We start from the raw sequence: 72,089 nt of genomic DNA, 5'->3' as shown, positions 1-72,089 counted from the left end.
TCGAGTTAGAAACAATGTGGGCAATTTGAAATTTTTGCTTTTTTGTTATTGGTCTCGGCTCCCTAGTGGTAGATCAACCAGTTCATCCATGTTGTAATCAAGTTTTTTTTGCTAACAGTAACATAAGTTAAATCCTTTGAACTTACAAAAAAAAAATACTGCAAGGTTAATATGTTTTCTTGTCTCTCTTTCCATTTTTTAATTTTTTTAAATCTTGAAGTATGAGAGTGCACTAATGAGATCACATATGCGTGGCATTTTAGAATAGTTGTTGGGATTAAAAAAAAAACGCTTTTATTTTCGATTAAATTTGTATTATAACATAAATCAAAGCGATATTAGATATGGAAAACAATATATTAAAATGATAAACAATACTTATCTTTGTAATTGACTACATCTCAAACATGATATTCAAATTACGGTTGATTTAACTATCTATCATTGTAATAAGTCAATTGGTGTAGCTCACGTGGTTGGGAGATATGTTTTTATCCTCCCATCTGGGTTCAATTCTTGCATGTGACATGTTGAGTTCATAATTGGTACATCTTTTTAACAGCTTCAAGTGTTGTTGTTTCAGAGTCGCTTGAGTACCGAAGTATGTGTATTCTGCATATGCAATATAAATATATTGCTTCATCAGAAAATCTATCAATGTAATTGGAAATGTGTTAACAGTTTAGTGACCTTTACAAAACATGTTGAAAAATATGATTATATAGTGCAAAACATCATGTCTAACATGATATTTATAAGTTTTACTAATCTTTATTATCTATAAATGTAGCCACGCCCTCCCATATTTACCCAATTTCACTGGCCTATCAAGCTAAACATGAGACGAACATTTACTATGACATGACCCAACCTCCAAGCTTCAGTTATGAAAGTGGGGTCAACAACTAACAACACACAAACATCTCACAACATCCCGTAGGGCTACAGGACCCTCAAGGGCCAAAGGACCTCCCCCTATGACCAAACCTTGAGTTGGGTTGTTTTTCTCTTACTTAATAGCCCAACTGCATGCACAAGCCTACAAGGGTGCGGTTATGACCTTCCAACCGCATGCATGACATTGCTTCCATGCGGTTATAGCCCAAAACTTACAGTTCACAGGGTGTGGTCTTGAGATCTGAGCCACAATTCTAGGCCAAGATCCAGACTACTACCCATAACTGTTTGAGACTTTCCAGAATCATTATTGACATGAGGACAAAGCTCAAAGTTCAAACTTGAGTCGAGGACTTGACCTAGACTGCCTATAACACATTAGACATTTCTTCAAGCAAATGGCAAACTGTAGAATTTTCTATTGTAGATTCAACAACTCATGTGATATACTAAAACATAAGACAAGAATCTACTTTACTCTTCAGTGGAAGCCAAAACTTGATCGATGAAAACAATAATCAGAAAGAGGAAGAATATCATTGGCATGTAACATAATATTTCTCTAGGGAAAGAAACTGCTCAAAACCTCGATTATCTATATTGCATTAACCAGAAGATCTGAGAAGAAAATACAATGCTTGTTCACACTAGAACAATCCTAGCACAAGTATAATCTAACTCTCTGCTCACAAGCTAGCTAAAGCCAACACTTAGCCTATTTTGTTGCCTTCCAAGCCCCTACTTCCTTGCATAAGTCCAATGAGGATAAGTCCATATTTAATTGGGAAACCCTTCCGCCATAACTACACAATCGAAAACTAGGTCCTTCTCTGATTGCATGCATGATCTGTACAACTCGAAAAATCATACAATTGATAGTACATTGTCCCTGCACTCTAGTCTCAACTAGGTATTCCTCTAAACTAGCATGCATGAGTTTCCCATGAGTGAATATTCAGTTAGCTGGAGCAGCACTAAGGATGCACCAGTGCACCAACTCACTACTAGACCTCTACTAGTTCCACCAACAGTTAGAACTAGTTTAACTCTCTATAACTCAGTCAAACTGAGTTATCTAATTACAACTCAAAGAAGCTCAATCTCGACCCCTAAAACTTAGGGATCACACTTGCATGACTCCAAATAGACCTCCAACTCGAAATTCCTAAGTTAACTAAGTCAACTTAACTTAGTTAAATATTACAAGTTGCTATGAGAAAAGAATTACAATTTAATTCAAGGACAAATTAAATTGGAATTTCTAGATGTTATTTTTAAGATTTCTTGTTGCTATTTTCAACACTCCCTCTCAACAAGAAAGGAATTAAACTCTTCTCTGCACTCTTCACTATCTGATTGCTCTAGCCTTTGTCACTATGATCTCTAACTGCATCAATTGCCACTGATTCCTCCTGCTAGTATGTACTTTGGGATCCCGTAGCAAGTTACGATCCACGAGACAAAACCTCTCAATGGACCCTGCCCAATTTCAGCCATCCTGGAACTGTTATCACTCTGATAATTCCTTTGAAGTAATAAGAAGGAAAAACCAAAGGTAACCACTATCCACTTTTGGAGATTAGGACCTAGCCTTCCTGATGCTCAGAGAGGGCTCTCTCTTTAAGATTTAACTTTGTTTTAGTTAAGATGTTTTAGGCTAGCTATGATTGTTCAAGGGGTTTTGATTTTGTTTGAAATTGGGTGGTGGGATCTCTTAAACAGATGGATAAATTGATGTCTTTTGGACCATTGGGCTATGGAGTCAACTGATAAGGAAGCAAGGCTGGATAAACTCACTAAAGGGGATGTTCCAAGGGCAAGATAGCAGAGTGTATTTCAGAATGTTTGAGACAGAGGGGTGAAAGGGTTTCACTTAGGGTGAGAGAGTAGTTAAGGGTTCTTAGACCCGGATAATGAATGAGGAAGGAAGGGGTAATCGAAATCAAAGGGCAGTTAAGAATCCTTTAATCTGGATTATTTATGAAACGAATCTAAACCAAAGAGCAATTAATAATTCTTTAATTTAAATATCAGAAGAAAACATTCAAATGCTTAACTGTTAAAACAGAGTGTGATTTAAACAAGTTCTGAAAGATTATTCTAGTTATAGCATTTAGATTGAAACACATATAAGATTACGAATAACTTTGAGAAAATGACAAAAACACATGAAAATACTTGTCTAAAATTTGCTCAACACATGAATCCTTGGAACAGTCTAATCTTTGTTAATCAATCCATCTTGTTGGCTTGTCAACCGATACAATAACCTTCTGGGTCGTCTTGATCAAAAAGTCTATAGAAATGTCTAATAGAATCCACCCTACATACTTCGAATTGTGAAGTATTTATACAAAAGTTTATTACAAAATATCTCAAACTAATTTGAGATTTAATCTAGGAAATAAAAATATCTTCTTGCAAGAAGATAGAGACAACTATTGAACTGCTTCATGCTGTCCCTTTTATTTTGGTACTGTTGGCTTTTATGGTTTGATTTTAGCCCTTTATGCTACTTTTTTGTTTGATCTTTCACGCTGGAAGCTTCATTTACTTTAGGCTTTCATCTGATACACTTTAACTCTGCTGATCTGTCTTCATCTTTTTACCTGGTTGTTTTACTTTTACTGTACATTAACCTTTTTACTGCATATTTCTTACAGTAAATCAATTAATTTCTCCCATGTTTCAGCATCAGGTAATTGGATTTTTAGCATCCTCCTATATATTTCATCTACCTCGGTGTATTTGGCAAAAGTAGGCTTATTGATAAACAAGTGTTTTACCTCATGCTGGAGGTAAAACAAGTTTTCAAATGTCTGGTAAAGTACTTTTCCTGTTGGCAATGCCTTGATTGATGATGTATTGACCTTTTGTTTTGCTAGCTCTCTGATTTTGTTGTTGTAATCCCACTATGTCATGAGCTTGTCATTTATCACTAAGGGACTGGGTAACCCTTTTTATCTAAAAATTTGAAACTTAGCCATAAATCTGCTAATGGCTACCTGCATATTTTGACACTTGTCCTCCAAGTTTAGCATTAAGTTTCTCTTAGAGAGGACCTTTCTTACCTCCAAAATTGTCTCTTTTCTATCCTCTATTTCTAATTCCTAAAGCTCATGCTTATTCTTACTGTTAAGGAACTGGATAATTCTGGTAGCTTCTTCTGGCATTTCTCCTAATTCTTCTTTTACCTTTTGGATGGCCTCTGTAGCCATGTTTATTAAATCTATATGCTCAAAAATCACCTAAATAGATGGCCAAATATCATTGGCAGAGTCAATTATATTGGCCCATAGTAGTTCCTTAGCCTACCCAAGGGGTTCTTTCAGTGTTAGGTCCTTTTCCATGGTCTTTAATCTCTCACTCGTCCTGGCAGCTTTTGCACTTCTTCTTTGTGTATGATTTTGGCAAGCTTGTAATCAGTTTCCAAGCTTGCCACCTTTTCTTTGAGCTTATTTATTTTTGTAGTCTATATGGACATTTCTTCCATATCTATAACTAACTTTGTTGCTTCTTCACCTTATGTACCTGTTGTTGATGTAGACTCTAATGAAACCTGTTGTGTTGTGGCCATATGAGTTGTGGGAGCCAATGAAGCTGCCAATGTAGAAGGAACAGCCATGGTAATTCTTGGGATGACATTTACTTAGGTAGTGTCAATATCAATTTGTTTTAACTGGATTAGACTATCTAATTCTTTCTCTATCTCCCTTAACTGATCATTTATTTTGAGGACTAAGTCTGTCGAACTCTTCATGCTTGGTTTGGTTTTCCAAGACTTCCTGTGTCTGGGGATGCTGTAGCTGAGTTATCTTCAATTGCTTTTCGAGTGTTGCAATGTCATCATTCTTCTTTTTGATCAATTGTTCAGTGGCCTTGATATCTTTGGGATCATGTTTCAATTCAATCACTAAGTCTTCCAAAGACCTGATTATGGTATCCTTGGCCTGTGAGGAGGCTTTCTCCAACTGATACTAGGCTGAAATGTTGTTCAATGAATTCTGCCACTGATGGGAAGCTATGGCTTTTCCTATAAGGGTGGAGTAAATCATTTCTCCAACCTGTTTGTGAAATTCAATTTGGTCAATGGGAAGATTAACCCTTGCCAATACCTCAAAATCAATCTTCTTGAAATCTGTTGATGTCCTTGGTTGTTGTACAATTGGCTTTATGAAGGACATTTGCATCTTTCCTTCCTTGATGTCAAAAGTTGACATCAACTTGGCTTTATTTGTAGGTGTAAGTTTGAGATACTGTGCATAAGACTGTGCCTTTAGTTTCTCATTTCTCATTTTGATTTCCTTGAACCTGTCCTTTATGTCCTTATCTTTATCAGCAGGCCTACTAAATGAGGAGACTTCTACACTAAGCTGCCTTTCTAACGTTTGAGTTGTGATGCAGATGGGTCCTTGACCTTGCTCATGTTTGACTAAGTATTAGTTATTTCTGTTGACCCTTCTGTGTCTTCCTGTTCTGAAAAAGGATTGAGCCTTGGCCTTTTGCTCTGGCTGGCTTCATACTGCACATTTAGTGTCCATACATGAATTGGAGGCTCCCTCTCTGTTCCTTTTGGGATTCTTTTCCTTATTATGAGGAGTCTGCAAAACAACAGGCATACTCATGGTTCCTTCGTGCTCTGGTACCTGCAGGAATGAACTTTCATCAAGTTGTATCTCTAGATCAAACAAGGTATTTTCAACATCTACCTTTGTACTATACTTGTCTATGAGAGTGTTTTCCAACCACTCAGATTGATTGGCATATCTTAGCATCTTTGGTATGGGAGGATGAATGTAAGGTCCCAATTTGACCTTTTGTCTAAGTTTGGTCATAAAATCTTAAGGGCTATACCTCCACACGAAACTATTCTGAAACTTCATTTGTTGCAGAATCTGATCCGCTTCCCGACCTACTTCTCTAGAATTGCAAATGAAAGGGCCTAATTGATTTTTGACCTTGAACTGAGTTCCTTTCTTGGGAAAATAACCTCACGGGGAGGTATTTGGGCAGTTTGTATGGGGCAAGCTGGCACCCATAGATTCTTATTTCAGTGTGGTTTTGGTAGAGTTACCAATCTCCCACCTTATTTTGCTTAAACAATTAGAGGACTCTTTTGATTTCTTGACTTATCCTAGGTGGAGGGCTTCCGGTTAGCATGGTCATAACTGGATGGACAAAAGAGTCAATGAAGTTTGTGTAGGTGTATGGTGATGAATACTTGTGGAATAATGGTGTCCAAAATATGACAGACCTGGGTTGGCCTCTAGTATCCAACTTCTAGAGGGTGAAGGGAAATCTATCTGACTAATAATATAAAAACATATGGTAAAGTACATATGAGTATTTGAATACTCTCTCATCGTGCATTCTGGTAAACTGTTCATGCATTCTTTTAGCTATGAACTGGGCATAATTGTACAAAGTAGCAGCAGGCTTCCCTGGGGTGAAAATGGACATGAAGACCAGGATGAGTTCATCAACAAATTCATTGGTGGTACAACCCAAAATACATGAAATCATAGTCACAATATGCTTGCCCCTTTTAGAGAAAATGACAGAAACATATGGAGGGGCATCTTTAGGAAAGTGTTGCCCTTCTACAATGAAAGTTTGGAATATTTGGGCCAGTCTAGAGGGACTCAACTTGGTGTATAGGTCTAACAAATCCCCAATGGAGAGTGGGGTTAGGTTTGGACCTGGTTGGACTTGCAATATCTCATTGATTGACTTAGCTGTGATGGTAAACAAGACTTTTGTGTCAGGGAACATTATAGCTCTCTGGCTGGGAATGTAACAGCCATGGCACATATGGAAAATTTCAGGAAAGATATGTAATTGGGGAAACTAGTATTTGGGAAAATTGGAGTCCCAAATGCCAATGTCATCATAATGGTTCAGATATCTATCTTTACTCAAATAATGAATTTTGAGCAGGACCTCATATGCACTTGTGCCTCTGATTTGAAAATCCCTCTCCGCCAGGGGAAGGTGGTCAAGGTCCAAATGGGGAGTTGTGATAGGTCTGACATCCATGGCGGCAGGGGCAGACATAATTCAGTTCTTGTGGATTTGAATTTGGCAATACATGTTTATTCAGAGGTTTTGAAGGAAGTTCAGAAGCTTTCAGAAGGGTTTGGGTACACAATTTCACTTTTTAAAGTAAATTAAATTAATTTTACTTAATTAAAACACTTTATAGACTGAATGTTTTCAAATTGAAAGGGTTGTTAAGTAGTTTGTCTTCAAATACCTGGAATTGGGTGAATTAACTTCAAATTCGGAGTTCACGGCAACTACAGAAGTTTGAATGCCTCTGGTACGGATTTGAGAGCTTCATCGGGGTCTCTACAGCTTCTTCAAGAGTGGAATTGGAGGTCAATGGGCAAATTCAGTGTTTGCAAGTGTCACAATGGTTTGTAGATGTTTACAAAGAAAATGAGTGAAAAAGGCGAAATAGGGCTTCTCGGCCTTTTTATTGAACAACGGTCACTTTTGGCGGGTAATTTATGAATGAAAAGTGGGCGGTTTTTCGGGTTTGGCAGGGAGGTGGTTTCCCATGCCATCACACCGCTTTTGTGAAGGAAGCGGTATTTGGGGCGGGGTCACCTGATCTATGCTAGCACGTGACACGCAGCATATGGGGGGCCAGGGAAAACCACCTTATCGTGCGGGTAACGGTCGGTCATCGAGTGAACTCGATATGGCTATGGACCATCGAATGTGGGCGATGATGATCAGACGACAGTCAGGTGAGGGATGTGCGCGGATGATATGAGCATAGGTTTCAGGGGGGGGGGGGGGCGTGCAGGGATTTTAATCCTTGGCGGTTTAGGATTAATTATATTTTAATCATGGGATTAAATGATCGGGAGGGGCTTAATGACGGGATTAGTTTAACTTCATCGAGAAGTGGTGAATTTAGTGGGCTTTGTCGGGAATATGCGGTAAATGTATAGTTTATAGCTAAACTAAGGGTTGGGGTATTATTTACAGGATTTATTTATAACGAGAACCATAATATTATGTTAAAAATTAATATGAAATGAAATGAGCGGAGTGAACATAACACTAAGCATAATGTAACATTTGTGAATTTTACTCACATACACTTTATACTTAGGATAAAATCTTTTTGTGGGTTTTTTGAATGAAATGGAATTTTAACTTGGGGTTATTTAATTTTCCTAGGCAAATGAAGTTTAACCTTAGGAAAATGGGTTTTATTATGGTAATGAAGGGAAATGAATTTTATGAAGGGAATTCTGACACTTGATGTCCATAAGTCATTAAGCCGAGGATCTGGTCCCACCAAAAGTCAGAGAAATGTTATGAGCCTTTATAACTTGAAAGATTTAAGTACTAGAACTTAATTGTGGATGGGGAAATTAGTAAGTAAAGGGATGAAAAGAATGAAGGAGAGTTAATTAAATGAACTTGTAAACCATTGTTTTTGCCTTTTTAAATGTTCATGCACATTGAAACATATAATCAATCATGATAAATGTGCTTTTATTCAATCAACTTTATACTTCAGCAACCTTTCTTCTACTTACCCATTACTTACCCTACCATTTTTTCTTCATTTTATTTGGGTGCATTTAGATTAGCAAACCCTTATCATTCATTTTTCTTTTGAAAAGTAAACTATCTAATTCTAACCTTATATCATCCAAGGGCTCAGATTAAACTGATGAGCTCCTTTTATTTTCTCTACCTATTTAATGATCTGCCAAGATTAAACTGTTTGGTCAGATTTTATTCTCTAACTATAAACATAAAATTCAAAGCATGAAATAGTCAAGATTAAGTAGTTTGACTACCATGGGTTGTGGCATGTATGACAAGCTGCACACAACCATTACTCAAGACAATAAAGCAGTAAAATAGTAGCGGCATTTAGATTTGCACACTTTCATTATCTTTTTTGTTTCTGGGGTTCATATATTTTCAAATTTTTTTTTGTCCTTTGATATTTCTTTTAGGACATACCCTCTTTACATTTTTTAATTTTTAATATGGAAAACATTTGCAGAAAGCAAAGGTATGTACAATATTACAAGGCTTAACCTTAGCTAGTTCAAAATTATGAATCCTATCACTATAGGACTCTAACAGTGGCTCCACTTGGGGGTGGCATTTCCTAGTGAAATGTCAAGAACTCTAAAGATCAGTAGCCTTTGAATTGTGGCTGAAGTCACCTTGCAAAGTGTCCTCTGTGAATCTGCATTATTGATACTTATGACAGTGAATCTTTAAAAGCTTAAGGCCTTCTCTCCAGGCTTCAACTTCAAAGGATTACCATCCAATCCAATTTACACTCTGTAATGTTATGTACAATGATGGAAAATATAGTGAACTACTGAAAGTCAGTGGAAAAGTAGTGCTTCAGCATCCTACCATTAACAGGTCCTCTTGGTAGATCTGATCCATCTATGTTTTTTAAGAAAAATGCATTGTTGCCTCTGTAGCCAAAAATGACATAAGGCCCCTGCCATAGAAAATCAAAATTTCCATGCTTGCCTTTATCTTCCCTCCTTGAATCCCACTTGAGGACTTTGTCTCCTATGTGAAAATCATCTGCTTTAGTCTTTTTATGAAAGACTTTTTTAATTTTTTCCTGGATTATCTGTGATTTTACATAAACTTCTTCCCTGGTCTGTTATAGGTGTACAGTTTGGTTTATTCTTCTTTGAATGTCATTCTGTTCCACTTGTAGTTCTTGAAGGATTTCCATGACTGGCACTCCCAAGGATGATGGGAAAACTGCATCCATCCCATAAACCAGCTGATAGCGTGATGTTCCAATGGAATTTTTAGTAGTCAGTCTATCTGCCCATAAGGCATTGACTAACTTCTTGTTCCATGTATTTTTATTATCCTCCATTAACTTCTTGATAATATTGACCAGGCTTTTGTTGGATGACTCTGCTAGTCCATTACCTTGAGTGTAATAGGCTGTGGAATGGCCAAGGGTGATATCGTATTTATTACAGAAGTTTATCATTCTTTAAACTTAAAGGTTGTTGCATTATTAGTAATGAGCTTCTGGGGACATCCAAATCTCGAAAGGATATTACTCTCTAGGAAGGTGATTATGACAGCATCTGTGGCTTGCCTAGAAGGTATGGCTTCTATCCATTTGGTAAAATAATATGCGGCTGTTAGAATCCACTTATGCTGAGATAAGGATGGGGGGTGTATTTCTCCAATGAAGTCTAACCCCCATTGTTGAAATGGAATCTCAGTGGAAATTGGTTTCCCTAAAAAATCTGGCATTTGTGATAGGAGGTCTCATGGTTTTTGACATCTGCAAACAAAGTAGGCCAGTGGAAACCGACCCTTAGAATCTTATCACAGTTCTCTTCCAGTATAAGTGTCCTCCATAGTCCCCTGCATGAAACTCTCACAAAATCTTGTCAGCTTCATCCTTTAACAAACATGTTAAGAGAATACCACTATTGTCCTTCCAAAACAATGCATTATCTATAACACAATATCTCAATGGCTTCATTTTCAAGAATCTAGCTTTAGTTATTGTCAGTCCAAGAGGAGCTTGTAAATTTAGTAATATGAATGTAATATCTGCATACCATGGTGATTCAGTAAAAGGTTCAACGATCTGTGGAGTCACCATCTCTTCCTGATCATCCAAAGCACTAATGAAGTTGATATCAAGGGCCTAACAGTTCGATTCAACCATGAGTTTGGCTAAACCTTTGCCTTTGATGAGCTTGGTGGGTTTTATCTCTATGTCATATTCCAATATTATGCAATCCACTTGCCTCTTTTTCCTTCGGGCCCATTTTGAGTCAAAATGTCCTTAACTACAGATTTGGAACATAAGCAATGACATGAGAGTACAAAATGTATACTCTAAAATCTTTGATAGCTTTAACCAAAGCCAATGCCCGTTTTTCCATTATATTTTATTTTAGTGTGGCATCTCTTAAGGATTTACTAAAGAATGTTATTGGTTGTTCATATCCTTGATTATTCTTTTGCAACAAGACTGCTGCAATGGTGTGTTTTGAAGCAAATGAAAAAAATAATAAAATCTTTGCTAAAGTCAAGACTAATCAAGACTGGGGTCTTGGTTAATGCTTCCTTGATAGCTTCGAAGGATTGTTTGGCCTCGAATGTCCATTTGATTGATGAGTCCTTTCTTAGCATGATATTTAATTCCCTAATTAACTCTGCTAGATTTGAGATGAATCTCCTAAGAAAATTAATCTTACCTAGAAATGATTGTAGCTCTTTTATGTTGTGGGGATGGGAAATGGTCAAAATGGCTTATATTCTAGGAGGGTCTATCCTAATCCCATCTTTTGATATGATGTGTCCTAACAACTTTCCCTCTTCAAGACCGAAAAGTGTCTTTTTAGGATTTAAAGAAATTCCAAATTTCCTGCATTTGGTAAATACTCTTCTGAGGTGGTCTAAATGTTCATTGTCTGATTTAGAGAAGACTGTAATGTCATCTTGGTATACTACTAAGAAATCATGGATTTCTTTAGCAAAAGCTATATCCATAGCTCTATGAAATGTGGCACCTGCATTCATTAATCTAAAGGGCATCTTCAAATACATGAAGGTACCCCAAGGAGTAGTAAACACGGTTTTGGGTTGGTCCTCAGGTTGGACTAATATCTTATTATAGCCAGAGAATCCATCTAACAGTGAAATCCTAGATGAGCCCACTACCCTTTGCAATATATGATCCATTTTTGGTAAGGGGTAGTTATCTTTTAAAGGGACCTTGTTCAAGTTTCTAAAATCTACACAAAGTCTAATTTCCCCTGTCTTTTTCCTAGTTGTAACTAAGTTTGAAATCCAATATGAGTATCTAATGGGTGCTATTATTTGAGCATCAAACATTCTTTTAACCTCTTTTTCTATGGATGGCATAAGAACTAGGTTTATCCTTCTAAGTTTATGTTTGAAAGGTTTATGATCTTCTTTTAGAGGTATTTTGTGTTGGATTATGCTAGTGTCATAAGATTTTAAGTCTTCATAACTCCATGCAAATACATCCTGGAACTCCTTAAACAGATTTATATATTTGACCTTTTCCTCTGGGGGTAAGGCTTTAGATATCTTAATAAGCTTTGGATTATCTTCAGTTCCTATATTAACTTCTTCTATGTCAGCTCTTAGAGGTTCCATCTTGGGCTTTCTAGCTACATCATTAGAGTCAAACAAATCCTCTAAAGGTACTAATCCTTTAGGCAAAAAATTATCTTTCAAATTAAGAATCTCTAGATAATCATCCATTATTTCATCTATCTCTACAATCTCTAAACTATCTACTTCTAGTTTAGTAAATTTAGTTGGTTCATGTACATCAAAAATATTTACATCTAAGCTATTTTCTATATTAGTGTCTATTGTACAGTTAGTATCTATCTTACAGTTTCGAAATTCACCTTCATTGTTCATGAAATCATAGATTTGAGAGTCCTGGGAAAAATTCTTCCAATACTTGAGGTTGCCTGGTATAACAGGCCTGTGTTTGACTTCTGCAGTGCATTGGTGGTTTGGCTGGAATGGCAATTTACAAGTACTAGCAAAGGTAGCCAGATTGTGGGCCTGCATGTTTTTTTTTCTGGGAATAGCAGCAAAACTTGATTCCATGAGGTCCTTTACCAAATCTAAAATAGTATCCCTATATCTAGCAAGCCTTGGGTTGTTGATAGAATATTCACCACTGATCTGTTTCATAATCAGCTCTGAGTCTCCCATTGCAGAAACTCTTTTGGCTCCCAATTTCCTAACCAATTGTAACCCTAGAATCATGGCTTCATATTCGGCCATGTTATTGGTACATTTGAATTTCAATCTGAAAGCATGTCCCTCAGCATGGTTATTTTCCATATTATGGATCCAGACTCCTACACCAACCACCAACCTATTTACAAACCCATCAAAGTCTAACTGCCAACGTGACTCATGGAATATGTTCTCACTATCAGCTGTTATGTACTTAAGGTATTTGGCTGCGATTTCCTTTTTATCAGTTTCTGCATTGTATAAAATGAAGGAGTCCATATCCAAGTGCATGGAGTATATGGAAAAGTTTTGGGGCTTCTCCTCACTACTAACCATGTACTTCATCAATGTCTCCCTATATAATTTTCTTGGTTGGCCAAAAACAGATATGGCGGCATAAGACATATCCAACTGCAAAGATCCTTGTAGTTTTGCTCCCCATGAGCGAGATAGTAGCATTCCATATTTTCGTGGAATATCTACGACTACAATGTCCATTAGAATGCTCTTTGCAGGGCAGTGGACAAGAGTCACACATAAGTCTTTGATTAGACCAAGGCATTTAACCTGGTTGGAGTCAAAAGAAAATAAATCTTTGTAAGGCCTGGTAATATCTAGGTTCAGTCTTTCCATTATTGCTTTTGGCATGAGATTGTGGAGTGCTCCTGAGTCCAACATATTGCTATGCAAAATTTTATCATGAATATTTAGGCTGATGTAAAATGGAGGAACTCCCCCTTGTTGATGAATTCCATTGGCCTCAGGGCCAAACAACAATTCTGGCTGGTCATCATTCAAATTAACAGAATCCCCTCCCTCTCTTATGTTCAAAGTCTCAATTATCTGCGACTTATAAGATTCATTCTTTACCAGTTCAGTCAGAGGAGCTGATATCTTTAATTTATCTATTTCATTTTTAATATTGAAGGGGAGCTGATTTAGATCTTCCTTAATGTGTGCAGTTTGAGTGTCTTTATCCTGTTTCTCAGTGGTAGGCATTTCAATATGTGTTTCTACTGTTTTGCCTTGATCTCTTTTATCTCGATTATTTTCAATGATTGGCTCTGTTTCGGTTTCAATGACGGTTATATCTACAATCCTAGGGGTTGAAGTTCCAGGTGTCCCCCTAGGGAGAATTTGCATTACTTTTTTAACTGGAGTTTCTTTTATTACCTTAGTCTGAGTTTGAATGGATCTTTTAATGGGAGTCTCGTTATAATTCTTACTCCTCAAGCTATATTGTTTATGTACCTCATATATAGTTGATTCATATCCCTGCTTAAATCAAAAGATTCACCAGATTCTAACTGTAACTGCTGAAGCATATATAACTCTTGTTCTGCCTGAGTAAGAAAAAACAATGTATTCATATATTGTTTCTAGTAAGTTAATCTGGGTATCATCCTCTGCTTCTTGGTTTTGATTCCTCGACATAGTTTTCTTGGAAGGGTGGCCTAATATGTTGGTTTGGTGTAGCATTTTTTGCAGCATTAGGGTTCTTCCTAACATTTGGGTTTCTTATTGGGGGTTGTTGCTGTTGATTTTCCCATTGTTTTTTCCTTGTAGAAATTTTGAATAATTTAACACATATTCAACATAGATTATCCTGATCATGTACTATTGCGGAATACATACACAATACATAAGCTCCTCTATGTTGATCATCAATATAGCAGCATCAATAACAAACATCAAGAGCATTCACACATTAACACAGTATGTAACCCGGGGAAAGCATCTCGCTAAAAACCCCACACTATCTGTATATTAATGATTGAGAACATGTAACATTACAAAGTACAATGCTTATCACAAGCAATCCAGTACCAGCTCCACTTGTTACACACAATACAACTCAGATCTGATCTCCAAATTTATTCCACTACTTGCCTGCCTCTCCAGCTCAATACCTGCTCAAGAACTGATGAGAATGGTTTACCAAACTCGTATTTCACCTGCAAAGAATCACTCACACTGTGTTTGACGTGAGCACATGCTACAATACTTGGTATTGGCCAATTCATTGGCATAATCAATCCCTCTGATTGTGCAAATCATCATGCACAACTATAGTCACAACTGATAGCAATCTGATCCTCTAACACCTGTCCCTGCTGAACTGAACATGCACTGACATGCAACTGAGTTAACTGTTGTATTCTATAGTTGCATTATGAGTTAATAACTTGTGAATTAATTAATAACTAATTCACCCAACTCATCTCTAGTCTATTTTCCAGTTAGACTAAATACAACCAGTTTAACAAAGCTAAACTGAACACAACTCCATCAACTGCACAATCAACTCCACCAAACTCAATTGATTGAGTTCTAACTGAAGTCCTGCATGAAAATATTAGTCATCCCATAGGTAACCACGTATTTCCTTCTAAGATCTGCATGTACCACATTCGTAGCTCATCCTGAAGTGCTCCAAAAGAATAAGATCAAGTTTATAGTCCAAATATTATTATGAGACAATAATATTTGACTTTTCTATTTTTGACAGCCAGTCTAAAAATATACTTTGATCACTCATACTATGATCACTCATACTATGATCACTCATACTATGGTCACCCATACTGTGGTCACCCATACTGTGGTCACCCATACTGTGATCACTCATACTGTGATCACCCATACTGTGATCACCCATACTGTGATCACCCATACTGTGATCATCCCCGCTGGGATCAAAAATAGAACTTGCGCCATAATTTACCTGTGGGCCCACTTAGTGAAGGCGACTCTTTTCACTAAGCTCCATCATCTTGTTGCAATCTCAACACTCCCTCTCGACAAGATATGGATTATCAGCAACCCCTATCTTGCCTCAGTGGTACTCGAATTTGCTCCTGGTGAGAGCCTTCTTCAGAATATCAACATCCTGATCCTCTGTTGGAATGTATGAAAGCAACATGATCCTCCGCTGCACACGATCTCTGATATGATGGTACCTGATGTCCTTGCTGCCATATACTTGGCCTCTTGAGCTCCCTGCCCAATATGCATCCTCCTGTTTGTACCAACATCCATATCCCGATGTGCCTCTCAAATAACGCAATACATGCTTGCCCGCCTTCCAGAAGAGCTTGGTAGGCTTAACCATAACTTGTGAAAGCTGGTTAACTGCATAGCATATATCGGGTCGTGTATTAACCAAATACATCAGCGACCCCACCAACCGTCGATAAACAGTGGCATCCACTTCTTCTCCTGAAGTGGCATCCTCCTTCCTCCAACCTCCAAGAAGAGGAGTATCAACAAGCTTGCAGCCATGCATGTTGAACTTCTCCAGGATCTGCCGAGCATACTTGCCCTGAGAAATAAACAGTCCACCAGTGCGCTTCCATATTTCCAATCGTAGGAAATAGTGAAGGAGGCCCAAGTCCTTCATCTCAAACTCTGTAGCAAGATCCTTCTTGCATGACAGTATCAACAGCTCATCACCCGTTAGAATAAAATCATCAACATACAGTACAATGATAAGCAACTTACCCTCCACCACAATCTGGTATAGGTTAGGATCCACCTCGCTCTTGGAGAATCCAAGTCCTGTGAAATAGCTGTCTATCCGTGTGTACCAAGAACGTGGTGCTTGCTTCAACCCATACAACGCTCTCTTGAGCCTGCACACATGCGACTCGTTGCTGAAGACCTCAAAGCCTTCGGGCTGCTCAATGGAAACCTCCTCCTCAATGACTCCGTTGAGGAACACAGTCTTCACATCCATCTGATGAATGTGCCATCCCATTTGCGTTGGGAGAGCAAGAATCGTCCGTATGGAAGAATACCTTGCGACAGGAGCAAAGGTCTCCTCATAATCGATCCCCTCTATCTGTGAAAAGCCTTGGGCAACAAATCTTGCCTTGTACTTCTCTACACTCCCGTCATCTGCCTGCTTAACTTTGTAGATCCATCTCGAACCCACCAATGATTTCCCTTCCGGTCTAGGAACAATCTCCCATGCACTGTTTCGGACAATAGAATCATACTCTTCCACCATGGAGTCTACCCATGCGGGATCCTCCACAGCTTCCTCGAAAAAGGATGGCTCAGTCACAACACACTTGCTCATAAGAGCCATGTATCCAGTGTACCGATCAGGTGACTGTCTCTGCCTGCGTTGGGGTGTAGGTGGTCCTACAACTTTCTCTGCATCTTGAGCCAGTCGCTCAACTTCTGTCAAGCGCTTTTGCCCTCTGATGGTTGGCGCTGCATGAGTGGTCTCTTCCACTCCATGAACCTCGTCCTGTGGCCGATCCACATCCTGAAGCTCATCCTTAGGAACTAATAGCTCATCATCTGCATGCAATTGTAGCTCCCTCTCAAGCGAACACTTCATGGCTTTCTACTCCTGAAATTTTATATCCCGTCACACAACAATTTTACCACTGTCTGGCAAATACACACGATAGTTGTGGGGCGTATCAGTGTACCCCACAAATATCCCAACCTCTACAGTCAGCTCCAACTTCTTCCTGGCATCCTTCGTCACATGCATGTAAACGTTAGCACCAAAAATCCTCAAATGAGAAAGATCAGGCTTCTTACCAGAATAAGCCTCCTCGGGTGTACTCATGCCAAGTATCCTATGAGGACAACGGTTCTGCACATAAACTGCTGTATTGCATGCTTCTGCCCACAAGTGAAGGGGTAGGCCCTGATCATGCAACATTGCCCGTGCAACACCCACAATTGTTCTGTTCTTCCGCTCAGCTACCCCGTTCTGCTGTGGGTTATGGGGAGCTATGAGCTCTCTTCGAATCCCTTATGCCTTGCATAAATCCTTGAACTCGTCTGAGATGTATTCACCACCATTATCGCTACTAAGAGCCTTCACCTTCTTCCCCGACTACTTCTCAACCAATGCTTTGAATTCACAAAACTCTGAATATGTCTCGCTCTTCTTCTGCATGAAGAAGATCCAGCACTTACGAGAGAAATCATCAAGAAAAATCACATAATACCTGTGTTTTGCTGTCGAAGCAATTGAGAAAGGTCCACACATGTCTGTGTGAATTCTCTCAAGGATCGTCATGGTACGACTATCCTTCTCGTGAAAGGTGGCTTTCACAAACTTCCCCAAAGTACACCCCTTGCACTGATCTGACTGCGCAAGTGTGCCTTTAGGAAGCCCTGTAATGATCTGCTGCAGTATCTTCAAGGCTCCATGGTGAAGGTGACCCAATCTCCTATGCCACAAATCACCATCATCCTGGCTCACCAATCCTTCTGCCTTGCCCGCCATTGCTGCGCATCCATCTACATGCAACTGATAAAGGTTCCTCACTCGAACCCCTATCTTCCGGGTCTCACCAGTTGTCTTGCTACGCAGGAAAGCCTTTCCCTCGCTGAAAACAACATCATACCCCTTGTCTTCTAACATCGCCACTGAGATAAGATTCTTCTTCAATCCTAGAACATGCATGACTTCCTTCAATACGAAGGGTTTACCAGACTCCCTCTCAAAGGAAATGGCACCGATACCCGTCGCACCGTATCTACCATCATTGCCCATCTCAATGTGCACTCCAAGATCTTTGTCCTCCAGATTAGAGAACAAATCTCTATCTCCCGTCATGTGAAAAGACGCACCACTGTCCAAGAACCACACCGATCCCATCACACTTGAAACCAAGCATGCGATCAATGAAAAATCAAGCTCAAACTGTGAGGCTAGAGCCTCTCCTGCTGAAGATCCAGCAGCCTGCTTGTTCTTCTTCTTCTGCGGACAATTAGTGGCATAGTGTCCGTGCTGGTGACAGTGAAAACACTTCACCTTGGACATATCCTGCTTCTTGCCTTTCGCACCAGACTGAGAAGCTTTCTTGCTCTTCCCTTTCTTTGCTTTGGCAGCCAAAGCGCAATTCTCTTCATCAGCTCCCTTTGACGAAGATCCGTCCCTGGTACTCCGCCTGATCTCCTCCTGCACAAGATCTGACCATAGTCTTTCCCATCCTGGCAATTTCTCCCGACCATTGACAGAGTCCTGATAGGAATGCCAACTCTTCAGAAGACCAAGGAGAGCCAAGCTCACCAAGTCCTCATCATCGACAGTAACCCCCACACTTCCCAGCTCATCTCGACACTGAGTGAACTTCGTGAGATACTTGGGCATACTGTCACCCTTCTCGCATTTGATGTTTCTGAGTTTAGCTTTGAGCGCCAGCTTCCTTTGATCGCTCTTGCTTTGGAATAGATCTGTTAAAGCCTTCCACATCAGATATGGAGAAGTATTTCCATGTAGGCTGGACACAATGTGATCCTTCGCGCCCTCCAACGGAATCCTTCGACATTTTGCGGTCTTCTTTTGCCAAGCATCAGCTTGAGTAGCATCAGTAGGCTTTGGGACATCCGTATCTATGAACTCCTTCAGCCCGTTATCATCCAATACTGCCTCCATCCTGTCCTTCCATGCAATGTAGTTTGAGCTGCCCTCAAGAGCATACTCCAATCGCAATCCTTTGAAAGACATTGCTGCGTTGCCACCAAGAAAACACTGCCGCAAATTTGAATTCCACCAGCAACCAACTCAACCGCCTCGGATCTAAGATTCGTGAGAACACAATATTTCTCGTACAGAGATTGACTGTATGGGCATTCACCGGATATCTCACCTTCCAAAGGAAGGATGAATCCAGAGGCTACCTGGCCCGATTACAGACTCTGCCTGAAGAAATAGAATGTAAACACTTCCTGAATAGTAGATCTGATGATCAACAGCTTCGATACCATGTAGAAATTTTGAATAATTTAACACATATTCAATAGAGATTATCCTGATCATGTACTATTGTGGAATACATACACAAGACATAAGCTCCTCTACGTTGATCATCAATATAGCAACATCAATAACAATAAACATCAAGAGCATTCACACATTAACACAGTATGTAACTCGGGGAAAGCATCTCGCTAAAAACCCCACACTATCTGTATATTAATGATTGAGAACATGTAACATTACAAAGTACAATGCTTATCACAAGCAATCCAGTACCAACTCCACCTGTTACACACAATACAACTCAAATCTAATCTCCAAATCTATTCCACTGCTTGTCTGCCTCTCCAGCTCAATACCTGCTCAAGAACTGATGAGAATGGTTCACCAAACTCGTATTTCACCTGCAAAGAATCACTCACACTGTGTTGGATGTGAGCACAGGCTACAATACTTGGTATTGGCCAATTCATTGGCATACTCAATCCCTCTGATTGTGAAAATCATCATGCACAGCTATAGTCACAACTGATAGCAATTTGATCCTCTAACACCTGTCCCTGTTGAACTGAACATGCACTGACATGCAACTGAGTTAACTGATGTATTTTATAGTTGCATTATGAGTTAATAACTTGTGAATTAATTAATAACTAATTCACCCAACTCATCTCTCGTCTATTTTCCAGTTAGACTAAATACAACCAGTTTAACAAAGCTAAACTGAACACAACTCCATCAACTGCACAATCAACTCCACCAAACTCAACTGATTGAGTTCTAAGTGAAGTCATGCATGCAAATATTAGTCATCCCATAGGTAACCACGTATTTCCTTCTGGGATCTGCATGTACCACATCCGTAGCTCATCCTGAAGTGCTCCAAGAGAATAAGATCAAGTTTATAGTCCAAATATTATTATGAGACAATAATATTTGACTTTTCTATTTTTGACAGCTAGTCTAAAAATAGAATTTGATCACTCATATTGTGGTCACCCATATTGTGGTCACCCATACTGTGATCACTCATACTGTGGTCACCCATGCTGTGATCACCCATACTGTGATCATCCCTGCTGGGATCAAAAATAGAACTTGCGCCATAATTTGCCTGCGGGCCCACTTAGTGAAGGCGACTCTTTTCACTAAGCTCCATCATCTTGTTGCAATCTCAACATTCCTATCCATGATACCTAACCTATCCATAATTCTTTCTAAAATTTTAGCTAAAACATCTACTTTTCCATCTAAAGTTGAAGCTTCTTCTTTAAATACAAATTTCGTCATGTGTGCTTTCCTAGCTAACAAGTTGGCTTCTACATTGATAGCATTACTCTACATTTGTTGGTTTCTACATTGATAGCATTACTCTGCATTTGTTCAAGTGTTTTAGGATTTCTCTCCCTTAGCTGGTATGACATATCAGCATCAAAACCATGAGTGAACTCAATTAATGCTAGGTCAGGTGGGGGCTTAATGTTGTCTGGAATTGCATTATAGATATTATTAAACCTAGTGCAATAGTCCTGAATTGACTCGTTGGGAGCTCTCCTAATATTGTCATATTCAGAAAGTATTTGCAATGGGTTCTTTTTCCTTTCCCACCTATCAATGAATAACCTTTGAAAATTTGCTAGGTCTGCAATGTGGTTGGTAGGAAAGGCTTTGAACCACTTCTTGACATCACCAGTTAAAGTTTGGGCAAAGAATCTCATTTGGACATCTGCCTCATCTATTTCATGCAACTCAAAAAAGTTAGACATCTTGTTTACATGTAGTTGGACAGTGTAATGACCAGTAGCATCAAATAGGAAAATCTTACTTTGATAATCTACAATCATGGGATGGAGTTGGGTAGGCAAAACAAGAGGAGCATATCTATTTTCCATTGTTGTGATTCTGGTTTGACTGGGGGGTAAAGTTGAGGTGGTTGAAGAAGGGCTCGAAACTGATGGAGATGAACAAGATGATGATGAAGATGATTGATTAATAAGTCATTTAGGTGATTGAATTGTGGTAGATACAATTGATGAAGTTGTGGTAAAGGAAGGTGGATTTACAGTGAGTGATGATTGTGAAGAAATTTGAGATGCAACAGTAGTAAGGGTAGCTATCTCTATAGATTGTTGAAGATAAGCATTATCTATATTACTGATCAACGTAGAGGTCAAGGCTTCTAATTTGTTAAAAATATCTAAGACAAATTTTTCCAAATCTGGATGAATAACCGTTTTTGATTCAATGAGTTGAGTAAACTCAGGGTCTAAAACTGTTTCATGGATATCATTCTCAGATTTGGTTCTAAATAGTGAGAGGTCGAATGACAAATCAAAAGGGACTTCTTCTAAAGTTAAAAACTCCTCAGGGAGTGAATTGCCTCTGTCTAACTGGCTACTACTGGCTTGAGTTTCTTTGTTTTTTGGCTTGCTTAGAATTCTGTCTGGGTCATCCACTATAGTTGCAGGGTTTGGATCTGGGTTGGCGCTAGTGTAGTGAACCTTTTTAGGAGCCAAAATTTTAAGTTTTTAAATTGTTTTTATGATTTTTTTTGAAAACTTACTTCGGGTAATGACCTTAAGGGGGTCAAGATTTGATAGAATGTTTCTTTAAAGTTTTATGAGATTGAGGATCGAAGTCCCCAGTATGGTCACCATAAATGTTATCACTCTCATAATTCCTTTGAAGTAATAAGAAGGAAAAACCAAAGGTAACCACTATCCACTTTTGGAGATCAGGACATACCCTTCCTGATGCTCAAAGGGGGCTCTCTCATTAAGATTTAACTTTGTTTTAGTTAAGAGCTTTTAGGCTAGCTATGATTGTTCAAGGGGTTTTGATTTTGTTTGAAATTGGGTGGTGGGATTTGTTAAACAAATGGATAAATTGATGTCCTTTGGACCATTGGGCTATGGAGTCAACTGATGAGGAAGCAAGGCTGGATAAACTCACTGAAGGGGATGTTCCAAGGGCAAGATAGCAGAGTGTATTTTAGAATGTTTGAGACATAGGGGTGAAAGGGTTTCACTCGGGGTGAGAGATCAGTTAAGGGTTCTCAGACCCGGATAATGAGTGAGGAAAGAAGGGGTAATCGAAACCAAAGGGTAGTTAAGAATCCTTTAACCTGGATTATTTATGAAATGAATCTAAACCAAAGAGAAATTAAGAATTCTTTAATTTAAATATCAGAAGAAAACATTCAAATGATTAATTGTTAAAACAAAGTGTGATTTAAACAAATTCTGAAATATTATTCTAGCTATAGCATTTAGATTGAAACACATATAAGATTATGAATAACTTCGAGAAAATGAAAAAAACACATGAAAATACTTGTCTGAAATTTGCTCAACACATGAATCCTTGGAACAGTCTCATCTTTATTAATCAATCCAACTTGTTGGCTCATCAACTGATACAATAACCTTCTGGGTCTTCTTGATCAAAAAGTCTATAGAAATGTCTAATAGAATCCACCCTACATACTTCGAATTGTGAAGTATCTATACAAAATTTTATTACAAAATATCTCAAACTAATTTGAGATTTAATCTAGGAAATAAAAATATCTTCTTGCAAGAAGATAGAGACAACTATTGAACTACTTCATGTTGTCCCTTTATTTTGGTACCACTGGCTTCTATGGTTTGATTTTAGCCCTTCATGCTGCTTTGTTGTTTGATCTTTCACGCTGGAAGCTTCATTTACTTTGGGCTTTCATCTAATACACTTTAACTCTACTGATCTGTCTTCATGTTTTTACCTGGTTGTTTTACTTTTACTGTACATTAACCTTTTTACTGCATATTTCTTACAGTAAATCAGTTAATTTCTCCTATGTTTCAGCATCAGGTAATTGGATTTTTAGTATCCTCCTATATATTTCATTTGCCTTGTTGTATTTGGCAAATGTAGGCTTATTGACAGTCAAGTGTTTTACCTCATGCTGGAGGTAAAACAAGTTTTCAAATGTATGGTAAAGTACTTTTCCTATTGGCAATGCCTTGATTGATGATGTATTGACCTGTTCTTTTGTTAGCTCTCTGATTTTGCTATTGTAATCCTGCTGTGCCATGAGCTTGTCATTTATCACTAAGGGAATGGGTTTTCTCTCAAAATTTGAAACTTAGCCATAAATCTGTCAATGGCTACCTGCATATTCTGATACTTGTCCTCCAAGTTTAGCATTAAGTTTCTCTTGGAGAGGACCTTTCTTACCTCCAAAATTGTTTATGTTCTGTCCTCTATTTCCAATTCTTGAAGCTCATACTTATTCTTACTATTAAGGAACTGGATAATTCTGGTAGCTTCTTCTAGCATTTCTCCTAATTCTCCTTTAACCTTTTGGATGGCCTTTGTAGCCATGTTTATTAAATCTATCTGCTCAAAAATCACCTGAATAGATGGCCAAATATCATTGACAGAGTTAATGATATTGGCCCATAGTAGTTCCTTAGCTTGCCCAAGGGGTTCTTCAAGTGTTAGGTCCTTCTCCATGGCCTTTAATCTCTCACTCATCTTGACAGCCTTTTGCACTTCTTCTTTGTGCATGATTTTGGAAAGCTTGTAATTAGTTTCTGAGCTTGTCACCTTTTCTTTGAGCTTATTTATTTCTGTAGTCTGTATGGACATTTCTTACATAACTTCAACTAAATTTGTTGCTTCTTCACCTGATGTACTTGTTGTTGATGTAGACTCTTTTGAAACCTGTTGTGTTGTGGCCATAGGAGTTGTGGGAGCTAATGAGGCTGCCAATGTGGAAGGAACAACCTTGGTAACTGCTGGGATGAAATTCACTAAGGTAGTGGCAATATCAGTTTGTTTTAATTGGATTAGGCTGTCCAATTATTTCTCTGTCTCCCTTAACTGATCATTTAGTTTGAGGACTAAGTCCATCAACTCTTCATGCTTGGTTTGGTTTTCCAAGACTTCCTGTGTCTGGGGATGTTGTAGCTAAAGTATCTTCAATTGCTTTTTGAGTGCTGCAATGCCATCATTCTTATTTTTTATCAGTTGTTCAATGGCCTTGATGTCTTTGGGATCATGTCCCAATTAAATCACTAAGTCTTCCAAAGACTTGATTGTGGTATCCTTGGCCTGTGAGGAGGCTTTCTCCAACTGATACTAGGCTGAAATGTTGTTCAATGAATTCTGCAACTGATGGGCAGCTATGGCTTTTCCTGTAAGGGTGGAGTAAATCATTTCTCTAGCATGTTTGTGAAATTCAATTTGGTCAAAGGGATGAATATCCATTGCTAATACCTCAAAATCAATCTTTTTGAAATCTGTTGATATCCTTGGTTGTTGTACAGTTGGCTTTATGAAGGACATTTGCATCTTTCCTTCTTTGATGTCAAAAGATGACATCAACCTGGTTTGATTAGTAGGTGTAAGTTTGAGATACTGTGCATAAGATTGTGCCTTCAGTTTCTCATTTCTCATTTTGATTTCCTTGAACCTGTCCTTCATGTCTTTATCTTTATCAACATGCCTACTAAATGAGGAGACTTCTACACTGAGTTGCCTTTCTAACATTTGAGTCTGTGATGCATATGGGCCCTTTGTTTCTCTAGATGGAGCTGTGCCCTTTCTCATGTCTAACTAAGTATTAGTTATTTCTGCTGATCCTTTTGTGTCTTGCTGTTCTAAAACATGATTGAGCCTAGGCCTTTTGCTCTGGCTGGCTTCATACTTCACATTTGAAGTGTCCATACATGAACCAGAGGCTCCCTCTCTGTTCCTTTTGGGATTCTTTTCCTCATTCTGAGGAGTCTGCAAAACAATAGGGGTACTCATGGTTCCTTCATGCTCTGGTACCTGCAAGAATGAGCTTTCATCACGCTGTCTCTCTAGATCAAACAAGGTATTTTCAACATATACCTTTGTACTATCCGTGTCTATGAGAGTGTTTTCCAACCACTCAGATTGATTGGCATATCTTTCTATCTTTGGTATGGGATGATGAATGTAAGGTCCCAATTTGACCTTTTGCCTAAGTTTGGTCATAAACCCTGTTATCACCAAAATAGGACCCTGATAGGCTGCTGATCAGACTATCTCAGTGTAACTATTTAAAACCAATCTTTCAGCTAAGGCTTAGCCTCCTTAGCCTGAGAGGGCTCTCTCAAAGGGTTAATGATATTGATTAAAGATACAGATAGATGGCTAACTCTATGGTTTGTGATTTTACATGTTTATAGGTTGAAAGATGAAGACTGGCTACCATTGGGCTATGGAGTCAAAGTATGTTTCAGTACCACAGCAAGATCAACTTAACATGAAAGTCAGGGCATAGAGAGTCTTTATAAAACAAAGATACAATGCAAGGAAACATAGTTTATAAATACATGAAGGAAGTCAGAGCATCATCGATGAGTTCTAAGTAACATGCATTCATACCACTGCAAGTAAGTGAAAGAGGAAAGCCATGAGACAATAGGACATTAAAAACTCTCTTTGAATCCTAAGTAGTGAAGCCAAAACATTCTACCTAGCATGGAAGTCAAGGCATTATAGAGTTCAAGTGCAGAAATGCAAATAAAAAACAGTGAAACACAGTTAGTTTATCTATGAAGGAATTCAGAGAATCATTGATGAGTTCTGAGTATCATAAGTAAACACCACTACAATGTAAGTACTGGAAGAGTCCATCAAAAGGAGAACATACAAGAACTCTTCACGAATCTTGAGTTGTCTAAGTAAAAATTCTGCATTAGGTTAAAAATATACACAGTCTGCACATAGAGCAGCAGCTGAGCCAAAAAGTCTCCAACCCCTTGCTAATTTGACCTCTTGCTTTATATATAGTATTTACAACATGGATTACCTCATCCCTCATCAAGAGTATTCGAATTACTATTATTGACACCTATTCTAACCATAAAACACACTATTAAATACAAGTGACAACTAACTGACTGTCTTAGAGTCCTATTACAATTAGGAGTACAATTCCTTGTTATGACTAAACCACCTTAACTAAACATTGAATGCATTATTTGATAGCTGCAACCTCGTGAGATCGAATTTGATGAAGCCTCCCACGTTGTCACCTTATTGCTGATGATAAACCCTAGAAATTAGGGAACATGTTTCCCTGTTTTTAGGTGTAGGATCCTTGAAAATTGGCATGTGGTACAGAGCCTTTATCTTCTCATCCATGACATATTTTACGAAACTGAAGGAGGTTTTTGTAGTCCATGATGTCTAGAACAAAAACCTCTCTTGGTTTTTTAAAAAACTGTTCCAGCTATCCAAAATATGTCCTTGAAAAACACCTGTAAAACAGGGAAAATATGTTTGTGAAAAACTGCACCTACAGTAGTTTCGTAGCGCAATTTTAACCATAAATTTCTCCGACCTCATAACGAATTTGAAGAAAATGAAATAGGTTTTTTAAGTTTAGTATGTTAGGAAGAAAAGACTCTTTCAGTTTTCAAAATTAAGTTCTCAGCTGCTCAGGAACTCTTCTGGAAGTTGACTAGGAAAAGCAGAAAACAAAGTCTTTTATGTTGAAACAGGCTTTTTCAGTGTTTCGTAGCGCACGACGAAAACTCCTAGTTCAAAATCCACGATTTCGTAGCGCGGCTAGTGAAAATTCTTGGTTTTTCGCTACGAAAACTCCTAGGTAGTTTTGTAGCGCATGAAAACCTTGACACAAGTTTGACACATGGAAATTTAGGTGTGATGTGGGATCAGTGATAGGCAAAAACAGAGTGTTGACCCTATTTGACAATACCAACAAGACTCCCTTCTAGGTGTTAGACTCTAAGTCAAACCATGGGAAGACTAGACCAAGACTAACACCAATCCCTTGGAATCAAACTGATGTTCAAAATTTAGGAATTTTTTCTTGAGTGATAACAAACCTTTGAGGGTCATACCTCCACATGAAATTGTTCTGAAACTTCATTTGTTGCAGAATTTGATCTGCTTCCTGACCTGTTTCTCTAGAATTACAAATGAAAGGGCCTAGCTGATTTTTGACCTTGAACTGAGTTCTTTTCTTGGCTGAGACAAAATTGAGTTCATCAGAGTTCATTATCTGCCTATAATATTCTAGAGCAAATAACCTCATGGGGAGGTATTTGGGCAGTTTGTATGGGGCAAGCTGGCACCCATAGATTCTTATTTCAGTGTGGTTTTGATAGAGGTACCAGTCTCCCACCTTACTTTGCTTGGACAATTGGAGGGATCTTGATTTCTTGACTTATCCTGGGTGGAGGGCTTCCTGTCAGCATGGTCATAACTGGATGGACAAAAGAGTTAATGAAGTTTGTGTAGGTGTATGGTGATGAATACTTGTGGAATAATGGTGTCCAAAATATGACAAACCTGGGCTGACCTCTAGTATCAAGCTTCTGGAGGGTGAAGGGAAATCTATCTGACTAATAATATAAAAACATATGGTAAAGTACATATGAGTATTTGAATACTCTCTCATTGTGCATTCTGGTAAATTGTTCATGCATTCTTTCAGCTATGAACTGGGCATAATTGTACAAAGTAGCAGTAGGCTTCCCCTGGGGTGAAAATGGACATGAAGGCTAGGATGAGTTCATTAAAAAATTCATCAGTGGTACAACCCAAAGTACATGATATCATAGTCACAATATGCTTGCCCCTTTTAGAGAAAATGGCAGAAACATATGGAGGGGCATCTTTAGGAATGTGTTTCTCTTCTACAATGAAAGTTTGGAATATTTGGGCCAGTCTAGAGGGACTCAACTTGGTGTACAGGTCTAACAAATCCCCAATGGAGAGTGGGGTCAGGTTTGGACCTGGTTGGACTTGCAACATCTCATTGATTGACTCAGTTGTGATGATAAACAAGACTTTTTGGTCAGGGGATATTATAGCTCTTTGGCTGGGAATGTAACATGCATGACACATATGGACAATTTCAGGAAAGATATGTGCAGACATTTTGAATAATTTAACACATATTCATAGAGATTATCCTGATCATACAATTATAAGCGGAACATGTATAATACATAATCTCCTCTACGTTGATCATCAATTTACAGAAGCCGAAACATTCACAGGCACACATAGAAGCATCAATCAAACTCATTAACACAGTATGTATCCTGGGAAAGCATCTCGCTAAAAACCCCAACTATCTGTATATTATATTGATTGAATCATGTAACATTACAAAGTACAATGCTTATCACAAGCAATCCAGTACTATCTCCACCTGTTACACACAATACAGCTCAGATATGATCTCCAAATCTATTCCACTGCTTGCCTGCCTCTCCAGCTCAATACCTTCTCAAGAACTGATGAGAATGGTTTACCAAACTCGTATTTGACCGGAAAATAATTACTCACACTCTGTTGGACATGAGCACAAGCTACAATTCTTGATATTGGCCAATTCATTGGCATACTCAATCCCTCTAATTATGCAAATCAACATGCACAACTATAGTCACAACTGATAGCAATCTGATCCTCTAACACCTGTCCCTGCTGAACTGAACATGCACTGACATGCAACTGAGTTAACTGATGTATTCTATAGTTGCATTATGAGTTAATAACTTGTGAATTAATTAATAACTAATTCACCCAACTCATCTCTAGTCTATTGATCAGTTAGACTAAATACAACCAGTTTAACAAAGCTAAACTGAACACAACTCCATCAACTGCACCTCCAGTCCACTAAACTCAACTCACTTGAGTTTTAACTGAAGTCCTGCATGCAAATATTAGTCATCCCATAGGTAACCACGTATTTCCCTCTGGGATCTGCATGTACCACATCTGTAGCTCATCTTGAAGTGCTCCAAGAGAATAAGATCAAGTTTATAGTCCAAATATTATTATGAGACAATAATATTTGACTTTTCTATTTTTGACAGCCAGTCTAAAAATAGACTTTGATCACTCACACTGTGATCACTCACACTGTGGTCACCCACACTGTGATCACTCATACTGTGGTCACCCACACTGTGATCATCCACACTATGATCACTCATAATGTGGTCACCCACACTGTGATCATCCACACTATGATCACTCATACTGTGGTCACCCACACTGTGATAAAAAATAGAACTTGCGCCATAATTTGCCTGCGGGCCCACTTAGTGAAGGCGACTCTTTTCACTAAGCTCCATCATCTTTTTGCATTCTCAACAAGCATTTATTGTTGCACACTTTTCAACAATATGTACTTGGGGAAACTAGTATTTGGGCAAATTGGACTCCCAAAGGCCAATGTCATCAGAATGCTTAAGATATCTGTCTTTACTCAAACAATGAATTTTGAGCAGGATTTCATATGCACTTGTGTCTCTGCATTGAAAATCCTTGTCCGCGAGGGGAAGGGGGTCAAGGTCCAAATGAGGAGTTGTGATAGGTCTGACATCCATGGCGACCAGGGCAGCCATAATTCAATTCTTATGGATTTGAATTTGGAAATACAGGTTTATTCAGAGGTTTTGAATGAAGTTCAGAAGCTTTCAGAAGGGATTGGGCACACAATTTAAATTTTAAAAGTAATTTCAATTAATTTTACTTAATTAAAACACTTTATAGACTAAACGTTTTCAAATTGAAAGGGTTATCTGGTAGTTTGTCTTCAAATACCTAGAATTGGGTGAATTAACTTCAAATTCGGAGTTCATGACAACTACAAAAGTTTGAATGGTTCTGGTACGGATTTGAGAGCTTGATTGGGGTCTCTACAGCTTCTTCAGGAGTGAAATTGGAGTTCAATGGGTGAATTCAGTGTTTGCAGGTGTCGTAATGGTTTGTAGATTTTTACGAAGAAAATGAGCGAAAAAGGTGAAATAGGGCTTCTCGGACTTTTTATTGAATAATGGTCACTTTTTGGCAGGTAATTTATGAATGAACAGTGGGTGGTTTTTCCGGTTTGGCGGGGAGGTGGTTTCCCAAGCCATCGCACCGCTTTTGTGGAGGAGGCGGTATTTGGGAGGGGTCACCTGATCTATGCGAGCGTGTGACACGTAGCAGATGGGAGGCCGGGGAAAAGCACCTTATCGGCGGGCAACAGTCGGTCATCGGGTGAACCCGATATGGCTTTTGACTGTCGGATGTGGGCGATGATGATCGAACAACAGTCAGGCGAGGGATGTGTGCGGATGATATGAGCATAGATTTCCGGGGGCCCAGGGCTTTTAATCCATGGCGGTTTGGGATTAATTAGAATTTAATCGTGGGATTAAATGATTGAGAGGGGCTTAATGATAGGATTAGTTTAACTTCACCGAGAAGTGGTGAATTTAGTGGGTTTTTTCAGGAATATGGGGTAAATGTATAGTTTATAGCTAAACTAAGGGTTGGGGTATTATTTACGAGATTTGTTTATATAAGGGAAAAGTTATATCGCGAACTATAATATTATGTTAAAAATTAATATGAAATGAAATGAGCGGAGTGAACATACCACTAAGCATAATGTAACATTTGTGCATTTTATTCACATACACTTTATACTTATGATAAAATATCTTTGTGGTTTTTTGAATGAAATGGAATTTTACTTGGGGTTATTTACTTTGCCTAGGCAAATGAAGTTTAACCTTAGGAAAAGGGTTTTTATTATGGCAATGAAGTAAAATGAATTTTATAAAGGGAATTCTAATACTTGATGTTTGTAAGTCATTAAGTCGAGGGTTCGGTCCCACCAAAAGTTAGAGAAATGCTCCGAGCCTTTATGACTTGAAGGATTTAAGTACTAAAACTTACTTGTGGATGGAGAGATTAGTAAGTAAAGGGATGAAAAGAATGAAGGGGAGTTAATTAAATGAACTTGTAAACCATTGTTTTTGCCTTCTTAAATGTTCATGCACATTGAAACATATAATCAAGCATGATAAATGTGCTTTTATTCAATCAACTTTATACTTCAACAACCTTTCTTCTACTTACCCATTACTTACCCTACCATTACTTCTTCTTTTGATTTCGGTGCATTTAGGCTAGCAAACCCTTATCATTCATTTTTCTTTTGAAAAGTAAACCACCTAATTCTAACCTTATATCATCCAAGGGCTCAGATTAAACTGATGAGCTCTTTTTATTTTCTCTACCTATCTAATGATCTGCCATGATTAAACTGTTTGGTTAGATTTTATTCTCTAACTATAAACATAAAATTCAAAGCATGAAATAGTCAAGATTAAGCAGTTTGACTACCATGGGTTGTGGCATGTATGACAAGCTGCACACAACCATTATTTAAGACAGTAAATCAGTAAAATAGTAGTGACATTTAGATTTGCACACTTCATGATTTGTTTTTGTTTTTGGGGTTCGTATATTTTCATTTTTTTGATCTTTTCTTATTCTTTTTGTCCTTTGATATTTATTTTAGGACATACGCTCTTTACATTTTTTAATTTTTAATATGGAAAACATTTGCAGAATGCAAAGGTATGTACAATATTACAAGGCTTAACCTTAGCCAATTCAAAATTATGAATCCTATCACTATAGGACTTTAATAGGAACTATCACTTCACTTCACCCCACCTCACACATGGAGGTATGGTTGCATGTGCTCCCTCTGCCCACTTGGCTCGAAATTTCCCCTGACTGGAGGTCTCTGCTTGAGTGGATACCTCCAGTCGGTCTGATTGCTCTAGCCTTTGTCACTCTGATCTCTATCTGCATCAATCACCATTGATTCCTCTTTCTACTATGTACTTTGGGCTCCCGTAGCAAGGTACGATCCATGAGACAAAACCTCTCAATGGACCATTCCCAATTTCAGCCCTCTTGGAACTATCACTTCACATCGCCCCACCTCACACCTGGAGGTGTGGCTGCATGTGCTCCCTCTGCCCACTTGGCTCAAAATTTCCCCTGACTGGAGGTCTCTGCTTGAGTGGATACCTCCACTTGGTCTCCTCTTTGCTTCTCCAATAGTGGCTGCTCCATAATTGTATGAGACTGCTTCTAAGGCTGCTTCTTGGGCTGCATGTTGAGAGGTATTTCACTCTCCCTCTCAACCACCAAGTCTCTAACCTTTGCCTTGCTCCTCAAGGTTTTGCATGCATCTTGAACCTTAAGAGCATACAGGTTCTTAACTCGTGCACCGATCTGTTTCACTATTCTTGTGGCGATGTGTCTAAGGAAAACCTTTCCCTTACTAAAAACCGCACCATATCCATGATCTTCCAATACTGCAACTAAAACAAGATTCTTCTTTAGTAATGGAACATACATCACATATGTGATTCCGAGAGGGGAGCCAAACTCCCTTTGAAAGGTAACTGTGTCGATCCCGGTAGCTCTATACCTCCTGTCATATCCAAACTCTATGCTCTGCTTGAGGTCTTTCTCCTCAAAATCACTAAAGAGATATGTGTTCCTCATCATATGGAACGAGGCATCGATGTCGAGATACCACACGCCTCCCATGACAGCGTTGCCCATTCATGCAATGAGAATGAAAGCAAGTTCGAATTGTGAATTTAGAGCTTCACCTGTTGTAGCTACTGCAGACTCCTTCTTGCTTGCTTTCTTCTATGGGAAATTCGTGGCATAGTGCCCATGCTCATGACAATGATTCCAAATCTGACTTTTCTTGTACTTAATCTAACCACAATCGTTCCCAATCTGGCACCTTCTCCCTCCCATTAACAGAGTCCTGATAACTATGCCAACTCTTAGAGAGTCCTAGAAGAGATAGGCTCACAATATCATCCTCGACAAATTGATTCCAACACTTCCAAGCTCATCCTGAAAATGAGTGAACTTGGTCAGGTAATTTGGAATTGACTTTCCCACCTCCATCTTGATTTTTCAAAGTTTGTCCTTCAGTGCCAACTTCCTATGGTCACTGTTCTTCGCAAACAGGTTCGTCAATACTTTCCACATAGCATACGGAGTTTCCTTGCCATGGAGACTCGAGACAATGTGGTCTCAAACTCCCTCAAGGATAATTCGCCTCACCCTTGCCACACACAACACTTAGGAATGTGACTGAGCTGAGGGGATTCCTAGCCATTTGCATGTACTACAGGAGGTTTGTGAGAGGATTGTCACAGTTGGTAGTACCCCTCACAGATTTGACTAAAAAGGAGGCTTTTGAGTGGACGGAGGTGGCACAGGAGGCATTTGAGGGCCTCAAGAGGGTCATGAGCAGTTGTTCTATTTTGGTTTTTTCATATTTCACATGGTCGTTTGTGCTGGAGTTTGATGCTTTCGTTGAAGGAGTGGGGCCGCCGTGTTGACACGGGGGGGGGGGGCACTGTGTTGCACTTGAGAGCAAAAAACTGCTACTCCATGAGAAGTTTTACTCTATTTATGATAGAGATGATGGTCGTGATGCATGCACTAGCCAAGTTCAGGCAGTATTTGGTGGTTAATTAGTTCAAGATGAAGGTTGACCACAACATTTCTTTCATTCAACCAAATCTTTGGCATCTGATGCTGGAGGCTTAGGAATGTCTTAATCAATGAATTCATTGAGGCCATTATCTTCCAGCAATACCTCCATCCTGTCCTTCCAGGCTATGTAATTCGAGTTGCCATACAAAGCATACTTGAGTCTCAAACCATAGAAAGCCATTTGTCGACCTTGAAGTGTGAACTGCAAATTCGAATTTTACCTGTAGCCCCAAACTCGAAATCTCCTCTATTATATTGTCTTCAACTCTGATACCATGTAGAATTTTCTACTATAGATTCAACAACTCATGTAATATACTAAAACATAAGACAAGAATCTACTCTACTCTTCAGTGGAAGCCAAAACTTGATCGATGAAAACAATAATTAGAAAGAGGAAGAATATCAATGGCACATAACACAATATTTCTTTGGGGAAAGAAACTGCTCAAAACCAAGACTATATTTATTGCATTAACCATAAGGTCTGAGAAGAAAATACAATGTTTGTTCACACTAGAACAATCCTAGCACAAACATAATATAACTCTCTACTCACAAGCTAGCTCAAGTCAACACTTAGCCTATTTTGTTGCCTTCCAAGCCCCTACTTCCTTGCACAATTCCTATGGGGATAAACCCATATTTAATTGGGAAATCCTTCCTCCATAACTGTGCAATCCAAAAATAGGTCCTTCATTGATTGCATGCATGATCTGTACAACTCAGAAAATCATACAACTTATAGTACATTATCGCTGCACTCTAGTCTCAACTGGGTCTTCCTCTTAACTGACATGCATGAATTTCTCATGAGTGAATCGTTAGTTAGCTGAAGTAGCACTAAGGATGCACCAATGCACCAACTCACTACTAGACCTCTACTAGTTGCACCAACAGTTAGAACTAGTTTAACTGTCTATAACTCAGTCAAACTGAGTTATCTAATTGCAACTCAAATAAACTCAATCTGGACTCCTAAAACTTAGGGATCACACTTACATGACTCCAGATAGACTTCCAACTCGAAATTCCTAAGTTAACTAAGTCAACTTAACTTAGTTAATTATTACAAGTTGTTATGAGAAAATAATCACAATTTAATTCTCAATATAATTCAAGGAAAAATTAAATTGGAATTTCTAGATGTTATTTTTAACATTTATTATTGCTATTTTCAACACAAACAAGTAAGCTACAGGTCGTGAATGCATATCTTATCACAATAGTCCGATATTCGTCCAAGAATGACTAAGAATGCTTTATGCCCTCTCCACATAGCTGCAACAACACTTATTAGTTCATTCATTCATCAATCAATCAATAACTAAACAATTTATGATAAGAGCCATAAATGGTACACATTATATAACCAACATATAACTAGAAAATAACCAACATAGAAACCATGGCAACACAACCATAATATCACCAACATAATTGCTACAAATACTCATAGATCATAATAGGAAAATGCCTCATATTGAAATATGAAAATACCAACCAAGTCAAGGACTTCCACATACCACTCGACCATAGATTGGGCTAAACCAAATCTCTCTTTCAACGAATCACCCCTATGCCATATTCCAAGCATGAATGTGGGATCTCATGGAATAACCAAAACAAAACCATCTAGGGCTTCTAGAGGCCAACCGCCTCAACCATCAATCATTGATTCCACCTCATGGACGAACATCACTAACACCAACTAGATCAGTCTCTACCCAAGTTGTCTAGGGCTCTATGAACTAATAACTCAACCCACAACCTTCCAGGGCTACTGTTAATTTTAGATAACAATGGTATGTTCTATGCTTAAGAGCATTTTACTTCAATTTTTCTTATTAGCCCAATATCAATTTCCAGATTACCAATCACATTAACATGACAGTAAATGCAGATAGAACATAAATAAAAACAGTACAAGACAAGCCAAGACAAGAGGACACAAGATGTGGCGCATGCTAGGGACAAACCCTAATGTGGGGAAACCACTTGATCAATTCTTCTTATTATTCTTCAAAAGTTCCGCAAAGAAAGAGAGTACAATATAAAAAATTCACTTGCCCAATCAAAGTCAAATATGTCTAGTCAAATTGCAGTCACAGGAAGCCCTAACTAGAAAGTCAACGTGTCAAAATTTCTCCTTCAATTTAGCTCGATCAAACCCAGTCAACTCGGCCTCCAACATCAGTCCAAATTCTCCCAAAACAGTCCTAAAAATATTAGTCAAACTTGTTCAACACAGAGTCAAACCTACTGTCAACCCTATCAAACAACTTTGAATGCCTTGATTTCTATGCCCATAAACGTGGCTTTCCCAAACAAAATATTCCCCTAGAAAAACGCAGTCAAACTCTGTCAACTCTGGTCAAACCCTCCTGCAATTCAGTCAACGCCCAAAACAAAAAAATGCAGTCTTGTCCTTTGCATGTGTGGAAAGAGAGGCTGCCCATAAATGTGTACGACCCAATCAGATGAGAGAGAGATGTGTCCAAATGAGGTAGGTTCTCCTTCTATTTATATGCAACATTGAAGATGAATAAACGTATCTTTTGGGCTTCCGAGACTACATTAGATTGTTGGCCGACCTTGACAATTTGTTCATAAAAGAAATAAATTCATAATTCCATTTGTACATGTCAGAATGAGATGATCTTTAGATCAATCCTACACCTCTCGGAAAGAGGAATCCAATAAAAATATCATCTCCATCATATGAGTTGTCCAAGGTGGAGTTTGGTCCTAGTTTCCAAATTTAACACTCCCTCTCAATTAGGAAGAACTCCACCTACCAAACCATCTGACAATCTATACCATTCATGTCATCCCTGCTCTGCACTTCTTTGCTCTATTAAACCATGAAGAAATAATGAAGAAGAAATGATCGAGAATGTGTCATACCATTCTCCACTAACCCGAAGTCAGTCTTCAATTATCGAGAGTGTATCATACTACTCTCCACTAACCCGAAGTTAGTCTCCATTAATCCTAGATTAATATCAAACATCCTAACATAGGGAGTATGGTAGTACACGATGCGTCCATCGGCAGTACTATGGTTCCTTTCCTCATTTCCCTACCCATTGGCCAGATGACAGGTACTTCCCATGAGTCCTAGACTACATGGGTAGGATGTATCGGTAGGAGAAGGTGAACCACTCATCCTGCTCATATGCCATAGGAAAAGGTGAACCAATCATCCTACTCATATGCCATAGGAGAAGGTGAACCACTCATCCTATGCATATCTCAACCATCATGGGGTATCATAGGGGAAGGTGAACCACTCATCTTGTACATCACGCACCATTAGGGGAAGGTGAAGCACTCACCCTATGGTTTCTCATTGCTCTAAGAAGTACCCCAAGCCCCCCGGAGCTCCTAGAGCTCAATATCCAAATCAAACGGGACCCTCATAAGAGAGTCTCTCCATGACTCCAAGTTGTTCATGGAAGGTTAAGAATTTGACCTTCCCTAGGGGCTTCGTAAGAATATTTGTGACCTGTTCATCAGTCCCAATATGACGGAGCCTTATTGCTCCTCGTTGTACCATGTCTCGGATAAAGTGGTACCTAATATCAATATGCATGGAGTGGTCATGAAACATGGGATTCTCAGAAAGACGAATCCCACTTTGGTTATCACAATATATCACGGTGGTATCCAGCACATGTCCAAACAGCTCACTAAAGAGCTTCCTCAACTAAACAACTTCACAGGAGGCTATACTAGCAACAATATATTCGGCCTCAACGGTTCTCAAAGCAACCAACTTCTGCTTCCTGCGCATCTAGGATATTGAGGTGGAGCCTAGAGAGAAACAACATCCCGATGTGCTTTTACGATCCACCACACTGCCAGCCCAGTCAACATCATAATAACCATGGAGCCCCACATTCCCGACAGTGTATCTCAGTCCATAGGTGATTGTGCCCTGAAGATATCTCAAGAGATTCTTGAAAGAAATCCAGTGTATGTGATGAGGCTTGACAATAAAATGACTCAATGTATTCATTGCAAAACATATGTCCAGATGAGAGTGAGTAGTCATGGACTTGCAGTCCACCATCCCAAATCTTTCAAGTACCTTCACAATGTATTTTTCTTGAGAGAGGAAAATCTCACCTGGCTTTTGCTAGACCTCCCACCGTAGGAAATAATGCATTAGTCATAGGTCCTTTATGTCAAACTCGAATGCCAATTCCCTCTTACATTGATGAATAAGAGGGCCTGCACTTGTCAGAAAGATATCGTCCACATAAAGTATCAAGATGAGAGGTCTTTCATTCTCAACCTTAAAGTAAAGGTTCAGATCAACTTCACTTCTTGTAAAACCCAACTTGATCAGATAGTTATTGATCCTCTCATACCAAGCTCTAGGAGCTTGCTTCAACCCATAGAGGGTTTTCTTCAGCCTGCATACATGTGTCTGATGATCTTGAAATTTGAACCCCTCGGGTTGTTCTACATAGACTTCCTCCTTAATTGAACCATGCAAGAAGGCAGTCTTAACATCCATCTGGTGTAGATTCCATCCTTGCGAGGCAACAAGGGCTATAATTGAACTTATGGTGGTATATCAGGAAACATGTGAAAATATCTAATCGAGGTCCACACCTTTCTTTTGAGAGAAGCCTTGAGCAACAAACCTGGCCTTGAACTTTTCAACACTTCCATCAGCTCCATGCTTGATCTTGTAGAGCCATTTCGAGGTGACAACAAATTTTTCCTTGGGTCTAGGGACCACATCCTAGACATCATTTTTCAAAATCAACTCATACTCTTTGTTCGTAGCATCCTTCCAAACTTAGTGCTTCATAGCTTCTTTGAATGTGCAATGCTCAGTTTGAACAATGGTGCTTGTGGCAACTAAGTACTCTTGGTACCTATTCGGCTTATTACTTTCACGAAATGTCCTCCTTGGTGCAATATGTATCTCAGCATCTTCGAGAGTTTCCCTAAGCCATGAGGGTCTCCTTTTTTAGGAGGTGGATCAATGGGATCCATCGGTCCTTCAACATCGGACATCAGCTCATCCTGTGGTTCTTCCCATTTTCTTCTATCTTATTCTTTGTCCTTCTTTAGAATAGGAAGGTTACTAATCTTCCCAAGGGAAACATCTTTGTCAAAGGTGACATCATGACTTATCTCCACTTATCTTTGACCAAACATATAGATTCTATATGCCTTATAAGTTTCATTGTAGCTCACAAATGTTCCTTTCTTCCCAAATGCATCCAATTTGCTTCTCTTTTCTTTAGGCACATGAAAATTTATGGGGCTACCAAAAACTCTAAAGTGATAAACATCAGGTTTCTTATTGGTGAAAACTTCTTCGGGAGTTTTAGAGTCCAACGCTTGATGAGGGAATCTATTTTGAACATACACATCAATGTTGGTAGCTCTCGCCCATAAGAACTTCAGAAGGCTTTGATCATGAAGCATGGCACGAATGGCTTCTACAATAGAACGATTCTTCCTTTCAACAACACCATTTTTCTCAGGAGTATATGTGGTAGTAGTCTCCCTCTTAATGATAGCTTCTCTACAATATTCATTGAACTCATTTGATTCATATTTGGTTCCATTATCGGTCCTCAATATTTTGATCTTCTTCCTTGTTTGATTTTCGACCAAAGCTTTGAAAGAATGGAACCATGAGAATAGCTTGTCCTTCTTCTTCAAGAAATATATCCAAGTTTTGCGAGAAAAATAATCCAAAAAGATAACATAATATAAATATCCTCCCAAATATGTCACAGACATCATACCATATAGATTAGAATGAACCATTTGCAATATGTCGGTAGTCTTGCTATCACTTGAGGGGAATGGTCCCCTTGTATGTTTTCCTTCGGCACATACCTGGCAAACACCTTTATGTTCTACTTTAAATTTGGGCATACCTGTCACCATCTTCCTTGCATCAGGTAGAGCTTTATAATGTAGATGAACAAACCTCTAGTGCCATAATTTGGATTGAAGATATGTGTCACAAGAGATATCTCCTAATGGGCTTCATCCAACTTGATATAGGTTATCAAACCTGAATCCAAAAGTAAATTCTTCTTTGAAATTTGTGTTACAAAAATGTACCGTTCCATCGTTTAATGTCACCTTGAATCCTTTCTCTTCCATTACCGAGATAGATACCAGGTTCTTCTTTAGATCAGGTACCTATAATACTTTTTGTAGATGAATGGTGTTACCTTGATTCAATTGAAGAGTAACATTCCAACTCCCTTTACAGTGCTGTCTCCAAGGATAATTTCCAAATTTCTATCCTTTTCTATCAGATTTGAAAGAGCCTCCTTCTACCCAGTGAAGGGCCTTGAGGCACCACTATCAATCAACCAATTTCCCAAGGTGTCCGGAGGAGAGGCAGTAGAGAGGGCATATATAAGATAAAATTCTTTTTGCTTGTTATCAACAACATTAGATTCAACATACATGGAGTTTCTTTATCTTTTGGGAGGTCGACCATTTCCATGTTGAGTAGAGAGAGCATTCCTTTTTCCTTTGTTGTTGAATCTCCCATTTCTCTTATTGTTGTTGCCCTTGAAATTGTTATGGTCATGGTTGTCACCATCATGAGGTGTATCCCTTCCATTAGGACACTCCCTAGCATAGTGGGAAAACTTGTTACAAATGAAGCATCTTCCCTTCCTTCCATCTTTGAATCCTAGTCTTCCTTGACATTGCTTCTTTGAACCTGCATTGTTCTTCTTTTTAGCACGAGCAGAGAATTCAGTAGGATCATTCCTATTTGAAGGCATATCCATTTCCATCATTGTTGTCTCTTCTTGAGAACATCTAGTTAGCAATTCTTCAAAATCTGGAATCTTATCGTTGTTGAGGATAGTAGTGTAGAACACATGCCATTCACGAGGGAGACCTCTAAGGGCAATGAGAGTGAGCTCCCTATTAGCAATAACTTCTCCAACTGAAAGAAGATCAATTTTTATCTCAATAATCCTCGTGAATTAGGATTGGATATCTTCGCCTCTTCCCTTCTTTATGTCCTTTAGCTTGTTCTTGAGGAAGATAACTTGGTTTGCATTTCTAATGGTCTTTATCTGCATTAGAAATGCATTGGCAAAACACTTTCAGATGGTCTCGATCTCTATCTTTCCGCTGCTTGCCATCTTCTTTCACCACCAGAATCGATCTCGCAGATCTCCCACTGAATAGGGTCTACCACAGGCCTGAATGAAACCCCTCAGCAAAAAAGGCGTCCCCTTGAAGGCAAAACAACGCTGATACCAAATGTAGGTTTTAACCTCGTACAGAAATTACCTGCATACGAATTCTAAAACATAGAAAATAAACAATGCGAGAGCATAACACATAAAACACATATACACAGAGATTTTCTCCTGGATCCCAAAACGGGGACTACCAGCTTGATTTTCATTATATTCCTTTCAATGTTACAATACATATTTATACATGCCAAAGCATCCAATACCATGGACTGAAAACCATCGCGTCCAAAACCATAGGTAGGTTTGCCCAACCTAATATAGGGTCCAAATTTTTTTTTCCCGGGGTGCTGCCCTGGACCCCGTAGAGGGGGGCTACCCGCCCCTCTCAAACCCCCCAGAGAGGGGAGGCTGTCGCCCCCCCTATGACCTCCCCATTGTGCAATCAACGTAACGAAGGGGGGGCTTCGCCCCCCCTCTAACCCCCCGGTTCACTACGTGGGTTAGTCGTGGAAAGAATATAACACAACCCAAACAAGACTTGTGTATGTTGACATAGACCCTGCGATCTTCCATATTTTCCTCAAATGCGCCTAAGAAAGTGTCATTGATGTCCTGCCATTTCATCTTGATATCCTTGTATATGAACAACTTAGTGTCTTCATATATAGGCAACCTCATAAATAGTTATTCAACTGCATCTCCAGTTGTACTCTCAACAATGTCCTTTGACCCTGCTCTCTTGGAAGCCATTGTACATGTACTGTTGAGAGATGGAAAAAATCCAGTGATACTTGGAGATAGAGAAACACCCTTGGAAAGAAATCAGTGAATTGAAAACCAAAAGCAACTTGAGGACTGACATGCAACACACTTGGGTGACTAACTGGGAAGATTGCACAATTTTCACCGGGACGCTAGGACACTGACTGCCAAAATTGTGCAAGGAACAGTTCGAATTGTCAGCGGGTTGACTGACTGTTGAAACTGCGCAATGCACAGTCTAGCCTAGCCTTTTGAGGATTGAAACTACACAATGCACAATGTCAGTCAACAATGACTGCAAATAGCAAATTGCATTTACGCAATTTCTAGGGCTAGCAACGCACTGCCTCTATGAATTGCATAGAGCAAGCTTTGAGGCTAGTGCTAGGCCAACTTTGTGCATTTTCTGGGAGGAAGGCAGAGTCTTGATTATCATAAATGAGCATTGCATGCCGGGCAAGGCAAGGTTTGGGCCAAGGCAGCCTAGTCCCGCCGACAGGTGACTAAAAACATGAAAAATTTGAATGCATGGCCAAGCTAAGTGCAAACAAGAGTGAATGATCATGCATGGAAATAGTGAGTGCGGGATTCAGATAACAAGAAAACAAACACATGTGTGAAGTGAGTCACCCGATGACAACCGTTAATGCATAAACAATGTCATGCATGTGACAATAGTGAGATGCAATGAAAAACTTGAAACAGTGCTTCTACAAACTAACATGCATTAAAATGATAATAAACATTCATTGAAAACAAGCAAACAACACTCACACAAATCGAAATACAAAAAGTGACAGAAAAGCAGCAAAAGACATGAAAAGCAAACTTGCCAAGAAAAAGCTGAGTTGAGTGTGCCAAATGCTCCTAGATGTGATGTGGTATGTCAGAGATCCAAGATCAATGTGAGGAATGAGCTTTGAAACGTTGAATAAATAAGTTTGATAAGATTGAGACTTCTGACGCACATGCCACAAATCTAGAAAAAAGCGACACTTGGTGGGAGGTTTCTAAAATGACTTTTGCATGTAACCTCCAGCTGCTAAGAATGGATTCCTAAAATCAAGGGATGTTTTTTTTTCTTTTTTTGCTTTTTGCTTTTTAGGGAAAGCAAAACATTCGTGCAAATCAAGATTGTCCAGTCTTGGAGGGGATGATCAACCTGAGAGCACATGCAACAATGTGAAAGCCTAGGAATGACATTTGCATAGTTTCTGGGCTGAGCAAGTCTGGTTCTCCCTCACATATTGCACAAATTATGGATTGAAGCCCTGACTATCAGTTAGAATTGCACAATTTTTGAGATGAAGCCTAGTGTTGGGCTGAATTGCACAATTTCCAGAGGGAAGGCTTCCTGGATGTTCTGTGCATTTCTGGAGAGCAGCAGGAAACCCAGATTGATTGCTCAATTTCCAGAGGGAAGGTTGGTTCCCCTCCATAATTGTGGAATTTTCCAAGTGAACATCACAACTAGAAACTAACTAAGTTCCGAAATGTCAGCTTGTGAGTGGGAGACAAACAAGTTGACAAGCATAGGATGGTAAGCCACTGAAACTCAACTGAAGCATTTGTACTCAGATAGTGCAAGACATGCTTCTAAGGGTGGTTGGTAGGGAGGCTGCAAAATGAAGCTAAGGCAAAATTTTGGAGGGTGGTTGTAGCTTCTACAACACTTGGTGACACACTGGTAGAAGCTCTCTGAATGGACCTTGTTTTGTGAAAAGCAAGTCTAGATCCTCTGGAAGTATTGTTTGATTCTCAGACCATCTTGGTTTCTACACTAGCTTGATTGAAAGATGTAGCACCTTCCATGCTCTTGGTCGGTCATCACACATTCCAAGCCAAGTCAACACAACTATTTTGATTGGGGATGAGGGTATATTGGTGCACAAGAAATATGACAGTAAGAGTTTAAGTTTCATCTTTGGTGTTGCTCGCTGCCAGTAGGCTTGGATAGTACCCCGACGGAGTCACGTAGGAACACAAGCATCGCTCCGCTGCTAGCAAGCCTAGTCAGTACCCCGACGGATTTACTTGCATCACTTGTCCACATAGGAAGCCTTTCTCTTCTTTCGCCGTATTCATTTTTTCAAAAATTTTCACATTTTCATTTTTTCATTTTCCATTTTTTCAAGAATTGTGCATAACACTTATTCATTTCAGAGGTGGAAGAGGGATCCCAACTTATTGAGAGTAGAAGAGGTTGTTCCTTCAGAGAAGTGTTTTCTATATACCTCTGACATACTTGTTAAGGTTTCCCCCCTCACCGTACTCTACTTGACTGAGCTGACAAGGGTTAAACCAAAACAACCGACTAGAGTAAGCGGTACTAGTTAGCGCACAAGCGTTGTGTTTTCACCAAGGTTCACTTCGAACAGAAAGTATTTTCCATTGGTGTATCATTTACTGAAGACAACAAGTTGTACATAAAGAGATAAGACAATAGATAACCAAGTATTGTTATCTTTACAAGTCCTCTTGTACTTTACCCTGCTTGTTTCAAGAGTTGTGCACAGTTTCATGCGAAACTAACCTACGGACGTAGGAAAACAAACAAACAAGAAAGCAAAGAGTAGAAGCAAATGTGAAAGAAAAGAAAGCAAGTAAAGCAAGCAGGTAAGTGTTATGGGAATAAGTACCCTAGGGCTTTGGTTTAGAACCCCAACAGAGCAAGAGTAATCTACAACAAGAAACACACATACAGCTCAGGCAAAATGCTTAAATAAACAAACTATGTAAGGATGAGGATACCCAGATGTCCTTCATTTGGGTAGTTCTAGCAGGGTTTAGACCCTCTGCAACTCCTGCTGATCTTCGAATCTGCAAATCAACCAATCCGAAGATACTGTTAGTGTCAGTCTTTTCAGCCTTCCTCCAGTGATCAAACATGCTCTTACAAAGTGATTTTAAGGTGTCAAGGTCAAATTTTGTCCTTTCAGTGAGTCTTCAAGTAAAATTTGGTCACTAGGTATTATGTCTAGGGTTTGCTTTTACTCCTTTCAAATTTTCCCAAATGTCGGTCCATGTCACCATTCAGCTGAGTGTACCGTCATTCAGAGGGTTGTCATCATCATGTCAAGTTCCACTGGGTCATTTTACACCTTTTTCATGCTTCAGTTATGCCTAGGTAAGGTTCATTTCCCTCTCCTAGGGTTTTGAAGGTAATTTCTCTTGGATGGTCAAATCATTAGAAAAACTTGTATCTAGATATTCATACACCTTCCCCTATCCTTAATGTACCTTATTAAACACTTCACATCACTGATATCCCCCAAATTCCTCATTTTCGCACAAACCCTAGTTTCTTGCTACAAACCCTATTTTCTAGGCTAGGCCTATGTTTCACCATTTTCGACCCCTTCCCCTCACTCAATTTCAGAGATTACACTTTCCCCTACTTCCTAACATCCCTCCCTACTTCCCAAAATTTCCTCAAGAATTTAGAAGCTCCCTATCCCCTTCATTTCGCTTCATTTCGACAAATCTCTTGTTCCACACATCGGCGTAGGTTTTACTCAAATGATGTTTCTGAGCAAGGAAATATGAATTTGGAAAAACTGAGAGAGATTTTTGTCCAAAACAGGCCAAACAAGAAAAACCTCCTTCACTTTTTAGACAGGTGTCATGGTTTTAGAGAAATGTCAAAAATACAATTGCCTTGGGAGAATTGATGCACCTCTGAAGTGACCTTCGTAAAATCAAGTTTTATCCTAGCTTGGTTGGTCAAATGACTTGCTTGATGAGTCAAATGATAAATCGACACAAATATATTTCCAATGAGCTATCATGAGCTCAATTTGGAGTTGAGGAAGACTTTCAAAAGTTGACTGCAACAACGCTATGCTTTGAGACAACCTCATTTGGCACATTTTGACCAGTCTTGGGAGATTTGATTTTTGATAGGTCAAATGAACTCCAAATTGAAAAATTCTAGTTGGGTAGAAATTAGACTCAAATAACTTTCCAACGAGTTATCTTGCACCCAATTTGGACACCGGAAAGGCCTCCAAAAGTCTCCTGGAAAAAGGCGCGGTGCACTGGGAAGGCGCGACGCATAGGGAAGGCGTGTCGCATAGAGCTGCCAAGGCTGATTTTTTTTTTAAATTTGCTCCAATATTGCCCCAAAATTCATGGATTTCCATTGGTACAAGTAGGTTGAACTTCTCTCATGGTTTTTCATCCAAGATTTATGGTCGTTGATGGTGTTTGATGAATGGTGAAGTGTGTTAAGGAAAGCAAACCCTATCTCTTCAAAATTTTCCAAGGTGATTGCTGCTAGGGTTTTGTGTTGAAACTAAGTATCCCCTCACCTCTTCACTCCCTAATTCCATACTCTCCTTACTTTCCTTATTCCCAAGTTAACATACCCCCAAAATTCACTAAGCCCATGCTCCCAATTCCCAAATCACTTATTCTTAAGTTCTATTATCCCTATTCCTAAACCCTACCATTCCCTATCACTCTCCTTCTCTCATTTCACTTGTAAAATCCTCAAACCCCAATTCCCAAACACAGTCAAATGACTGTCCTCACCTTCACTTGATTGAACCACATTTTCCCCACACTCCACTATACCCACTGCCCCTATTCATCACAGTCCCTTCCTACTTGGCACATATTTGGCATTGAAATAAAGGATACCAAATTCTCTTTTTCAACAAGTTGCTAAACATACACCTTGCATGGACATTATGGAGACATACACTGAAACATCATATGAACAAGACAATGATTTCCACCACTGAACTGCATGCACCAGGAAGGCATCAAAAGGGAAAAAGAGGCAAAGGGAGCTTGATCGTCTTCAGATATTGGCCGAAGCCTCTTTAGCTCAGCATGGCACTTAATGAAGAAGCTCCAGCCCAAATTTCAAGAAATTTGGGGCATTTTTGGTATTTTGACAAATTTTGGTATAAAAAACAGGGTTTTTCTCCCTGTGCGTCACGCCACGTGGCACGCGCCTTTGCTAGGCAGCTCCAAATTGCAAAAATTTTACATTTTTGGATTTTTCATGAAAATTAATGACTTCTGGTGCATGTCCAAGAAGTTTGGGCAATTTTTGAGTTCTCAGGAGGTCAAAAACACCCTAAAAAGGACCTCACTGCCCCTATTTTGACACACATGAAGAAACCTTGGGAGAGTGAAGTTTTGGAGGTGCAAATGACATCCAAATTGAAAAGTTCCACTTGGGTTGGAAAGTAGACGGGCAAGGATTTCTAACGAGCTATCTTGGGCTCAATTTGGACTTCGGAAAGTGCCTCAAAATCAGTTCTAAAGTGGCGCGGCGCATAAAGACTTTTGGCTTGTTTTTCACTGTTCAGCTCAGCAATTCGCCCAGTTTTGACCAATTTTCCTTCTTGAAGTTATTCTTGACTTTTCATGATGTAATTTGGCAACCATGATGTAATATTGGCACATTTTTACTTGTTCTAGAAGATTCATTCACCAAAAGGTGAAATGTGAGTGAATGAATCAGTTTCCTACCTTATAGAGGCAAGTTGTCTTGATTGCCTAGATTTTAATGCTTTGTTTAGAATTGGTTGAAACAACTCCTAGAATGATGATCTCGACCCCTAGAGGCAAGGGAATGGGTTGGGCTAGTCTATATAATGTAATTTCTAAGTCATTTTCAGGGTTGGACTCTTGGGAAAAGCTTGGCACTCTATTGTACATTCTATCTCTGCATTTTTGGCTAAGGAAAGACTAGGGTTTTGCAGCACTGTTTGGGATCCATGTGGCTTTATGTTTTGATGGTGTGCTTATCTGAGTAACTGTAAGTTCAATAGTGTTATGTGTATCATTTTCTTGTCTCTTCTTCTGAATTTGAACAAATGAGTGATTAAGGTAGAATTCATAACTGCTATGCTCTGCCTTTGAATTTGTTTAAATTTTCATGTTTTCATCTGTTTAAGGAGAATTCTTGAGACTCTCTTGCTCTCCTTAGCTCCTCATCGGTCTGATCTATCCATCTCACTCACTTTAAAGCATCAAAACGATTGCCTTCCTTGCCCCAATCGAAACTCTTCAGAAACTGTGCCTCATCCCCGAGCCCAAATTTGCCTTTCCCATTTTTTCAACAAAACCCTAAAAAACTCAAATCAAACCCTTTGCACTTAATACCTAGCATAAAATCAGTTGCTAAATCAATCATCTCCAGCCCCATTGAGTATCTTTTGCTGAGATTGACCCAGAGAGAGCCCTCTCCTGTCCTCATAGGGCTAGCTACGAGGCTAAGCGTGGTTTGATGTGGACCTAGAACCTTGTCTTTTCAGCTTGAGACAAATCTAGGCTCTAACATAGTGGCGATCGTACTGGGGAAGAAAATGGTTTGCTTGTTGATGTCATTTGTTTTATAAGTTACAGACGGAGCCTAAAGTTATGCCAGGTAGCCTTCGAAACACTTTTGCTTTGCATTAGCGGAAGTAGATAAACGTTGCTTCAGTCAATCTCCGATCTAGCTTGTAAACGTGACATCTAACTTGTTAATTTCCCTGGTACATGTATCAAGTTCAGATCTAATGGTTGATGGTGAACAACGATTAGACACTGGAAAGGCTGAAATCATTCACCTGGCGACTCCATTCACTGAAGAATCCAGTAATCAATCCTTCATGGTGACTCCACTGCAGAGAGATCAGTAGCTTTGAGATTTTCAAGATGGAACGGGTTGCAAGAAGATATGCTCCTATGAGCTGAGATCACATTCCAGGTTTTCCAAATAAAATTCTGAAGGTAGATTGGTCAAGGAATTTGCCTACGTTTAAAGATGATGGTAGGAAGGATGTTGCTTTACATCTAGTTAGATTTCACATGCATATTCGCAAGTTGAAGGTTGATTTTCCTGAAGATTGCTTGATGAAGATATTCCTGGCCACTCTGGAAGGTGAAGCCTAACCTTGGTATGAAAGCTTGTCGCCTGCTTGTATTCACTGTTTGAAGGATTTTCATGCCATGTTCATTGAAAGATATAGAGAATCTTATCCATCATTAAATTTAGTTCAGGAATGCTGTGAGCATGCTTATAGTTTTATTGAAAGCCTTGAAAAATATTATGAAGATGATAATTTCATGGATGATGAGATCTTGGAAGCCTTGTACAAAAATCCATTTCAACAGCATAAAGACGATCATGAAAATTTGCAGCAGGATCAAGATCTTAGTACGACAGAAGATGAAGGAATTGTGCATTTTGACAGTCAACGGGAATTACATGAAATGAATCAGCTGTATGAGGAAAATATGTATACACCTTCACTTGAAATCAATGAAGACAATCACTGTTTGAGCAAGAGAAAACAAAAAGTATTATCTCCTCTTTCTGAAGACGAGATAGATCAACTCTTGAATGGTCATGTTACAGCTTTAGTTAACGCAGATCTGCAGTGTGCACATGGTCAAGAAAGTGATGGTGGAACTTCTTCCTCTTCTGTAAAGGATGACCGTCTTGTAAGTAGCTTTATATATCAGCAGGTTGAAGATTTCCATATGGCTGAAAGTGATGAAAGAGAAAGTGTCGTTTCAGATCTGTCCATAAAAGAAGACAGCATGCAAGGAAGTCCAGTTCTAATTTCAGAATGTGATAATGTCAAGACAACTAATTCAGATCCAGATTCAGATTGTGATGACCAACACTACCTTGTACTGAATCCCATGAAGGAGAATCCTGCTACTAAAAACATCTGGAATAAAGAAGACATAGTTATGGATCCAAATGTTCTCATGTCATCAGCACAAAGCCTTCATAAAGAGGTCATCCAGTCAGTTCATAAACAACAAGATGAGATCTGCGGTCAAGTAAGTAAAGAGGTTTCTCTGGATGAATTTGTGGTAGATGATATAAATGATATTGTTGGGTTTCAAAAATCATTTGAAGTTTCTTGTCTCATGATCGATGAATGTAAAGACAATCTGGCTGCCATATCATATGAAGATGATCTACAATATATTCAGACTTCAGAAGACCAGACCATTCAGGATTCCCTTTCAGATTCTTCCTCATATGTCTCATGTTTTGAAATGTTCTTTGAAAAGGAAATCTGCTCATCTACTTGTTCAGAATTTTTTGAAGACCACGAACATATTATTATTTATGAAGAAAGATCAGAAGCAAGAGAGCAAGACACCTTGCTCTTTCAGCAGGAGGAAAGACTTCATGTGTTTCATGATCCACTGGCAAATCTATTGCAGCCAGCAGTGAAGGTGATTATTGCAGTGTTCAGTGATGAAGGAGATCATGGTCAATTATTTTTTTGGATGCCCAGTTACCATTATTTGTTGTTGACCAGGAGATCTGATTGGGAGAATCAATCAAGAAGGCATCTGCTTGATTGGTTACATTGGCATTTTGATATAATTTGATGATATATTGTCTTGTAAGAAACACAGGTGGTCAAGTACTGCCACCAAGCTTTAAGTTTTAAGTTCCGGTCTTAATATTTTGAGTTAGTTTGTTAGAGTCAAGTTTTTTCAGTCATTTCAATATTGCATCGAGTTAGTTTGAGTCAGGTTTCAGTCAATAGATGAGTCAAAGTCTTGTGTTGTTTGTCGAGATAATGACTCCATAGCCCATTGGACGAAGGCATTGGTCTGCTCTCCCAAAGATTTGTCGTTCTTGGCACCTCCAAGGAGCTACCATCCCCATTGGAGCCAATGTTAGTGTCAGTCTTTCCAGCCTTCCTCCAGTGATCAAACATGCTCTTACAAAGTGATTTTAAGGTGTCAAGGTCAAATTTTATCATTTCAGTGAGTCTTCAAGTAAAATTTGGTCACTAGGCATTAGGTCTAGGGTTTGCTTGTACTCCTTCCAAAGTTGTCCAAATTTCGCTCCATGTCACCATTCAGATGAGTGTGCCATCATTCAGAGGGTTGTCATTATCATGTCAGGTTCCAATGGGTCATTTTACACCTTGTTCATGATTCAGTTGCGCCTAGGTAAGGTCATTTCCCTCTCCTAGGCTTTTGAAGGCAATTTCTCTTGGACGGTCAAATCATCAGCAAAATTGGTATCCTGATGTTCATCCACCTTCCCCTATCCTTAATGTACCTTATTAAACATTTCCCATCGCTGAGATCCCCCAAATTCCTCATTTTCGCACAAACCCTAGTTTCTTGCTACAAACCCTATTTTCTAGGTTAGGCCTGTGTTTGGCCCTTTTGGACCCCTTCCCCTCACTCAATTTTAGAGATTACACTTTCCCCTATTTCCTAACATCCCTCTCTACTTCCCAAAATTTCCTCAAGAATTTAGAAGCTCCCTATCCCCTTCATTTTGCTTCATTTCGACAAATCTCTTGTTCCACACATCGGGGTAGGTTTTACTCAAATGATGTTTTTGAGCAAGGAAAGATGAATTTGGAAAAAATGAGAGATGTTTTTTTCCAAAACAGGCTAAATAAGAAAAACCTGCTTCAATTTTTACACAGGTGTCATGGTTTTAGAGAAATGTCAAAAATACAATTGCCTTGGGAGAATTGATGCACCTCTGAAGTGACCGTGGTAAAATCAAGTTTTCTCCTAGCTTGGTTGGTCAAATGACTTTATTTATGAGTAAAATGATAAATAGACACAAAGAGCTTTCCAATGAGCTATCATGAGCTTAATTTGGAGTTGATGAAGACTTTCAAAAGTTGACTGCAACAACACTCTGCTTTGAGGCAGCCTCATTTGGCACATTTTGACCAGTCTTGGGATATTTGATTTTTGATAAGTCAAATGAACTCCAAATTGAAAAATTCTAGTTGGGTTGGAAATTAGACTCAAATACCTTTCCAAAGAGCTATCTTGCACCCAATTTGGACACCGAGAAGGCCTCAAAAAGTCTCCTGGAAAAAGGCGCGACGCACTGGGAAGGGGCGGCGCATTGGGCAAAAATTTCCAGTGTAAATTTACACTGGCGCAACGCATAGGGAAGGTGCGGCGCATAGAGCTGCCAAGGCTGATTTTTAAAAAAAATTTGCTCAAATATTGCTCCAAAATGCAAGGATTTCCATTGGTACAAGTAGGTTGAACTTCTCTCATGGTTTTTCATCCAAGATTGATGGTTGTTGATGGTGTTTGATGAATGGTGAAGTGTGTTAAGGAAAGCAAAACCTATCTCTTCAAAATTTGCCAAGGTGATTGCTGCTAGGGTTTTGTGTTGCAACTAAGTATCCCCTCACCTCTTCACTCCCTAATTCCATACTCTTCTTACTTCCCTTATTCCCCAAGTTAACATACCCGCAAAATTCACTAAGCCCATGCTCCCAATTCCCAAATCACTTATTCTTAAGTTCTATTATCCCTATTCCTAAACCCTACCATTCCCTATCACTCTCCTTCTCATTTCACTTGTAAAATCCTCAAACCCCAATTCCCAAACACAGTCAAATGACTATCCTCACCTTCACTCGATTGAACCACATTTTTCCCACACTCCACTATACCCACTACCCCTATTCATCACACTCCCTTCCTACTTGGCACATATTTGGCATTGAAATAAATGGTACCAAATTCTCTTTTTCAACAAGTTTCTAAACATACACCTTGCATAGAAATTATGGAGACAAACACTGAAACATCATATGAACAAGACAATGATTTCCACCACTGAACTGCATGCACCAAGAAGGCATCAAAAAGGCAAAAGAGGCAAAGGGAGCTTGATCGTCTTCAGATATTGGCTGAAGCCTCTTTAGCTCAACATGGCACTTAATGAAGAAGCTCCAGCCCAAATTTCAAGAAATTTGGGGCATTTTTGGTATTTTGACAAATTTTGGTATAAAAAACAGGGGTTTTCTCCCTGTGCGCCGCGCCATGTGGCGCGCGCTATTGCTAGGGAGCTCCAAATTTCAAAAATTTTACATTTTTGAAAAATCATGACTTCTGGTGCATGGCCAAGAAGTTTGGGCAACTTTTGAGTTCCTAGGAGGTGAAAAACACCCTAAAAATGACCTCACTGCCCCTATTTTGACACACAGGAAGCAATCTTGGGAGATTGAAGTTTTGGAGGGGCCAATGACATCCAAATTGAAAAATTCCACTTAGGTTGGAAAGTAGATAGGTAGGGATTTCCAATGAGTTGTCTTGGTCTCAATTTGGACTTTGGGAAGTGCCTCAAAATCAGCTCCAAAGTGGCGCGACGCATACATATTTTGGCGCGGCGCATAGAGACTTTTGGCTTGTTTTTCACTGTTCAGCTCAACAATTCGCCCAATTTTGACCAGTTTTGCTTCTTGAAGTTATTATTGACTTTTCATGATGTAATTTGACAAACATGATGTAATATTGAAAATTTTTACTTGTTCTAGAAGATTCATTCACCAAAAGGTGAAATGTGAGTGAATGAATCAGTTTCCTACCTTATAGAGGCAAGTTGTTTGGTTGCCTAGATTTTAATGCTTGGTTTAGAATTGGTTGAAACAGCTCCTAGAATGATGATCTCGACCCCTATAGGCAAGGGAATGGGTTGGGCTAGTCTATATCATGTAATTTCTAAGTCATTTTCAAGGTTGGACTCTTGGGAAAAGCTTGGCACTCTATTGTACATTCTATCTCTGCATTTTTGGCTAAGGAAAGACCAGGGTTTTGCAGCACTGTTTGGGATCCATGTGGCTTTATGTTTTGATGGTGTGCTTATGTGAGTAATTGTAAGTTCAATAGTGTTATGTGTATCATTTTCTTGTCTCTTCTTCTGAATTTGAACAAATGAGTGATTAAGGTAGAATTCATAACTGCTATGCTCTGCCTTTGATTTTTTTAAATTTTCATATTTTCATCTGTTTAAGGAGAATTCTTGAGACTCTCTTGCTCTCCTTAGCTCCTCACCAGTCTGATCTATCCATCTCACTCACTTTAAAGCATCAAAACGATTGCCTTCCTTGCCCTAATCGGAACTCTTCAGAAACTGTGCCTCATCCCCGAGCCCAAATTTGCCTTTCCCATTTTTTCAACAAAACCCTAAAAAACTCAAATCAAACCCTTTGCACTTAATACCTAGCCTAAAATCAGTTGCTAAATCAATCATCTCCAGCCCCATTGAGTATCTTTTGCTGAGATTGACCCAGAGAGAGCCCTCTCCTATCCTCGTAAGGCTAGCTACGAGGCTAAGCATGGTTTGATGTGGACCTAGAACCTTGTCTTTTCAGCCTGAGACAAATCTAGGCTCTAACATAGTGGCGACCGTACTCGGGAAGAAAATGGTTTGCTTGTTGATGTCATTTGTTTTATAAGTTACAGACGGAGCCTAAAGTTATGCCAGGTAGCCTTCGAAATGCTTTTGCTTTGCATTAGTGGAAGTAGATAAACGTTGCTTCAGTCAATCTCCGGTCTAGCTTGTAAACGTGACATCTAACTTGTTAATTGCCCCGGTACATGTATCAAGTTCAGATCTAATGGTTGATGGTGAAAAATGATTAGACACTGGAAAGGCTGAAATCATTCACCTGGCGACTCCATTCACTGAAGAATCCAGTAATCAATCCTTCATGGTGACTCCACTGCAGAGAGATCAGTAGCTTTGATATTTTCAAGATGGAACGGGTTGCAAGAAGATATGCTCCTATGAGCTGAGATCACGTTCCAGGCTTTCCAAATAAAATTCTGAAGGTAGATTGGTCAAGGAATTTGCCTACGTTTAAAGATGATGGTAGGAAGGATGTTGCTTTACATCTAGTTAGATTTCACATGCATATTCGCAAGTTGAAGGTTGATTTTCCTGAAGATTGCTTAATGAAGATATTCCTGGCCACTCTGGAAGGTGAAGCCTAACCTTGGTATGAAAATTTGCCGCCTGCTTGTATTCCCAGTTTGAAGGATTTTCATGCCATGTTCATTGAAAGATATAGAGAATCTTATCCATCATTAAATTTAGTTCAGGACTGCTGTGAGCATGCTTATAGTTTTATTGAAAGCCTTGAAAAATATTATGAAGATGATAATTTCATGGATGATGAGATCTTGGAAGCATTGTACAAAAATCCATTTCAGCAGCATAAAGACGATCATGAAAATTTGCAGCAGGATCAAGATCTTAGTACGATAGAAGATGAAGGAATTGTGCATTTTGACAGTCAACAGGAATTACATGAAATGAATCAGCTGTATGAGGAAAATATATATGCACCTTCACTTGAAATCAATGAAGACAATCACTCTTTGAGCAAGAGAAAACAAAAAGTATTATCTCCTCTGTCTGAAGACGAGATAGATCAACTCTTGAATGGTCATGTTACAGCTTTAGTTAATGCAGATCTGCAGTGTGCACATGGTCAAGAAAGTGATGGTGGAACTTCTTCCTCTTCTGTAAAGGATGACCGTCTTGTAAGTAGCTTTATATATCAGCAGGTTGAAGATTTCCATATGGCTGAAAGTGATGAAAGAGAAAGTGTTGTTTCAGATCTGTCCATAAAAGAAGACAGCATGCAAGGAAGTCCAGTTCTAATTTCAGAATGTGATAATGTCAAGACAGCTAATTCAGATCCAGATTCAGATTGTGATGACCAAGACTACCTTGTACTGAATCCCATGAAGGAGAACCCTGCTGCTGAAAACATCTGGAATAAAGAAGACATAGTTATGGATCCAAATGTTCTCATGTCATCAGCACAAAGCCTTCATAAAGAGGTCATCCAGTCAGTTCATAAACAACAAGATGAGATCTGCAGTCAAGTAAGTAAAGAGGTTTCTCTGGATGAATTTGTGGTAGATGATATAAATGATATTGTTGGGTTTCACAAAATCATTTGAAGTTTCTTGTCTCATGATCGATGAATGTAAAGACAATCTGGCTGCCAAATCATATGAAGATGATCTAGAAGATATTCAGACTTCAGAAGACTAGACCAGTCAGGATTCCCTTTCAGATTCTTCCTCATATGTCTCATGTTTTGAAATGTTCTTTGAAAAGGAAATCTGCTCATCTAGTTGTTCAGAATTTTTTGAAGACCGCGAACATATTATTATTTATGAAGAAAGATCAGAAGCAAGAGAGCAAGACACCTTGCTCTTTCAGCAGGAGGAAAGACTTCATGTGTTTCATGATCCACTGGCAAATCTATTGCAGCCAGCAGTGAAGGTGATTATTGCAGTGTTCAGTGATGAAGAAGATCATGGTCAATTATTTTTTTAGATGCCCAGTTACCATTATTTGTTGTTGACCAGGAGATCTGATTGGGAGAATCAATCAAGAAGGCATCTGCTTGATTGGTTACATTGGCATTTTGATATAATTTGATGATATATTGTCTTGTAAGAAACACAGGTGGTCAAGTACTGCCACCAAGCTTTAAGTTTTAAGTTCAGGTCTTAGTATTTTGAGTTAGTTTGTTAGAGTCAAGTTTTTTCAGTCATTTCAATATTTCATCGAGTTAGTTTGAGTCAGGTTTCAGTCAATAGATGAGTCAAAGTCTTGTGTTGTTTGTCGAGAAAATGACTCCATAGCCCATTGGACGAAGGCATTGGTCTGCTCTCCCAAAGATCTGCAGTTCTTGGCACCTCCAAGGAGCTACCATCCCCATTGGAGCCAATGTTAGTGTCAGTCTTTCCAGCCTTCCTCCAGTGATCAAACATGCTCTTACAAAGTGATTTTAAGGTGTCAAGATCAAATTTTATCATTTCAGTGAGTCTTCAAGTAAAATTTGGTCACTAGGCATTAGGTCTAGGGTTTGCTTGTACTCCTTCCAAAGTTTTGCAAATGTCGCTCCATGTCACCATTCAGATGAGTGTGCCATCATTCAGAGGGTTGTCATTATCATGTCAGGTTCCAATGGGTCATTTTACACCTTGTTCATGCTTCAGTTGCGCCTAGGTAAGGTCATTTCCCTCTCCTAGGGTTTTGAAGGCAATTTCTCTTGGACGGTCAAATCATCAGCAAATTGGTATCCTGATGTTCATCCACCTTCCCCTATCCTTAATGTACCTTATTAAACGTTTCCCATCACTGAGATCCCCCAAATTTCTCATTTTCGCACAAACCCTAGTTTCTTGCTACAAACCCTATTTTCTAGGTTAGGCCTGTGTTTCGCCCTTTTGGACCCCTTCCTCTCACTCAATTTCAGAGATTACACTTTCCCCTACTTCCTAACATCCCTCCATGCTTCCCAAAATTTCCTCAAGAATTTAGAAGCTCCTTATCCCCTTCATTTTGCTTCATTTCGACAAATCTCTTGTTCCACACATCGGGGTAGGTTTTACTCAAATGATGTTTTTGAGAAAGGAAAGATGAATTTGGAAAAACTGAGAGATGTTTTTTTCCAAAACAGGCCAAATAAGAAAAACCTCCTTCAATTTTTACACAGGTGTCATGGTTTTAGAGAAATGACAAAAATACAATTTCCTTGGGAGAATTGATGCACCTCTGAAGTGACCTTGGTAAAATCAAGTTTTCTCCCAGCTTGGTTGGTCAAATGACTTTATTTATGAGTAAAATGATAAATAGACACAAAGATCTTTCCAATTAGCTATCATGAGCTTAATTTGGAGTTGATTAAGACTTTCAAAAGTTGACTGCAACAGCACTCTGCTTTGAGGCAACCTCATTTGGCACATTTTGATCAGTCTTGGGATATTTGATTTTTGATAGGTAAAATGAACTCCAAATTGAAAAATTCTAGTTGGGTTGGAAATTAGACTCAAATACCTTTCCAAAGAGCTATCTTTCACCCAATTTGGACATCGGGAAGGCCTCAAAAAGTCTCCTGGAAAAAGGCGCGACGCACTGGGAAGGGGCGGCGCATTGGGCAAAAATTTCCAGTGTAAATTTACACTGGCGCAACGCATAGGGAAGTGCGGCGCATAGAGCTGCCAAGGCTGATTTTTTAAAAAAATTTGCTCAAATATTGCTCCAAAATGCATGGATTTCCATTGGTCCAAGTAGGTTGAACTTCTCTCATGGTTTTTCATCCAAGATTGATGGTTGTTGATGGTGTTTGATGAATGGTGAAGTGTGTTAAGGAAAGCAAACCCTATCTCTTCAAAATTTGCCAAGGTGATTGCTGCTAGGGTTTTGTGTTTCAACTAAGTATCCCATCACCTCTTCACTCCCTAATTCCATACTCTCCTTACTTCCCTTATTCCCCAAGTTAACATACCCCCAAAATTCACTAAGCCCATGCTCCCAATTCCCAAATCACTTATTCTTAAGTTCTATTTGTTGGCATTATGTTTTTGGTATGGCTATATGTTACAGATGTTGTACTTGATGGCAACTCCCGTGGCAAGGCTCTCAATACGTTGAAAATTAAGAAGTACGCAGGAAATCAGTTCAGAAAGTGCGTACCCGCAGGTACACCATGCAGGGACCGCGTCCAGATACGCAGGCAAGCCGTTCATGAGGTGCGTACCCCCAGTGCACACATTTCAAGGCAGAGAAAATCACACGTGGGGGTTTCTTATGTTTTACTCTTGGTATTTAGCCGACGGTATTTGTGTTATTACGGTTTTGGCTCGTGGTATTGTTTCATGATTTTAGGAGGAGCTTGCCTATATAAAGCAAAGGAGATCACTTAGCTAAGGCATCTTTTGCAATTGAATATCTTTAGATCTGAAATATTGGGTTATGGTCTTAAAAGCTTGATCTATATGAAAAGGAAGTTGAAGGCGAATCTGTGAAGGGTGATCTCTCGAGCGCATGATCAGATCTGAGCAACTGTGCCACTCTGGTGGACTGCCTATTCAGCCCTAATCAGAAGGCCGCAGGTGTTTAACAGGAGATCTGCGTGGGTACGCAGTGCAGAAACCGGAGATCTGCGTGGGTACGCAGAGCAGAAACAAGAGACCTACGTCGGTACGTAGAGCAGAAGAAGGAGAGCTGCGTGGGTACGCAGAGCGACTAAGGTTCAGGTGCGTCCGCATAGTAAAAGTACGTGGCGCGATAGTACTTTTGGGTGCGTACCTGCAGTAACAGTACGCGTCGCGATAATGTCTCTGGGTGCGTACCTGCAGTAATAGTACGCAGCGCGGTTCAAGGAACAGTGCGTCGGCACGCAGTGCGGCAGAAGGATCACTGCGGGTATACGCAGGAAAGCAGAAGGTGAACTGCGTAGCGACGCAGGCCACAGAAGGGAAAACTACGTCTCTGTCTTAAAATGTTCTATTGATTGAATTTCTCTGTTGATAAGGTGTTCTGGGTTAGTTCTGTTATTGCTGATCTGATAACTGTAGTAGACTGTAACTTTTATGTACTTGATGATCATTTGATGCTTTATGAAAAGAAGCAGGGGGTTGTAGCTCTCTTCCAGGAGAGACTGGAAAACGAGAGAGAGAGAGTTGTAGCTCTCTGCAGGTTGCAGCCTGCGTACTGGTAAAGGACTGCACCAGTACAAAACCATTGTAAAAGAAGTTTCTAATTTGAAAGAAGATAGAGACATATTGCAGCAGGTGGTTTTCACCCACATTGGGTTTCCACCTTACATCTTGTGTTCTTTGGTGTGACTATCTGTTTTTTCCTTGTTCATGCTCATTATTTTATGGTACTGACATGCAAAGATAATTCAAAGAACAAATAAGGAAGATTTATTAATATTAAGATAATACTGATTCACCCCCCCCCCTCTCAGTATTATTTTCAACAATTGGCATCAGAGCAGGTCCTTCAGAGAAGCTTGATCGCTTGAAAGTAGATCGTTCATCATGAGCAACTACGAGAGAGAAGCATCAATCAGGCCACCGGTTTTTGATGGGACAAACTTCAATTATTGGAAGGTAAGAGTTATTGCCTATCTTCAATCTCTTGGTACAGAAGTTTGGGACATCGTAGAGACAGGCTATGCTTTTCCTTCAGCTACTCCTACAGATACAGCTGAGAAAAAGAAGTATGAAACAAATGCGAAAGCAGTCAGTACTCTATTAGGATGTATATCTCAATCAGAATTCATGAAGGTAATGCACTATATTTCCGCAAAAGAGATATGGGACAAAATTGTCACGAGCTATGAAGGAGACGAACATGTAAAGCGTGCTAAACTTCAAACTCTCAGAATTCAGTATGAGACTCTCAAAATGTATAATGATGAAAGTGTGGCTAACTATTTTCTTCGGGTAGATGAGGTTATTAATTGTATGAAAAATTTGGGTGAAGAAATAAAAGAGGCTATTGTGGTTGAAAAGGTCCTAAGATCATTGTCCCCCAAGTTTGAATCTAAAGTATCTGCAATAGAAGAAAAGGAAAATCTACGAATTCTTACTATGTCTCAGCTACATGGAATTCTAAATGCTTATGAAATGAGAAAGGGAGGTCCATCAGACAGAAGAGAAGCTGCTTTCAAGGCATCAGGCAAAGGAGATTATTATGAAGCAAGCCACGTCCCAGAAGAAGAGGAAGAAGAATCAAATTTTGTCAGAAATCTTCAAAAGGGTTCTGGAAGGTTCAGAGGTAAGTTACCTTTTAAATGCTTTGCTTTTGGAAGAGTAGGTCATTATGCTGCAAAATGTCCTTATAAGGATAAAGGAAAGGAACCTGCTAGATGGAACAAGAAACAGAACGCAAATAAGAAAAGCTACTACACTCATGAAGATAGTGATGGTCTATCAAACAGTGATGAAGATGATCAAGGTAATGAATATAAGTTGTTAATGGCATTTGAAGATGATGATTATATGGATGCTATAGATGTGGATAACCTTTATGATGAAATTACTAGACTCAAGAGATGTATAGAAGAAAAGAACATGATCATTGATACTCTACAATTTCAAATTGATGAGAAGGAAAAACATCTTGAAAAATTAGAAGGTGAAATTATTGGTCTTAGAAAAGAGATTGAGAAAACAAAAGCTATTAATCTCAAGTTTGTCAAAGGATCTGAAACTTTGGATGAGATTATCAATGTGCAACGGTCTCCACTAAACAAGACAGGTCTGGGCTATAATGGAGAAACTTCTCAAGCATCCACCTCAAAAAGTTATCTTGATGAAGCAAGAAGAAATGAGCAAAAGAACAATAAAGATCATCAGGTAAAGCAGGGACGAACTACAAACAGAAACTATCAGGGGCAATCCATCTTAAGGGTGAACAAAAGCTACAACCAGCCATAGGTAAAATCTTCTCAATTTGGTTCAAGAATAGATGAAAATAGAAATTACAATCAGTTGGCTGGTAGATTCGATAACCGCAGAAGTTTCTTCAATGGACAATGCTTTTCTCGCCATAACTTTGGTCACAAAGCAGCTCAATGTGTTGCGTATAAAACGATCATGGCTAGGGAAGCTCAAAAACAAAGAAGTATGACAAGGATTACAAAAAGGACCTATAACAACTTTTCATTTCTTGAAAATGAAGTTGAATGTTCTATTTGCACTAACTTTGGTCATGAATACTCTGAATGCAGGAGCAGGTTTCAGCAGAAAAAGGAACAAGCCTCAAGCACCAAAACATGGAGAATAAAGGAACCTCAAACAGAAAGATGTGGGATAGCATTTTATGCAGAGGGACAGGAAAATCTATGGTACATTGACAGTGGATGTTCGAAGCATATGACAGGTAATAAAGAAAAACTTGAGTCTTATTCTGCTCTAGAAAAGGGAAAGAAAGTCTCTTTTGGAAATGATACTCCTGCAACTATAAAAGGAAAGGGCATTGCTCAGTTAAAAGAAAAGGTCAAGGGTGGAAATTTTTTGTATGTTGATGGATTGAAGCATAATCTTCTAAGTGTCAGCCAGATGTGTGATCAAAGAACCGAGGTTATATTCAGATCAAATGGATGTCTTGTTCGTGATCTTGATACAGGTAAAACAGTGATCAAAGGCAAAAGAACTCCAAATAATCTGTACATATTTGAAGAAGGACAACAACAATGCTATCTGAGCAAGGATGATGAGCACTGGTTATGGCATCGGAGGTTGGGGCATCTAAGCTTTTCACAAATAAGGAAAGCATGCAAATATCAGGCAGTTCGCGATCTTCCAGATATCAAAATTCCTGACAACACCATATGCAAATCATGTCAGTTTGGAAAACAAACCAGAACTAACTTTCCAGAGAAGGAAGGATCAGCTAGCATGCCTCTTGAGCTAGTACATACAGATACATGCGGGGCATTCAGGAAAAGAACACCTAGAGGAGAAGAATACTTGATATTATTCATTGATGATTTCTCCAGGTTTGTCTAGCTAGGACTTATGAAGCACAAAGATGAAGCATTCGAAAAATTAAAATCCTTCAAAGCCTTGGTTGAAAATGAATCAGGTCACAAAATTAAGTGCCTCAGATCCGACAGAGGTGGGGAGTTTACCTCAAATGAATTTTTCGATTTCTGTGAAGAACATGGGATAAGAAGAGAATTCTCTACAGCTAGAACTCCTCAGCAAAATGGAGTTGTGGAAAGAATGAACAGAACAGTCCAACAAATGGCTCGTGCTATGCTTGATGAATCAGGAACTCCCGCAACTTTCTGGGGTGAAGCTGCACATGCTGCGGTTGTTATTCTCAACAAAACAAATGTCCGGGTGAACAACACTCAAACTCCTCATGAGCTCTGGAGTGGTAAGACTCCTTCGGTAAAGCACTTCAAAATCTTTGGGAGCAAATGCTATATCAAGAATACTGATGAGCAACTTGGCAAACTTGAACCTAGAGCTGATGAAGGCATTCTTCTTGGTTACTCTCCACATAGCAAAGCATACAAATGCTACAATAAAAGACTTGGCAGAATTGTTGACAACATTGATGTAGTGATTGATGAGAAGGGATACATTCCTAGGCAAGTACATCATGAAGACATCGAAGAAGATGAAGGCTACCCTCAAAGACAGAATGATGAAGAAGAAGAACCTCAAGAAGAACCAGAGGAGCAGACAAGAATAGAAGAGAAAACCCCATCCAGATATGTTCAGAAGAATCATCCAGAATCTCAGATTGTGGGGCAGAAAGAAGCAGGTGTACAAACAAGAAGAACAGTTGCAGAAGCCTCAAGCTATTTGGCATTACTCTCCTCCACTGAACCACAAAATGTGAAAGAGGCATGCAAAGATGAATGTTGGGTGAAAGCAATGGATGAAGAACTTGAGCAAATCGAAAAGAACAACACTTGGGAGCTGGTTGCTAGACCAAAGGATAAGAATGTTATCGGAACAAAACGGGTCTTCAAAAACAAATTGAATGAAAATGGAGAAGTAATTAGAAACAAGGCTAGACTTGTTTGTAAAGGGTATGCGCAGCAAGAAGGAATAGACTTTGAAGAAACCTTTGCTCCTGTTGCGAGACTTGAGGCCATCTGAATGTTCCTTGCTCTCTCAAGTTTTCAAAACTTCAAAGTATTTCAAATGGACGTGAAATCAACTTTTCTAAATGGAGACTTGGAAGAAGAAGTATACATTGAGCAGCCAGATGGGTTCATTCTTGGAAATGATCCAAATCTTGTATGCAGATTGAAAAAGGCTCTCTATGGTCTCAAACAAGCTCCAAGGGCTTGGTACTATCGTTTGGACAAATATCTTCATCAACAAGGTCTTTCAAAAGGATCAGCAGATAGAAATCTTTATATAAAAGTTGAAAATGACAAATTGCTAATACTTGTTGTGTATGTAGATGACATTATTTTTGGCAGCAATGAAGAAGCTATGAGTCAAAGCTTTGCCTTGGTTATGCAAAAAGAATTTGAAATGTCCTTGCTGGGAGAACTAACATATTTCCTTGGTTTGCAAATCCAACAAAAGGAAGGAGGAATCTTTTTATCTCAAACCAAGTATCTCAAACAGATTTTGAAGAAATATGGCATGGAAGATGCAAAACCAGTATGTACACCCATGGTCACAGGATGTAACCTCAGTGTAAATGATGAATCTGCAGCAGTACATCAACCAACTTACAGATCTATGATTGGAAGTTTACTTTATTTGACAGGTACCCGACTGGACATCATGCATGCAGTTGGAATAGTTGGAATATTTCAGGCAAACCCGAAGGAGACTCATCTTCAGGCAGTGAAGAGAATTTTCAAATACCTTCAAGGGACTCAAAATTATGGCTTATGGTATCCCAGAGATACAGATCTCACACTTCATGCTTATACAGATGCAGATTGGGCCGGAAGCGTGGATGATAGGAAGAGCACAAGTGGTGGTGCGTTCTTTATGGGTTCCAGACTGGTATCTTGGTTCAGCAAGAAACAGAGTTCGATTGCCTTGTCTACAGCTGAAGCGAAATATGTTGCTGCTGCATCTTGTTGCACCCAACTCCTTTGGATGATGCAGACCTTGCAGGATTTTCAAATCACTTGTACACCACCAATCCCCATCTTATGTGATAACACAAGTGCAATCAACATCTCAAAGAATCCTGTTATGCATTCAAAAACCAAGCACATACCAATCAAGTATCATTTTCTTCGGGAACAAGTGCTTGAGCAGAAGGTCAAGTTGGAGTATGTTCCTTCTAAGGAACAAGTTGCTGATATTCTCACCAAACCATTGCCTAGGGACACTTTTGAATACCTCAGGCAAAAGCTGGGGGTTGTTGATGCATCATCTTATTGCTGAACCTCTTCTGATTGATGGTACAGGTTCAGGGGGAGCATATAATGCATTGTTGGCATTATGGAGGATGTGCAGAAGGAGATCTTGGAAGTAGCTGCAATATGTCTCTATCTCTTTCATGGTGGATTATGGTTCTTTGTTGCAGATCTGGTTCATATTCAGGTGAGCATGATCTTAGGGGGAGCATACCCCTTTGCCCTTAATGTCAAAGGGGGAGAATGAAGCTGAAGTTTGTGAGGTTGCCATCAAGTCCAAAGGGGGAGATTGTTGGCATTATGTTTCTGGTATGGCTATATGTTACAAATGTTGTACTTGATGGCAACTCCCGTGGCAAGGCTCTCAATATGTTGAAAATTAAGAAGTACCCAGGAAATCAGTTCAGAAAGTGCGTACCCGCATGTACACCATGCAGGGACCGCGTCCAGATACGTAGGCAAGCCGTTCATGAGGTGCGTACCCCCAGTGCACACATTTCAAGGCAGAGAAAAGCACACTTGGGGGTTTCTTATGTTTTACTCTTGGTATTTAGCCGACGGTATTTGTGTTATTACGGTTTTGGCTCGTGGTATTGTTCCATGATTTTAGGAGGAGCTTGCCTATATAAAGCAAAGGAGATCACTTGGCTAAGGCATCTTTTGAAATTGAATATCTTTAGATCTGAAATATTGGGTTATGGTCTTAACAGCTTGATCTATATGAAAAGGAAGTTGAAGGCGAATCTGTGAAGGGTGATCTCTCGAGCGCATGATCAGATATGAGCAACTGTGCCACTCTGGTGGACTGCCTATTCAGCCCTAATCAGAAGGCCGCAGGTGTTTAACAGGAGATCTGCGTCGGTACGCAGTGCAGAAACAGGAGATCTGCGTGGGTACGCAGAGCAGAAACAGGAGAACTGCGTCAGTACGCAGAGCAGAAGAAGGAGAGCTGCGTGGGTACGCAGAGCGACTAAGGTTCAGGTGCGTCCACATAGTAAAAGTACGCGGCGCGATAGTACTTTTGGGTGCGTACCTGCAGTAACAGTACGCGACGCGATAATGTCTCTGGGTGCGTACCTGCAGTAATAGTACGCAGTGCGGTTCAAGGAACAGTGCGTCGGCACGCAGTGCGACAGAAGGATCACTGCGGGTATACGCAGGAAAGTAGAAGGTGAACTGCGTGGAAACGCAGGCCACAGAAGGGAAAACTGCGTCTCTGTCTTAAAATGTTCTGTTGATTGAATTTCTCTGTTGATAAGGTGTTCTGGGTTAGTTCTGTTATTGCTGATCTGATAACTGTAGTAGATTGTAACTTTTATGTACTTGATGATCATTTGATGCTTTATGAAAAGAAGCAGGGGGTTGTAGCTCCCTTCCAGGAGAGACTGGAAAACGAGAGAGAGAGAGTTGTAGCTCTCTGCAGGTTGCAGCCTGCGTACTGGTAAAGGACTGCACCAGTACAAAACCATTGTAAAAGAAGTTTCTAATTTGAAAGAAGATAGAGACATATTGCAGCAGGTGGTTTTCACCCACATTGGGTTTCCACCTTACATCTTGTGTTCTTTGGTGTGAATATCTTTTTTTTCCTTGTTCATGCTCATTATTTTATGGTACTGACATGCAAAGATAATTCAAAGAACAAATAAGGAAGATTTATTAATATTAAGATAATACTGATTCACTCCCCCCCCTCTCAGTATTATTTTCAACACTATTATCCCTATTCCTAAACCCTACCATTCCCTATCACTCTCCTTCTCTCATTTCACTTGTAAAATCCTCAAACCCCAATTCCCAAACACAGTCAAATGACTATCCTCACCTTCACTTGATTGAACCACATTTTTCCCACACTCCACTATACCCACTGCCCCTATTCATCACAGTCCCTTGCTACTTGGCACATATTTGACATTGAAATAAATGGTACCAAATTCTCTTTTTCAACAAGTTTCTAAACATACACCTTGCATGGAAATTATGGAGACAAACACTGAAACATCATATGAACAAGACAATGATTTCCACCACTGAACTGCATGCACCAAGAAGGCATCAAAAAGGAAAAAGAGGCAAAGGGAGCTTGATCGTCTTCAGATATTGGCCAAAGCCTCTTTAGCTCAGCATGGCACTTAATGAAGAAGCTCCATCCCAAATTTCAAGAAATTTGGGGCATTTTTGGTATTTTGACAAATTTTGGTACAAAAAACAGGGTTTTTCTCCCTGTGCGCTGCGCCACGTGGCGCGCGCTTTTGCTAGGGAGCTCCAAATTTCAAAAATTTTACATTTTTGAAAAATCATGACTTCTGGTGCATGGCCAAGAAGTTTGGGCAACTTTTGAGTTCCCAGGAGGTGAAAAACACCCTAAAAATGACCTCACTGCCCCTATTTTGACACACAGGAAGCAATCTTGGGAGATTGAAGTTTTGGAGGGGCAAATGACATCCAAATTGAAAAATTCCACTTAGGTTGGAAAGTAGATAGGTAGGGATTTCCAATGAGCTATCTTGGTCTCAATTTGGACTTTGGGAAGTGCCTCAAAATCAGCTCCAAAATGGCGTGATGCATACATATTTTGGCGCGGCACATAGAGACTTTTGGCTTGTTTTTCACTGTTCAGCTCAACAATTCGCCCAATTTTGACCAGTTTTTCTTCTTGAAGTTATAATTGACTTTTCATGATGTAATTTGACAACCATGATGTAATATTGACAAATTTTTACTTGTTCTAGAAGATTCATTCACCAAAAGGTGAAATGTGAGTGAATGAACCAGTTTCCTACCTTATAGAGGCAAGTTGTTTGGTTGCCTAGATTTTAATGCTTGGTTTAGAATTGGTTGAAACAGCTCCTAGAATGATGATCTCGACCCCTAGAGGCAAGGGAATGGGTTGGGCTAGTCTATATCATGTAATTTCTAAGTCATTTTCAGGGTTGGACTCTTGGGAAAAGCTTGGCACTCTATTGTACATTCTATCTCTGCATTTTTGGCTAAGGAAAGATCAGGGTTTTGCAACACTGTTTGGGATCCATGTGGCTTTATGTTTTGATGGTATGATTCTCTGAGTAATTGTAAGTTCATTAGTGTTATGTGTATCATTTTCTTGTATCTTCTTCTGAATTTGAACAAATGAGTGATTAAGGTAGAATTCATAACTGCTATGCTCTGCCTTTGAATTTGTTTAAATTTTCATGTTTTCATCTGTTTAAGGAGAATTCTTGAGACTCTCTTGCTCTCCTTAGCTCCTCACCGGCCTGATCTATCCATCTCACTCACTTTAAAGATCAAAATGATTGCCTTCCTTGCCCCAATTGGAACTCTGTAGAAACTATGCCTCATCCCCGAGCCCAAATTTTCCTTTCCCATTTTTCAACAAAACACTAAAAAACTCAAATCAAAACCTTTTCACTTAATACCTAGCCTAAAATCAGTTGCTAAATCAGTCATCTTCAGCCCCATTGAGTATCTTTTGCTGAGATTGACCCGGAGAGAGCCCTCTCCTGTCCTCGTAGGGCTAGCTACGAGGCTGAGCGTGGTTTGATGTGGACCTAGAACCTTGTCTTTTCAGCTTGAGACAAATCTAGGCTCTAACAGATACATAACAGCATATAGATAAAGAATTTTAATGAAATCAACGTTATATCATATAAGTAATATGATTAGTTATACATCCAAATGACATTCATACATGAATTACAATCACATCTGATGCATAAACAAGGTCAATCTCAGTAACAAGACAATGTTTCCTTTTATTGTAGAAAACTATAACAAACATGGAAAGAGTTCACCTGAGTCTTCTTCTTCCAGCTCCAAGCGGAACTGTCCTCCAGGTCCGTCCAGTCCCAGTATTCAGCAACCTCCTTCCATAACCAATACCATGATATCTCAAGCAAGTGGGAGAGTATCAACACTAAAGGAAACAAGGGTTTCTTGAACTTGGGGAAGTGCTTGAAGCATAGGAATACTTCAGAGTTGGTCAGGGGATAATCTTATTATAGTAATTCTATCTCTTCTCTCCTCCTTAAGGCCTTCCCATAGAAGTCTATTCATACTTCTCCCGATTAGTATTTTAGTTGGGAAACAGTTGGGCGACGGGCACTAGGAGGTAATCAACAGGTAAAACCTGTGAACTCCACCCATAGTTAAGGAAATTTAAATTTTTAAGTGTTTTAACACATATACGCGGGTGGGGTATTGACTAACCCACGTGTACACGCTTTTATCACAGCGAAAAGTAGTGTACCGAAAGTAAAACACTATTTTTAAAATATTTGGACCAAGTCTGGAAGGAGGGGTTGCCCTAGGCCATAAACCAAGCATCAAAAATACCAAGGGTGATATTTGGAGCTATAACAAATGCCCCCTAATATATGAGGTCAGAAGGAGTACATGATGGCCGAAATGTATTAAGTATATGGAAAGGAAACTTGTCGAAAACTGAGAAGGACTTCACCAGATTTCAGCTACGAAGCCATAAAAAAGAGATAAAAAAGAAAAAGTTGTCTGAGGTGGGCATACCCATGCTCAGAGAAGGTAAAGCATGTCCACATATCAAGTACAAGCAAATCCACTATGTATACAAATACAAAGAACTGAAAGTACATAATGGATCATTTGATTGTGATTGAACAAGACATGTCTGAATATCACATATAAGGAGATGATCAATGAAGCTGTTCACTGATGTCAAAAACTGATCCCAATAGTACCAAATGAACATGATGGAATAAGATGATATTACATCTCAACTCGAATGCCAACATATAAGATATCACTGTGAAGGACTAAAACATATAATGTGGAATGGTGATGACTAGCAGCAACAGGAGCAACTGACAAGTGAACCAAAGAATGCTGATGCAACCCGAGGTCTTCACCGACCATCGTGGTACCATTCTACACAATGGGAATAAATGATCTGAAGTCGAGCATGTGAGAAATCGTTTGATTACCGGTCATTGATGTATACTGTTAACAAACGCGAGACTACTCACCGATAATGATAATGAGAGTCAAGGTACCCAGTACAATCTAATAAGTGCGAATAAATGAGCTGAGGTCAAACACCTGGAAGAATCTATCAATTAGGGGACAATGATGGTTTCCCAATATCGATAGTGAAGGAATCTGCCATTGATGACTGCAAACCCCAAGGTACTGCAAAATGGACTCTAGATCTTTGCCCCAGAGAAATGAGCCATAGTCGATAGGAAAAGATCTGCTAGAAGGAAGGCATTAAGGCATCTTTCATCAATCTAGCACGAGTGTAACCCGTAGGCCAATAATGTGGAAGGAATCAAATGAAAAAAGATGTAGTAACCCAACTGAAGCATGTTTCTGGCATACACAACATGTAGCTAGCGCACGATAGAAACCCTCTGAACCAACCAATAATGAAAGCTGACACAAAGGCGAGGAATCCACCAATAGGGTCAAATAGAAATCAAGGAATTGCACGAATCCCAATGTGTGATAATGAAATCTGATGTCGAACACAAAGGAAACCACTCAGTCAAAGACCCATGATACTGATCGATGCTGAGCACAAGGTGACCTATCAATAATGAAAATAGGGCCAGGGTGTAGCTCTAGGCCTGCCCTTAGAGCAATATGTCATAGTCGATAACGACAAGACGCGCTAGCAAGAAGTCAATGGAGACCTTCTCAAACCGGCACGAGCAAAGGACCAATATAACTAATGTGATGACAAACATGACACTAACAACCAGGGATGGTCGACTGAAAAATAGGTCAAGAGACACCAGAGATAGGCCGACTCAGGTTTGCTTCCCTTGAAAAAAAGCACGACTCAATGATGACTATGTGGCAGCATATGATAACTCTGCATAAGTTCGTCATGCAGGAGGCACGAATGAACTCTCCATATGATTGGAAGAGATAACCAATCAGAGGAGAACTGACTCAATAACAAGGTTAAGGCGTACATAAGTCAAACTAAATCCCACCCAAAATGGAGGAGAGACTTTCTTTTGAGTGCTTTGTTCAAGGGAGACACAACTAACTCTAGCTGCCAACAATATATGGAAATGTTGTCCCGTTCCCGCTCTTTTTGGAATATATAATTTTTTTGTCTTTTTCTTTAAGCTGGAAAAATAATGAAAGAATGCTATAGTAAATTGGAAAGAATGAGTGTCAGTGAAATAGATGATCGAGTTCCTGGGATGGGAACAATCCTATGCTCAATGTAGGGAGGCAAAACTAGTCATGGACACTCAAAAGGATGTTCCTTCCACGAGTCAAAGGATGTGTCAAGTTGCAGAAGCTAAGTGATTATAGGTTTGAGTTTGTAGAAGACATGGTCAAATAAGTGGCTTAAACACGAGTCCAAGTGAAGCCGAATCAAGGCCAAGTGGTGCAAATAGTCAAAATGAAATGCAACAGTACAACTCAACACAAAGGAGCCTCTAGGGTATAAGGCCAGAACGAAGTGAAGAAAAAAAGAGAAATGAGCCTTCAATGCACAAGTCATGGCGGTACTAAAGAGGACTCCTGAGCCTAATAACAAAAAATCAGCATGGGTGCCAAGTGACAACAAGGTACTATCTAGGGCACTCATGATAAGGTAGGCTCTACCACACAAGTCATGATACTTCTAAGCAATGAGAAGGTTTTGCACCATAACTTGGTGGGGTTGATCCTAAGGTCAAAATGGGAAACGAAACTGATAAGTGCACAATGTAGGTGGAAAAACCTAACCTATATGCCAGTTTCGAGAACCAATACCCATCAGAACGGATCGACCATAAAAATTTCCAAAGGATAAATCTTCCAAGCTCTGTAGACATCAATAGGAACATTAGACAAGAAGTTAATACATCCCACATATAAACTTCAGATAAAATCTTGTGTTATAGAATACAAAACTCGAAAATGCGTACCTTATATATACAATATGGTACAGGGAACCACACAACCTTACGACTTATGCATAATAGTTCTTCTGAACAAAACCCTTGCAGGGCTGAAGCCAAGGACTCCTTTGGTAGTCAAAACTCATGGCTTCAAATAGTTCCTCCTGTGAAGGCAAATCAAATTCTGAGAAATCATGAGAACTACAATGATCAATAGAGGGAATTAAGGGGTCCCATATCCCTATAGGAAGGATATCTCGGTCAACTGTCGGGACCAAGTCCTAAGAAGGAGAATAATAAGTCAAAGGATCCTTCCCAAAAGTGATTGAACATTGAGGATTCAATGCCACATAATTCACCCGTGGCGGGGTAGAGTCTACTTGAACACTTGGAACAAACCAAGGGGTATTCTGTAGTAAATTCAAATTAGGATGGTGATTATCAGATGCAAGCTGATCAATAGTGAAAATATTCCCTTTATGAGGAAAACACATCAGTTGAAAGAGTGAAGACACCACCACATTCATAGCATAGATATAATCATGCCCAAGTAGCATATTAAAGTCTAAAGGGCTATCGACCACCATCATATCATTTAAGACAATCTTCCCACCTAAAGTAATAGGCAATTGAAGAAGAACACCCATATATTCACCAGGTCTTATATCATAACCTAACAACTGAATTTGAGTTGTCAACAACTTTGGGGAACCTAAAGCTTTCCAAGTCAAAGAGGATATAATACTTGCAGAGGATCCTTCATCCACCATACATTGATAGACGTTTGTGGAATTAACTCTGACCTTTATTTGGAAAGGTGCAGCGGAAGGAAGATAAGGCTCGACAAGATTATCCCAATCAAAGGAGACACTCCTAGAACTTGGAGGGGGAACATTCGAAGAAACCAGAATGCCCCCTATACCAGAAGACTCTGTACTAGAAATCAAACAGACTCTTTTGTTAGGCATTTCACCCCCCGAAAGAGGAGTGTAATCAACCAGAGATTGCGTTGGCTCCGCCACATCTCAACCAATGGTTG

The sequence above is a fragment of the Pinus tabuliformis genome, chromosome 6, assembly GCF_031772625.1.
Source record: "Pinus tabuliformis cultivar Carrire ecotype Pingquan chromosome 6, CPIR1, whole genome shotgun sequence".
NCBI classification, from domain to species: domain Eukaryota; kingdom Viridiplantae; phylum Streptophyta; class Pinopsida; order Pinales; family Pinaceae; genus Pinus; species Pinus tabuliformis.
This window is presented reverse-complemented; position numbering follows the sequence as displayed.